General features: G+C 43.2%; 4 protein-coding genes across 5 annotated transcripts; 2 read left to right on the forward strand and 2 right to left on the reverse strand.

The window, feature by feature from the left end:
* Positions 1-2752: 2752 nt before the first annotated feature.
* On the reverse strand, positions 2753-5965 carry LOC133972500 (plasma kallikrein-like). The gene is made up of 9 exons (XM_062409994.1): positions 5825-5965; positions 5530-5686; positions 5107-5216; positions 4840-5005; positions 4453-4568; positions 4239-4371; positions 3886-3992; positions 3446-3605; positions 2753-3010 (listed from the first exon to the last, which is right to left on the reverse strand). The coding sequence occupies exons 1-9, from the start codon at positions 5883-5885 to the stop codon at positions 2908-2910; spliced, it is 1113 nt and encodes a 370-aa protein (XP_062265978.1). The 5' UTR covers positions 5886-5965; the 3' UTR covers positions 2753-2907.
* Positions 5966-23722: 17757 nt separating this feature from the next.
* LOC133972838 (SH3 domain-binding protein 5-like) lies at positions 23723-36479 on the reverse strand. Its single transcript, XM_062410422.1, has 9 exons — positions 36130-36479; positions 35631-35693; positions 32805-32933; positions 28279-28443; positions 27332-27462; positions 27008-27050; positions 26608-26824; positions 26109-26480; positions 23723-24963 (listed from the first exon to the last, which is right to left on the reverse strand). Exons 1-9 carry the CDS (start codon positions 36211-36213, stop codon positions 24791-24793), a joined length of 1377 nt encoding a protein of 458 aa, XP_062266406.1. The 5' UTR covers positions 36214-36479; the 3' UTR covers positions 23723-24790.
* Positions 36480-38656: 2177 nt separating this feature from the next.
* Positions 38657-46869, forward strand: mturn (maturin, neural progenitor differentiation regulator homolog (Xenopus)). Of its 2 annotated transcripts, XM_062409160.1 has the most exons (4): positions 38657-39553; positions 44007-44129; positions 45396-45488; positions 46688-46869. In XM_062409160.1, exons 1-4 carry the CDS (start codon positions 39395-39397, stop codon positions 46769-46771), a joined length of 459 nt encoding a protein of 152 aa, XP_062265144.1. In that variant the 5' UTR covers positions 38657-39394; the 3' UTR covers positions 46772-46869. The 2 variants fall into 2 exon arrangements, with proteins under 2 accessions (XP_062265144.1, XP_062265146.1); XM_062409162.1 differs by having other exon boundaries at positions 38663-39553; positions 45396-46831.
* A 904-nt stretch (positions 46870-47773) lies between these two features.
* LOC133972378 (E3 ubiquitin-protein ligase ZNRF2-like) lies at positions 47774-54126 on the forward strand. The gene is made up of 4 exons (XM_062409803.1): positions 47774-48555; positions 50196-50291; positions 52412-52517; positions 53262-54126. Exons 1-4 carry the CDS (start codon positions 48228-48230, stop codon positions 53317-53319), a joined length of 588 nt encoding a protein of 195 aa, XP_062265787.1. The 5' UTR covers positions 47774-48227; the 3' UTR covers positions 53320-54126.
* The last annotated feature ends 561 nt before the right edge of the window (positions 54127-54687 follow it).

The raw sequence follows: 54687 nt of genomic DNA on the forward strand, positions 1-54687 counted from the left end.
AGGACCGCATCATCAAAATGGTGCGGTCTAAGGCAGGACACTCCAGACAAAAACATTTTTTCCATGTACTTAATTAATTTTGCTTCCATGTCATATTCTTTCTTTGATTGTAGACTCCTAATCAAATCAATATTCATTCTACTACTGTTGAGTTTTAAAAAATGATGTGAGGGTGAGTGTTGTAAAATAAATTGTTAAGCTAGTTACAGATATGATACTATATTTAACTTTTTGTTTTGTAATTTTTTGTTTTATATAAATAATTATGAAAAGTTTCCCTTTTTCTCACTTTAGCCCCTGCCCTCAAAAATGTCTGTGCAGGTCCCTGCTCCACAGGTTAACAAGTGACTCTGCTCCTCCGATGTTTATAATCATCAAATTGATCTTTATAAAAAGCTACTGAAGTCACATTCTGCAACAATGAATTTAAAACCCCACGTTGCATCTTAACCCTGATGTCCTGACATTGTGCATCATGTTAAATCTCGTGTTGTGTAGCAGGTTTAAACATGCCTCATAAGGACTGAAAGCTGCGGTGCTGGATACCAAAGTGTCTGAAAGCTGCTCTTGTGCCATAGATGTATTCTACCAGGGCTTCTAATTCAACCATCGCACTACCCTCTGCCACAGCAGACAACAGAAGGACAAACTGAGGGGAAATAGGCACATCTAACTCCTCTGTATCAATAAAACTGTACAAAATCATTATATGATTACTCAAAACACAATGCTTAAACATGGTCTGGGTCACAGCACAAGCCAAAGACACCTGAGGATACTTTTAACCGATCCGTCCTGACGCTCTGTCACCGTTGGGACGGCTGAAGCCAAACCCAGCTCATCTGAGTTGGTTGAGTTCGGATTGATGTCAGCTTGTGAGGCCATGCAAGGCGTGGAGCAACTTAGATCAAATTCTAAGCAAGGGCAGCACGCCCTTGGAGACTTCCCTGTGGTGTAGCCATCTCAAGGTAAGCAGCGAGTTAACACACGGTAAAAGCAACTGAGGAAGCAGGGGTGACTCAGTGCGATCCGGGGATGTCCGAGGTGGCAACATTAGCTAATCCCAGCCGCTATGTCATCGCATCAGCAGATCTGCCGCTGCCTCGGACACCCCCAGATTGCACTGTGTCACGCCACTTGCCCGGCTACAATGCAGAGAAGTCTCGAATGCTCCAAGTGAGCTGCCCTTGCGTAGTTCTCGATCTAAGTTGCTGCAATCTAGCGTTAGCTTGCTGCTGCTACCCGTCAGACATCTAAGTGGCCGCATAAACATGCAGATCGTCGAGACAGAGACGTTTAGACACCTCTAAACGTTGACTCAACATTGTGGAAGGACGCTGCTGCTGCGCCAGCTCCAGCTCCCACTGCTCCCACTGTGGGGCTGGACTGGGGGGCAGGGGCTGTCGAAGGCAGGATTGTATCTTCGTCTCCAGTGGCAATATTTCTACAGAGGCAATGGATAGCCAAAAATCCGGGCACTCATATCTCGGTGCGGGGGAGAGGGGGCGACAGGGTCGGGAAGCTGGCTCATGAGCTTTTAAAGAATCACGCACTCAAAACAGGTCAATCTGAGGAGGAGTGTTTAAGACAGGGTAAAAAGGGTGCTGTTTTAAATGATCCTTGCGGTATTTTGACCAAAATTTGTAAGAGACATTTCATTAAGACCCCAAGGAACCATATCAACTTGTGGGAAAATGGGCGTAATATGTCCCCTTTAACGGTAAGTTACACCGTCCTCTTGATTGGTCAAGTTTTAGCAGGCAAGTCGGCCAATGTAGGTGTAACGTCCTGAGTTAAAGTACTGAGTGTTTCAGCCCCACCCAGCGACAAGAGTGCGATTTCATGATGACATCATACGGAGAGGAAGTACGAAACGCAATGTTTCCATAACATATTTCTTAGAATGGACTGAGTGAAAAAGCCCGGAGTGACTGTTTTCATACTTTGAGGGTCCCTACTGATCCCCTTCAAATATCAAAAAGAAGACTATCAGAGACCCCCCACAACTCACAAGGAAAATGAAACACACAATAAACACTTCCACGAGTGCTGCTGCCACTCAAATGACAGAGACTCTCCAGCTTTCCTTAAATACCCCTCCACATAATCACACTCATCACACTCACCTGAGAGGATGGAGAGAGAGGAAAAGGAGGAGGAAACAACTAAAGCACGTAACACAAGTGCAAAATGCAGGGACACTGAATTATTTGAACTAAAAACAGTGGATCCAAAGATTAAACTGATTGCATTTTGTTCTCTTCAACCTTGGAACACAATTTGTAATCTGAATGTCACTGAATAGTTGTCAGAGAGAAGATAATATCCTGCATACATGCAAATACAGAGATGTGAAACTGAATTATGAAATATATATGTTTTTTACAAACATAAGAAAAAGGTAAAATTACCTTTAAAATTGAACTTTCTTCACTGATGTCTATCAGTTGACTGTTCGACAACTTGGGAGCATGATGTACAAAATCTGCATCTCCTATTTTCTGTCAGCTGTTGTTGGAAGCTATAATGTTGCAGAGACACATTTTAATATCATTGCTCATCTCACCGATACTTTATCTCTCTGCAATAAGAAGTAGAGCTCTGTGACTACTGACTCTCAAATAAATGAAGCAGGATGAACACTTATTTGCTTGAAAGTTTTATTTTTCAGGATACAACACAAAAACAATCATCTGTATTTTTAACAACTGATCTTGTGAGGATCAACCAACAGTACAGAGAGAGGCATGAAGTGTGGCTGTGAAGACCGATAGAGAGATAGATAGATGGATACTTTATTAATCCCGTGGGAAATTTAGGACGTTCCAGCCTGAATGAGGATAAGGAAAGTGTGTGTGTGTGTGTGTGTGTGTGTGTGAGTGTGAGTGTGTGTGTGTGTGTGTGTGTCTACACCCAGTTCTTCAGGGAGAATCCGGACACGACATTATTCAATTTATTCACTCTGGGAGGAGCAGGTGCTGTGATGACACGCTTGAGGTAACAGCGGCGCCTGGGACACAAAATCAAAAAACAAGATTAAACACCATGTTGACAACACCAGATAGTTGATATGATGGGAAGTTAACAAGTCCACTGAGGAGCAGGGCCAAACCTCAACCACACCTGCAATCACCTGTCAGGACTAAATTTACTTGATCAACCAATCATGCTCTGTTTTTCTTTCCTTCCCTTCATATTCCTTCCCTCATCCCTTCATCCTCTCTTTCCTTCCTCCTTCATCTCCTATCTTCACCTCATCCCCTTCCCTCAATGTCCATTCATTATTTCCTACACATCCAATTTACCAATTTCCATTCAAACTTTTCAATCACATTTTGTTTGGGCATGGTCCTTTCTAGTAATGATCAAGTTAAATGTTACATAATTTCTCTGTGTGAACTGAATTCCTGGTTCATGATTTTGTTGACATGAATGAGCACTGTACCTGAAATCAGGGTTGGGGTAGGATTCATGGAAGTAGGTGTAGAACTGGCAAAGAGGATCTGTAGTACAGGCCCTCTGACACTTGTCTGGATCATCCATTGACTCAGAGCGAAGGTCAGAACCTTGGAAACTGACTCCTTCATGAGACACTTGAAGCCAACCTGTCAGCAGAGAGGGACAGAGTCAGACTCCCCCTTCTGGCCGAGGCAAAAACACACTACTCTAACAAGTATTACAAAATAACCAGACGTAAGTGTCACCTATCTACGCATGTTGCAAAACGTCAGAGATTCAGTTCATCATTGATATTTTTGGGATTCATAATGGATGAATAATACATTTCTACATAAACGTGCGTATAACACAGGTCCGAGAGTGTGTGTGGTTTGTGATGGTCCACAAATAGTGTGTCCAGTCTCAGTGTTGGTTTGTGATACATACTGTTATCCATCTGGCAGAAGTGCACCGGTATCCCAGATGTGAATCCCACTTTGGTGCTGGTCACCATTCTAGATGGATTTCCCTTCAACCAACATTGGAAGTCACCACTGCACACAAAATAAGTTTAGAGAGTTTAGAGAAAACCAAGCAGATTAACATATTTAGCTGAATTTGCAGAACGAAATGTTCAAGCCCCTATAGGATTGTCAAGATATTGTCCCAGAAACAAGAAATAATGCGATATGTGTATATATATATATACACAATATATACAGTTACTTCACACTTTCTAGTGTTGAATGTGTTTGCCACATGAGAAGTTAAAGTTTATTTAAGTTCTTGTTTCACACTACCTGTTATAAGAGAAATATGTACAGCTTGGTTTATCAGTGCACAGAGCCTGACAGTGTTCAGCAGAGGCGGCGGGCAGCTTGTCAATGTCGTGTCCTGGGATGTCAGTGTTTAAGAAAAGCTTTCCCTGGCAAACTGTAAAACACACAGGTAATATAATAGAAAACATATAGTAAAAGACCTCCCGCAGGATGTTGTGCTTCCACCTGTGAATACCTGTTCCAAAGTATTGAGGTATTTGCAGTTTGTGGGAGAATCCAGATACTGCTCCAACCTCTCTCTTTATAACGGTCCTCGGTACCGACCAGCTGTGTTTAAGGTGACATTTGTATCTGGGAAAGAATAAAGAAAAAACAGCATCATTTAATGTTTGAACTGGCGATGTTCTGACGCCAGAGATCCTCCCCTCTCATTGGATGGATTCACTGAATTCACTAATCACAAGGAAAAGTACTCAGCCTGTGAAGTCACACAATGGCTGTTGCTCTAACCCTAACCACTGAGGTTATCTCAACCACTGACATAAACCCTGCCTCGAGATCAGGCACCTGTTTAAAGGAGGAACATTTAAATTGAATGAAACATTACATTACCCAGTTATACCTTATGTACTCTGATGTGAAGGCGTCATTTACAAAAGTAAAGAACTGACAGTGAGGGTCCTGTGTGCAGATCCTCTGACACTCCTCACCAGTGGAGGTGAACAATGATTTGTAGTCTGCCCCCAGGAAGTCCACGTTCTGGTACAGCTGAGGCCAACAAGGTTGTTCTGACCAGGTGAGAAGACAAAGAGAGTTAGGGAGAGCGTGCCCATACATCACAAATATATAAACTGTTTTTTAGAATGATGTAAAATGTTTGTGAGCTTACCCAGCTTTGAGAGGCAGTTTTTGAGAGAAAAGCCCGAAGTGATACCCTGTACTTGAGTCCGGACGTTGGGCTTTAGAGAGGGTGTGGACTTGAGGTAGCAGTAGAAGTTCCTGCAGAGAGAAGCATTTATCTATGATCTATAACGTTGAGGGTTGGATGGGGTTAGCTGGAGCTGATCCACATTCACACCTATGGCAGTTTAATCTAACCCTAATCTGTATGACTGTGGGAGGAAGCCAGAGTACCAAGAGAAATACTGACAGGAGAGGGGCACTTCAGGGGTCGATCATGTTTCAGCTGGGGTCAGTGCCCCCCTGGCTGCACCCCTTGATCTGACCTTGCTTTGGCTGTATTCATCATTAAAACATTACAGGGCCTCAATGGATTGTATCATGAGTTATGTGATGTGTCAGTGTTAGATACCTGTTATCTCTGGTATAGTCATGTCGAAGAAAGCTAAAGAAGAGACAGGAGGGGTGCTCGGTGCACAGCTGCTGACAGTGCCTTGCATCCGGAGAGTAGAGAAATGTTATATCTGTTCCCGGGAAATCCACATTCTCGATCAACTCCTGAGCACATTCTGAACAAATGGGAAAGACAAACATAGACACTATTAAATGTACATATAAACACAGATTTGACTACTTATGATATGTGGTAAAAATAAAAAGGGTATTCAAACTGCGGCCACAGTCTCGTTAAGTAGTGTATGTATTACCTTGACTGAAGCAGAGGCTGCAGAAAGAGAGCAGACCCAGTAAAATCGAACAGGTTCCCATCTTCTTGATTTCGCCACAGAGGAAAATAAGATCACTGAAACACAACTGCAGTAGAAGGAGGAGTCTCTGCAACTGCACACAGGCCAAGGGGCAGTTTCAACATTTATACATCCGATCTATTTGTACAACTAAGTGTTGACACAATCATTGGTTGGTTCACAATGATACAGCCCCCTTAATGTGCAATTGTGGAGGTGAGGTGGCTGAGAGAGCACCTTCACCACAGAGGATCAATCAGCACAAGTAAGAGCTGTAGATGATTGATCCACACGCTGAAAAGGCAGCAACTGAGCTTCCTCACAGAAGAGGACTCAGAGGACTCAGAACAATAGTGTATCATCTACCTTCATATTTTAATATCCTTTTCACCCGGAAAACATGATTAACCACATGCTCTTCATACATGGATTTAAATTTGACTTTGGTGTAAAGGTCCTTTAAAAATCAGATGATGTCAGTGTTCTTGAGGGAATACAGCTAACAGAGTTATATTTCTTATACCTTCTTGGGTTAGGAGTCACAGATGCTAACAATGAAAGGTTTCAAAGCCTTGTGCCAGAAGATACAAAAATATTAATTAAAATCTCCAAAAAGCGAAACTGTCAGGCATTTGAAACATTTATCATGAATTATTAATACAAGCAGACATTATTGGTGTCTTATAATGTCATTGAATGGTTGTATTAGAATATATTGTTGCAGAGACACATTTTAATACCATTGCTCATCTCACTGATACTTTATCTCTCTGCAATAAGAAGTAGGGCTCAGTGAATACTGACTTTCAAATAAATAAAGCAGGATGAAAAAAAATTTAATTTATCTTTGTGTCTATGTTAAAACCCAAAATCAATCATCTGTGTTTTAAATGGCAAACAACTGACCATGTGAGGACCAACCTACTGTCCAGAGAGAGGCATGAAGTGTGTGTGTGTGTGTGTGTATGTGTCTATACACAGTTCTTTAGAACCCGGACACGACATTATTCATTGTAGTTACTTTGTTTGGAGCAGGTGCTGTGATGACACGCTTGAGATAACAGTGTAGCCTTGGTCACAAAATCAAAAAAAACAAGATTGAACACTATGTAGACAACACCAGATAGATCTAATAGGAAGTTAACAAGTCTACTTAGGAGCAGGGCCTAACCTCAACCACACCTGCAATAACCTGTCAAGACTAAATATACTTGATCAACCCATAATGCTCGGTTTAACTTCCCTTCCCTTCATCCATCCTTTCCTCATCCCTTCATCCTCTCTTTCCTCCCTCCCTCATCTCCTATCTTCACCTCAACCCCTTCCCTCAATGTCCATTCATTATTTCTTCAACATCCAATTTATCAATTTTCCATTCAAACCTTTCAATCACATATTGTTAGGGTTAGCCTCCAGGCCGGGGTTCCACATGCAATACTGCTGTAAAAATGTGCACAAGCAACCATTTGAAGCAACTTTAAACACAAACTAACAGCAAGCTAGCGTTAGCTCCCTGCTGCTAACCGGAAACAAACACTGACAGGTCCAGAGCTCCTGACATGGAGCCAGCATCCCGTCGACATCACCCAGCGAGCCCGAGCTGAGGAGGGGGCTTGGGCTCGTGACTTAAGGCCAATGTATGCTTCTCCGAGTCCGTTGCGGACTGACGGACGGACGGATCGGACGGACCCTTTTTGATTTATAGTTCTACAAGCCTTTTTGTTGTGAAAACAATTCACCGCCAGAACAGTAGATGGCGCAACTGAAGTCGAGCTTAGAGAAGCCTACCTCATGAGGTATATAGAAGAAGTCAACGCTGGTTTATTTACGTCCTCCCGGCTCCTCACACAGTGAACGATGACAACTAACAGAAAAAGGATGTTGATGACGCGACAGTTTTTGCTGAATAAAGTGACACCCAGCGGGTCATAATGCTTGTGTTATCGTGTCTTAACGCAGCGGTTCCCCGGTCTTGTTTCCGAACTGCGTTGCTAATTCAACAGCTGCAACAGCTTGAAGCTACACGGAGGCAGCTAGCTTCCCCCCAGCTTCCACACACAGTCAGCAGGGACACCCGATACTAACTACTACCATTAGTTAGTATCGATCTAAAGTGTTTGCTTCTAACCTGACGGTGTTTGAGAAACAGTGTCATGAGCCGTGGGATTAAAGTCAGCGGGTTTTTGCGCTGTTCCCACCGCAGTTAGCATGGTGGCTAGCCCGCTAGCCCCGTTATGAAAGTTCGTTATAACAGTATGTGACCGTACACACATGCCGTAAGTGCTCTAACCAGCCACCGTCAGCCGGACAACGCCGCTGGCTTAACACACTTGTCACATTAATCATAGAGTCGTAGTTGTGATTTTGGTTTATTGTGATGTAGGGAATGGAACAGGAAGTTTCCATTCCGAAATCCTGGCGTTAGTGGACCAATCACAGCCAAGGGCTATCCGTGGGCTCTCCGCCATTTCGACGTGTAGTTAGAAAAAGGAGAGCTGCACGAAAAGCTCTCCGAGGAGCCGCGGAGAGGCACGGAGAGGGCGTTCCACGTTGGAGAAGGCGGTCCTATCTGTCCGTGTCCGTCAAAACGGAGAAGCATACATTGGCCTTTACCCCGACCGCAGGCTCTGCCTCTCGGCCAGATCTCCGCCTCTCACCCCACTCACCGTCTGGTTAGCGTCCCCCCTCGGCTAGCTTCCCAGCTAACACCCACCACCTTGAGCTGAGGAGGGTGCTGTGGCTCGTAACGTAACCCGGTCTCCTCCTCCACCAGATCTCTGCCTCTGCCATGTAGACCGACTGTGACGTCAATTCTGGTTATATTCCCATTCGACGCACTCTATCGTATAGTTTCTTACATAGAGGAACCACAACAAATCGCGGGAGTTGTTTTTTTCAAGAGTTTTTGGGACGGCAGACATGCCAGATACCCCCATTAACGTGTAGAAGCACTAAAAAAGTGGATTTTTCATAATATGTCCCCTTTAAGGCTTGGCGCTGCGCTTAAACGTCGCTTTGGCGTCGCTCCAGCGTCCGGTGTGAACCCGGCGTTAGTAAATAACTCACAATGCGTCGCTTAACATACGTCCCATACTATGTTGCTCTGATTGGTTGTAGGTTTATCCAATAGAGCGAAGAGGCATTTTATTTCCTGGTTCGGTTGAAACACGCCCCATAATCACAGCCCAATGGAGCGGTATCAGACTCACATTCTGACTAGAATTGTGAGTATGACAACGTCAGGCTGCTGTTCCACAACTTGGGACCATAATTTACAAAAGATATATTTCTTATATCTTCTTGGGTTAGGAGTCACAGATGCTAACAATGAAAGGTTTCAAAGCCTTGTGCCAGAAGATACAAAAATATTAATTAAAATCTCCAAAAAGCGAAACTGTCAGGCATTTGAAACATTTATCATGAATTATTAATACAAGCAGACATTATTGGTGTATTATAATGTCATTGAATGGTTGTATTAGAATATATTGTTGCAGAGACACATTTTAATACCATTGCTCATCTCACTGATACTTTATCTCTCTGCAATAAGAAGTAGGGCTCAGTGAATACTGACTTTCAAATAAATGAAGCAGGATGAAAAAAAATTTAATTTATCTTTGTGTCTATGTTAAAACCCAAAATCAATCATCTGTGTTTTAAATGGCAAACAACTGACCATGTGAGGACCAACCAACTGTCCAGAGAGAGGCATGAAGTGTGTGTGTGTGTGTGTGTATGTGTCTATACACAGTTCTTTAGAACCCGGACACGACATTATTCATTGTAGTTACTTTGTTTGGAGCAGGTGCTGTGATGACACGCTTGAGATAACAGTGTAGCCTTGGTCACAAAATCAAAAAAAACAAGCAAACACCAGATAGATCTAATAGGAAGTTAACAAGTCTACTTAGGAGCAGGGCCTAACCTCAACCACACCTGCAATAACCTGTCAAGACTAAATATACTTGATCAACCCATAATGCTCGGTTTAACTTCCCTTCCCTTCATCCATCCTTCCCTCATCCCTTCATCCTCTCTTTCCTCCCTCCCTCATCTCATATCTTCACCTCAACCCCTTCCCTCAATGTCCATTCATTATTTCTTCAACATCCAATTTATCAATTTTCCATTCAAACCTTTCAATCACATATTGTTAGGGCATGGTCCTTTCTAGTGAAGATCAAGTTAAATGTTTCATGATTTATTTGTGTGAACTTAATTCCTGGTTCATGATTTTATTGACATGAATGAGTACTGTACATGAATATAACTGAGTATAACTGGGAAAGTGGATCTGTAGTGCAGGTCCTCTGACACGTGTCTGGATCATCCATTGACTCAAAGCGAAGGTCAGAACCTTGGAAACTGACTCCTTCATGCTTGCTTTATTTTTGAAGAAATTGTAATTTCTTGATTCTTGTTGTTCTGGGTTTGTACCCTCGGGGTTGATGCACTTTGTTAGGATTTGTGGAGTGAGATGGACCCAGATGTCGTCACCGTATTTTTGACAACACTCCAGGGTTCGTCATCTCCATGATGATCTTGTCTAGCGTCGGCCGAACATCGATGCTATGTCACCGGTGCAGGACTTCGGGTGCATCTTTGGGACCGGACTGAACCCGCTTAGAGCCGAAGCAACCTCGGAGTAGGAAAGGCTGCTTCCCTCCTGGCGGTACGCCCTCGATTACCACGTAATTTCTCCGTTTCTTGACTGGAAGGTCTCTCCATCCACAAGTCCGGTGGGGGTTGATGTGCAGCTGTGGTCTTGTCCCTCGTCCAAGGATGACGAATCTGCAGAAGCTTCACCCACTGGGTCGTAGTCCTTGTCGTCTCCATTGTCTTCTACTTCATCCTCCAAGTTGTCCTCCACGTCATCCTCAAAGTCGTCTCTGTCTTGTTCCAGGTCTGCTACTCCATCTGGTTGTCCGTCCGCTTCTCGGTCTGGTTCTTTTGCATCCTCTTCGGGCCCAGAGGAGGGATCCTCGGAGAATAGCTGTTTCAATAGTGAAACATGCCTGACATGATATCGTGGCATGGTCATGGAGGGTGGCATACGGTGAATGGGACACCGGCTTCTCTATATGCCCTTCTAGATTACAATTGGAATCAGGTGTTGATCCGACTGAATCCACAGTGCAGCATCCCAGTGCCCTCCGTAGGGGTACAACTGCCCCCCCCAGAGGGTTCGAGAATGACTTCCCATTGGTCACGACAACACCCAAGAGAATTGGATAATGATAATCCTTGGGTCACCCTAACCCTCTACCTGATCGGCCAGGGCTTGCGGATGATTGCATGCAGACACACACACACACACACACACACACACACACACACACACACACACACACACACACACACACACACACACACACACAACACATCGGGGAAAAAAACCTGTATCTTGTAGCACAGTCGAGTGTCTCAGAGGTTTATTGGTAAAGCTAATTGAGTGCATGAATTGGATCTTGTTAAAGAGAGTGCTGATTGCCAAGGAACTGTAGGACCCCCCCCCCCCCAAACAAACACACATACACACACACACACAAACACACACACACACACACACACACACACACACACTCCGAACCAATAACAACACATGGGTTAAAGTAAATCCCATGCAAGGTTTCACATAACACAGCATGTTCCTGTGTTCAGTAAACAAGCTATGTTCTCGCACAGCTGTTTACTATGTCAGAGTCCACATTGACGCATGAAGGGTTCATGGTTTATTTGTGTCGAGTCTGGATTAAAAAACTGAGCGTGTCAATGAGATGAAGCTGAGGATGAGATCATAACAAGGTCTCTGACCCAGACTGTGATATTATCAGTGTTTTCTTTGTCATATTCTGAAACCAGTATGTCAAACCAAACCAGAGCACCGTATAGGCAGCACTTTAATGACCTCTGATGTCAAAAATGTAGGTCTAGTGATAACTTCCAAGAGATTAAAAATGACCAAAAATTTGCATAAAAATTGCAAACTTGCTATTTGTGAACTGGTTAAATGCCTTTTGTCAAATATACTTATAAAGTTATAGTTAAATACCATTGCATCATTTATACCTCATGTGTGTAATTTATATCCCACAATTGTTTTGTTTTTATTTTCTATGTATCCCATCAATCATAGCTATTTATTTCTTTGTTTTACGGAATCGTGGCTGACCGAAACCACACCGGACTCCGGCGCACAGCTTTCCGGCTTTCAGCTGTTACGCGCGGACTGCGACCCGATCCTCTCACGCAAGGCAAAAGGCAGAGGGATATGTTTTTATATAAACCATGGCTGGTGCAGCGACCTTGAAGTAATTTTACAGTCCTGTTCTCCGGACCTGGAAACTTTTTTCATCACCTACAGACCGTTCTACTCACCCCGTGAATTCACCTCTTTTATCCTGGCCGGAGTTTACATCCCCCCGCAAGCTGACGTGCGCGAGGCTCAACGACAACTTGCTGAGCAGATACTGGGAGTGGAGAGAAGGAGAGAGAACACGTATTCCCCCGTTATTGTCCTTGGGGACTTTAATAAGGGGAACTTATCTAAGGAGCTCCCAAAATACAATAATAAAATGCCCGACCAGGGGGATAACATCCTGGATCACTGCTATAGCACCATCAGCAAGGCTTATCATGCAGTTTCCCGCGCTGCCCTGGGTCTATCCGACCACGCTCTCAATCACCTGATCCCGGCTTACAGACAGAAAGTTAAACTTTCTAAACCTGCTGTGCTGAGGTCCAAGAACTGGAGCAGCAGAGAAGCTGTGGAGGAGCAGCGTGACTGCCTTGAAAACACTGACTGGGACATTTTTTGAACTGCCTGGACGAATATACAGATGCTGTGACATCCTACAACAGCTTCTGTGAAGACAGATGTATTCCGACACGTACCAGGGTGTGTTATAACAACGACAAGCCCTGGTTCACAGCAAAGCTCAAACAGCTTCGTTTGGAGAAAGAGGTGGCTTTCAAGAGTGGGGACATGGATAGGTTCAGACTGATTAAATACTTGTTTGGCAAGGAGATTAAGGAGGCCAAACGACAGTATTCAAGGAAGCTGGAACAACAGTTTGCAGCCAACGACTCCTCGTCTGTCTGGAAGGGCCTTCGAGTGATCACCGGCTGCAAAACCAAATCCCCCCACTCTGTGGAAGACTTGAGACTTGCATACGAACTGAATGACTTTTACTGTAGATTCGATAGACACTCTCAACCCCCCCCCCCCCCCCCCCGCATTTATCACACCTCTTCTCCCCAGCTTGGACAAAGACAATAGCCCCCCCCACAAAATGGCCCCAGACTGCCCCATCCCCTCCATCCCCCCCATCACACATCCATCCCCCCTATCACACCCCATCACACCGCTCTCAATTCAGGAGAGAGATGTAAATAAGCTCCTGAAGAGACTGAACCCCCGTAAGGCAGCTGGACCAGACGCTTTCTCCCCCTCCACACTAAAGGCCAATGTATGCTTCTCCGTTTTGACGGACACGGACAGATAGGACCGCCTTCTCCAACGTGGAACGCCCTCTCCGTGCCTCTCCGCGGCTCCTCGGAGAGCTTTTCGTGCAGCTCTCCTTTTTCTAACTACACGTCGAAATGGCGGAGAGCCCACGGATAGCCCTTGGCTGTGATTGGTCCGCTAACGCCAGCATTTCGGAATGGAAACTTCCTGTTCCATTCCCTACATCACAATAAACCAAAATCACAACTACGACTCTATGATTAATGTGACAAGTGTGTTAAGCCAGCGGCGTTGTCCGGCTGACGGTGGCTGGTTAGAGCACTTACGGCATGTGTGTACGGTCACATACTGTTATAACGAACTTTCATAACGTTGCTAGCGGGCTAACCACCATGCTAACTGCGGTGGGAACAGCGCAAAAACCCGCTGACTTTAATCCCACGGCTCATGACACTGTTTCTCAAACACCGTCAGGTTAGAAGCAAACACTTTAGATCGATACTAACTAACGGTAGTAGTTAGTATCGGGTGTCCCTGCTGACTGTGTGTGGAAGCTGGGGGGAAGCTAGCTGCCTCCGTGTAGTTTCAAGCTGTTGCAGCTGTTGAATTAGCAACGCAGTTTGGAAACAAGACCGGGGAACCGCTGCGTTAAGACACGATAACGTAAGCATTATGACCCGCTGGGTGTCACTTTATTCAGCAAAAACTGTCGCGTCATCAACATCCTTTTTCTGTTAGCTGCCATCGTTCACTGTGTGTGAGGAGCTGGGAGGACGTAAATAAACCAGCGTGGACTTCTTCTATATACCTCATGAGGTAGGCTTCTCTAAGCTCGACTTCAGTTGCGCCATCTACTGTTCTGGCGGTGAATTGTTTTCACAACAAAAAGGCTCGTAGAACTATAAATCAAAAAGGGTCCGTCCGCTCAGTCCGTCCGTCAGTCCGCAACGGACTCGGAGTAGCATACATTGGCCTTAAGGCACTGTGTGGATCAGCTGTCTCCAGTATTCACTGACATCTTCAACACCTCACTGGCTGAATGAGTTGTACCGGCCTGCCTCAAAACATCCACCATCATCCCCGTTCCCAAGAAGCAGAGGATCACAGGCCTTATTGACTACAGACCAGTCGCCCTGACCTCTGTAGTAATGAGGACCTTTGAGCGCCTCGTCCTGAACCACCTCAAGACCATAACCAACCACCTCCTCGACCCGCTGCAGTTTGCCTACAGAGCCAACAGGTCCGTAGACGACGCAACCAACATGGGACTCCACTTCATCCTCCAGCACCTCGACTCCCCTGGCACCTACGCCAGGATCCTGTTTGTGGACTTCAGCTCCGCATTCAACACCATCTCCCCAGCTCTTCTCCGGGACAAGCTGACACAGCTGAGCGTGCCTGAGCCCACCTGCAGGTGGATCACTAACTTCCTGACTGACAGGAAGCAGCCCGTGAGGCTGGGGAAGCTTGTCTCTGAGACCCGGACCATCAGCACTGGAGCCCCATAGGGTTGAGTGCTCTCTCCTCTACTCTTCTCCCTCTACACCAACAACTGCACTTCCAGCCATCCCTCTGTAAAACTTCTGAAGTTTGCTGACGACACAACCCTTATTGGATTAATTTCAAATGAGGACGAGGCCGCCTACAGAGAGGAAGTAAACAGCCTGGCTTCCTGGTGCAGCCAGAACCACCTGGAGCTGAACGCTTCAAAAACTGTAGAGATGGTAGCAGACTTCAGGAGGAGCCCAGCCCAAACCGCCCCCCTCACCATGTGTGACTCCCCAGTTAAAACAGTGGAGTCTTTCAGATTCCTGGGGATGATCATCGCACAGGACCTGAGGTGGACGGAGAACATCACCTCCACCATCAAGAAGGCCCAGCAGAGGATGTTCTTCCTGCGGCAACTTAAGAAATTCAGCATGCCACGGAAAGTGATGGTCGAGTTTTATACAGCCATCATTGAGTCCATCCTCACCTCATCCATCACCGTCTGGTTCGCTGCCTCCACTGCCAAGGACAAGGGCAGACTGCAGCGGATCATTCGGTCAATTGAGAAGGTCATCGGCTGTGACCTGCCGGCTCTCCTAGACCTGTTCCACTCCAGGACCAGTAAGAGAGCAGGGTTAGGGTTAGGGTTAGGGTTAGGGTTAGAGAGCATGCAAGATCATTGCTGATCCTTCTCATCCCGCTCACCTCCTTTTCCAAAGTTTTCCATCCGGAAAAAGGTTCCGGGCCATCAGGACTAAGACCTCGCACCATCTGAACAGTTTTTTCCCTATGGCAGTGGGGCTCACAAACAAGCCTCCTGCATTACACTGACTCTGTCCCCCCCCCCCCCCCTGCACATAATTTATACTTGATATATTAGTGGCACTATCACCAATCTCTTAGCACCGCACGTGCCAAAAACTGGTACTGTATATATTTTTCTCCATTTTGTTCCATATTGTTGTTTTATGTTGTTTTTATATTGTTGCTCTTATATTGTTGTTTTTATATTGTTGTTTTATGTGTATATGTTGTTTTTATATTGCTGTTTTTATACTGTTGTTTTATGTTTATATGTTGTTTTTATATTGTTGTTTTATGTGTATATGTTGTTTTTATATTGCTGTTTTTATATTGTTGTTTTATGTGTATATGTTGTTTTTATATTGTTGTTTCTAAATTGTTGTTTTATGTGTATATGTTGTTTTTATATTGCTGTTTTTATAATGTTGTTTTATGTTCAGTGCACCAATGAACGACACCAAGGCAATTTCCTGTATGTGCAATCATACTTGGCAATAAAATTAATTCTGATTCTGATTCTGATAAAAACAGCTTTAAAATGACCACAGCAGATAAATAAGAGGTAGGATTTGGTAGAGAAGATAAACTAATATTGATTAAGTGGCTACTGAGTAGAGAAAAAGGCTACATGTAAAGAAAACAGTGAAAACCCATTTCAGCAAGTGAAAGAAAAAAAGGATGAATGCTACATCTAAATAATGAGATATTAATTCATAATTATGATAAAGTAGGTCACAATAAAATAAAAAGTAAAGACCAGATGTGTCCTCTGACTTCAGGGTGAGTAGAACGTGTCTCTCAGGTTCCCACTGACTCAATGAACCACAAACACACTTTGAATGGAGTTTTGTGGCTGATCCTGGACCTGTGTTGTCGTAGAAACAGAACCCAGTGTCACCGACCATCTGGAGGGAAAGAACCTCATTGGCTGTCTCTGACAGTTGTACAGTTCAAACACACAAATTATCCTAAAGACTCAACTCAATTAATCTGTCAATTTATTTAATCCACTTTTAATCTGTGTGAGACATGTTGATGGTCCACTCATAAGTGTGTGGTTGAGTCAGCAGCTGGATCCACCAGTGGTCTCTCTACATGAAGGAGGGCGGCACAGGCAGCTGTTTCCTGAAGTGTGCCAACTCCCTCTGGAGAATAGTCGACTGCTGCTGGAGTCAAGGATGATCATCAAACGCTGCTCTGTTCAGACTTAACTGAAAGTAAAAAGCTGATTTTAAAACTGACAAAACAAACTGAGCCCATGTGAAACTTTTAAGATTAGATTAAGATTAAGATTAAGATGCATTTATTAGTCCCAAACACATGCACAGACATGCACAGACACACTCATGCAGGAAGTCAAATGTAAACTCGCCTTTGGACCCATCTGGTGCAGGACACACAGAGCAGTGAGCGACCATGTACGGCTGGGGAGCAGATGTTGGGGAGAAAGGTGCCTTGCTCAGGGGCACTAGACAGGGTAAGGAGAATCCTATTGGATTTTTGGACAGATCAATCCAGGTTTCGTCTTTTGTTGTCTTTCCGTGGAGTCAAACCAGAGACGAACCAGAGACCTTTTCTGCCCATAGCCCAAGTTTCTGTCCATTTACACTCAAACTGGTTTGAAACAAGATTAATATTCAGATCCAGAGTCTCTTTAATGTGTGTGTGTTGAGGTCAGGGGTAAGAGGTCAGAATCTATGGTCCCTCAGGCTCTGTGAGTGAGTTTCCTCCGGTTTCACACAACCGGTCCTTTCAATACTTTCACTGACACAACAATACAAGTGTGTCCTGTTGTATGCCACGTTACAGATAATGTGTGGCCTCTTCAAAGCCTCAATTCAAACCTTTCACATTAAAACACTGTTTTCACTGAATGATGCTGCAGTAAAATTTGGATTTGAAATGTACATGTTCTCCTTTGGTTTGATGATTACACTCAGTGCAGATAAAGAGTCTGAACTTCATCAAACATCTTAATGCAACAACACCGAGTTAGACTAAAGTCTCAATAAACTGTAGATTAATGACACAGACTCTATTCAGGCGACAGGTGATCTGATCTGTGAGGATTTAAATTCAATCTTTTTCATGGAAGTGAAATAAATTGATAAAAACACATGTGATCGTCTCTTTTTCTTCATCATAAACATGAGAAATATAACGAAATGACGAGGAAACTTCATTTTCAACTGACAGTTTTTTTATTCAAAGAGAACACATGCATCTTTTAAGTTACATCAATTCTCTTGTGACTCCTGCTCCGCCTCCCGCAGCCAGGTGAAGAATGCTGTGAGTGACTTAAGGGCCACGCCTTTACCCAGCTGCTCGGGTCTACTGCTTGTCCCCCAGTAGTAAAACGGGTCCTCGGAGATGACGTCCCCGTCATACATGCAATCAAAGAAAATCCGGAGGAGGTCTGGAGAAAAAATACATGTCAGTCATCGTTTCAGCTGTGAGGTGAGACCAATTCCTATTGTTATCAATTCAATTCATGGGATTTGTAAATAGATAAGAAACAAAAAATGGATGAATTATACATAACTGAAGACGGGCATTGTGTTTTGCAAAAGTGATTTGGAGTCGGAGTGATGTTCCTCGAATGAACAAATCAAGTTAATGTCAGTGTGAGAAGAAATTTGAGATACAAAACTTAATCCAAATTGTTCCAAATGTCCTTAAAGTAAAATAGAAAATCCACAATTCCCTATAACAAGGCGAAGTTCCTCTGCTGATGAAAATCATGTGACAAGAAGCAAAACTCCAGAGCAGCTACTTAATGGACCTTTTAGTGAGATTTAACTTTTACACTTGTTTGATCACAGCTGAGAACTTGTTACACAGTTTGTTCTTAAGAAACGAAGAAAAGGATCATGTGTGAGTTTCATTTGGACTGAACTCTGATGCAGAACTTACTCGGAGGCTGATCAAGGATGACGATCAGAGCCTGAAGGGAGTGAAGTGCATGCAGCTGTTGCTTAGTGTCTGAGTTGCGGTAGTTCCGGCTGGTGGAGAGCTTACCTTTCGCTGCTGCCTCGCAAACAGCTGACATCAACTCCCTCATGAAGGGAGACAAGCTCAACCTAGATTCATCCAGGTTCTCCTGAGAAACAGAGAACAGAGGAGGAGGAGTAAAAACACAGCGTCTGTCAACTTCGCAAGAGTCAGCTCAGAAGTGATGACACCGAAGAGCAGTAAACATGAAGGGTTACGGCCCAATGAAGAACCCGTGGAGGGAATTTGATAAAGAAATGAAGTGGAGATTTAGAAAAGTACTGTTAGAGGAGTACTGTTTTCTATGAGTGTGTAATTTGGTTGAGCTTGATTGAATTTAGGGAGACTGTTGGGCCTCATAGGAGGTACGTGCTCTACTGAGTGCTTCTGGTTTTAATTATTATTTATATCTACCTGATATTGGTGCAAGTTCAAAGTATGTAGATGTGTAATGAACGTATCTCTGGTCTTAAACTGGAGCTTATGTTTCATTTGTTTAGTTAAGCTTCAAGGTCCAAATTATGATTAAATTCTGTTACTTTACAACGAGGTGTAACTCAGCCCAACTCCGTCTGCCATTCAGGATTTTTACCACTAACTCGCAGAGGCTGGTTGATGTCACTTTTCGTACCTTCACACATTCGAAGGTCTGCTCTTCATGGGCGATGTCCTCCAGCACAAGCTTCTCCTGAGACAGGGCAGGTTTCTCTGTGAAGGCAAATAAACAAACAGTCACAACAGTGTGATTAATGGTAGAGAGTGAATGTGTCGATATTATTGTCCTGTCTGTCCGGTGTTGGGTAGCAACGTGCGTCTCACCAGGCTCTGGGACTCTGCGCTCTTGCTCAGATTCCTCTTCGGTGTCACTCGGTATCCGTGGCACGACTCCTTCTTTGTCCAAGTCGTTTCCTGGGTCCTCCTGGGCTGGACTGTCCAGCTGCTCCTTAGAACTCGTGAACGGTTCAGGCTGAGGCAGTGGCGGCGCAGCGCTCAGCGGCTTGTCACCGTGCTTTCCACGCTTTCTTCCCTTTCTGCTTGTGCTGCGACTGGTGGGGGACGAATTAACAAAGAGTCAGGAAGGATGTCCGTATAAATGAGAAACTCGGAATATAAAGCTTTTCAACCAATTTGGAACGAACTACAAATAATTATCACTGCCCTTAAAATCACACAGGGTTGTCATCTCATACCTTCCAAGAGTTGTCCTGGCGTCAGAATCTTTTTTGTGGAGGAGCAGTGGAGGGTTGAGGTGAGGGGCTGGATTGCAGCTCTGAGAAGCGGTTGAGGCCCGCAGAGATGAAACGTTATAAGAGAGATAAGTGAAAAATAACAATTGTGGATGATCAGAGTCAAGGTCCAGTCATTAAGAGGAAGATGCTTCACCTGACTCCGTATATTGGATATGCTGTAAGTTACTTTTTTATATCAGGGTTTCATCAAGTTAAATTAATAACCTTTTTAAGAACATAATGAAGGAAATTCTCGTAAAATGTAATAGATATACTATCAGACTCCCAGATTTCTAACAGGCTGAATATCGGAGATGAATCAGTGACAACTACAGCTAAACAGAGCGGAAGGGTCAAAACATTGTGAAATGTGTGACACCCTTCCATCGTTAAGTGTTGTAGTATGAACTCCAAACAGTAACAAGACTCCTGATCAGCAGGTCATGTAGTGTGAACTGCACAGTGATCCGACAGCTTTAACAGTCATGTGGTGTGACCTCACCTGAGTCACTGGCCTTGGCTCCTTCACTGCTAGCCTTCACCAATATGACTGGAGCCTGGGAGCCAACCTGGTCCTCGTCCATTTCAGTCTACAGAAAGAGAAGCGATTATGATCACCCGTCAGATTTCAAGCAATAAAAACTACAGATGACAATAGCAGAAAATCTGAAAGGGAAAGTCCAAAGGTTTAGACTGAAATCTACAGTTGGTTTTGCACTCTTCCGTGTTCTCAAAATGTCCAGCAGAGGGAGAACTAAGCTTCTTTCCAAAGCACTGTCTGAATTCTGCAATGCCCATTGTTAAGCAAGGACAAGTCCCAACCACATTACTGCATCCATTCCATACGTTGTATTTTGTAAACATGAGGTGACCCATCGGCTTAGTGAACAAGTGTGCTGCCTGTTCTACACTGAAACATGTCAGAGTGCATCCAGCAGGCAAAGATCCCACAAAGTCTGTTTTCCTTCTATTCTGCAGTACCTCATGGATCCTTTGTGCCACCTTTGCACTGCCGAACATGTTACTACAGTGATGCAGATCAGATAGGAGCAGGGACAGTTTTTACAAACAGCCCGGTTGTGACGATTCCAAGGATTAATCATAAACAGTTATGGGACCCGAGTTCTCTAATCCTAACCCTATGTACGGTTTTCCAGCTAGATAACAGAAACCACGGTCGAGGAAGTCTGAGACTAAAATGGAAAAACATTTAGATGCGCTTCATTAAAAGTTCAAGACGAACTTGTCTCAACACGAAGAACGATCTCACCACTTTATCTTAATTACAAAGCTGGCGATGTTCGACCAAGACAGAGTTTTCAAAACAGCCTCAAGATTCAGCCCAGACCATCAGGCACACAACTGTTCACGTTGTCTGTGATCAGTTTCTACCCAGAGGTCACTGGTGATTTCACAAAATATACTATATTCAACTTCTCTTGTTTTGATACACTGTTGAATTGATTTACGACACAAATGCTCCTGTTATGAGTGTTATATCAGTAATAATAAGAAAATCTAAGAAACTTGTTTACCAATATCTGCATAAATACAAAAATATGATAATTTTCTGATTATAGAGCAGAATCAGAACAAGTCCTGACTCTGCTTTAGGTTTAGGTCTGACAACGATTTAAGTTTCCATGGAACACCACCAGTTACCACATGGTAATTGTTTGTCATTGTTTTTGTGAGTCCAATGTAGAAATATGAGCAAATCAACTATGAGGGACAGAAAGTAAATAGCAGCTTCACTTCTCCTGTATGCAGTGCATTTGTACAATCCTCACAGTAGAAGGTAAGAAAAAGGTAGAAGTCAGTCAGTGCCTGTCAGTGCTCGGGCCCTAATTATGAGATATTGAGTCATAATAATTAAATAGTAAGTAATAACTTTGAGATATTTAGTTAACTAAGAATTGGGCTTCCCAAGTGAGTGTATTAGCGGGAGACATTAAAACAGTTGAAAACATTGAATTTAGCAGGATTTATGGGGAAATTTGCATAATCTAAATACACAAGCAAAAAGTTTGTTTATGTGCTGAAGTTTCGAGATGTGTCTGCAGGTGTCACTCCTGACTCACATTTGATCATCCAAAGATCAGGCAACAAAAGTTGAATGAGTCTGGATTCTTCTAATGTACAACAAATCACAACACAATTTTAAAATGGATTGTCTCAAACATTTCACTTTGTAAAAAAAAACATTACTATTGAATAAGAACTTCTGTCGAAATGTCTTTTCAAAGGTCCTGAGGTTTTCAATTCATGATTTGAAGATGTATGGGGAAGAGGCCAAACGTCTGGATGGGCACATCAAGATGGCTGCTAAATCAGACTAACTCATTTAAAAAGCATCGTCCTGAGATGTCTCACACTGTGTATCCCTATGCACAGACTGAAAAGTACACACTAAGTGCAAATATGGCACTAGATGTCAGTGTTTGACACAATATGGACGCTGCACTTCCCAGTTTTACCAATCAGCTCTGTGAGCCTTGAGTTCAGAGCTATTCTGAAACACATTGGAATCACAGGATGTAGGGTAATTGAAAGGCGTCGTGCTTTTAGAAACGTGTACAGACAGCGATAGGAAAGAAAAGGACCAGGGGAGATTGTTACAGAGTAAAAGACACTGTGCTGCACTGAACTCAGTCAGGAGCTGCAGGGCAACAGCTGAGCAGCCAGCATTAGACGAACAAAGCAAAGCCGGGCGGAGAGAGAGAGAGAGAGAGAGAGACTCTGCGGGCAGGAAATGTCATTTCCTATTGTGTACTTTTTTTGCACTTATCAGGAAACAGAATTACATTTTGAGGATAAACAAATTAAATGGTAAAGGAAAACTTGGCTAGTAACATAACAACTTTATGTTGGTAGCAGTCAACAATGGCTTATTTAGGTCATTGTCTGTTGATCAGATCTGTCTGTTGTTCAAAATTATAATTCAAATACTGAACACTCTGTTCTCAATGAAATACATACAAAAATATCTGTCCTAAGGCATTAATTACCTCCACCAAGGACGTTATGTTTTCATTTAGTACTTGTCAATTCCATCAGGATCTGATAGGATCCAGATGTATTGTATTTAAATGTGATTTCATAAGAGATTGTTGGGCCTTGGCAGAGGTATGCAAAAAACACTTTATCTTAAGTGTCTGTAAGACCAATTCATGCTTCTCCGCTTTGACGGACACGGACAGATACACGCTAGGCGCTAGCGTCCTAGCCACCATGCTAACTGCGGCGGTAACTGTGCAAAAACCTGCCGGCACAACTCTAATTCCACGGCTATCATGACACTGTTTCTCAAACAACGACAGGTTAGAAGCAAATACTTGGTAGTAGTTAGTATCCGGAGTCCCTGCTGACTGCGTGTGGAAGCTGGGGGGGGGGGGGGGGGGGGGGGGGGGGGGGGGGGAAAGCTAGCTGCTTCTGTGTAGCTTCAAGTAGTGGAATTAGCAACGCAGCGGACCGGGGAACCGCTGCGCTTAGAAACGATAACATAAGAATTGTGACCCGCTGGGTGTCACTTTATTTTATTTAGTTACCATCGTACGCTGTTTGTGAAAAGCCAGGAGCGGGTAAATAGTGAACGTGGACTTCTTCTTAGAACTCATGAGGTAGGCTTCTCTAAGCTCGTCTTCCGTTGCGCCACCTACTGTTCTGGCGCCAAATTGTTTTCAGCACCGGAGAACTATGAATCAACATTGGCCTTTAGTGTCTATGAGACAGCTATACTACCCCCCCCCCCCCCCCCCAACACACACACACACACCAACACAAACAAACACTCACAGCAATATAAGCTTAAAGCATGGGGTATTATATGTTTGCAAGGAACAGTCTGCCAGATCCAAAACAAAATTTGACCAACACTAAAATGTTACATGAAGCACATGTTTATTGCTCATTTTGTGTTAAACAATGACAACAGTAACCACAAAACATTGTTCATATACAAGAATATAGGGGTATAAATATAGAATATCTGTACTACAGGGTAGTACTTGAACGTTTGTCAAAAACAGACACAAAAAATAAAAAAATAATAACTGCATATGCCTCACATACGAATCATCACAGTTGGTGATTTTCAGGTCACACTCAAGAATACATACTCACTCATTCACAAATATCAACGGAAGACCGTTCGAGGTCTCACCAGATTCAGTCACATGTTAGGTCTCTTCAGTTTAGCGCTCAGAGTGCTGCTCGTCCTTCAGTTTCTTCGTTGACAACTATTCCTAAGAAATAGGCTCAACATTTTGCATCAAAATAACAGCGGGGGTTTTAAAAAAATCAAGGAAATGATATAGATGATTTACTTTTTTCCTCCGGGTTTTATTCCTAATGTCGAAATGCAGCGCCAAAGACAAAGCCTCACTCTTCATATTAATGCAGATTGTCTTTTGGTGCTGCAGCGTGACGAATTTTGACATCAAGTAAAGTTAATCATATTAACTTTGCCACACACTGTTAAAGAGAGGAGCAGCGGCCTCTATGATATGTCGCACTGCTTTAATTCACACAAAGATGGTGTTCTTCACACAGAAACAGAGCTATAGTGAAATCAGCTTTCTTATATGAAGCAAGGAGGTTTATGGGTAATGTGGTTTACTGAATAACCCTGTCACTAATAGTGTTGTGAAATACAGACCAACACTAATACTGTCCCTACTCATATTTGTTTATAATAAGCTCACAATTTATTCACAGTAACACTGATATACTGTTGGTCAAATACACGACATGTAGCACCATTACTGTGACACCATCTGATGAGTATTGTGATATATTTCCAGCTCGGTCTGGAGCGAGCGGCTCGATCTCTCATTGCTGACCACGAGCACTTTATCCTGCCCTGTGCCGCATCTTCTGCCAAGGAGTCCAGTCTTTGACCTGACGCCGGGCGCGGCGAGTGTTTTAAGGGATGACGGACGCTCGTCAGACGCTGTTGTGTAGCACGATGGCAGAAGCTGAGCTGGAGGAGGCTACTTCAGGATTAATGTACTGGGGGTCTTTTTCGTCCCCAGAGTGTCCTTGTTTTTGTGCAACAGTCAAAGTTAGCTTGCTCAAACCGGCTTCTAGTGTGGCCTCTGCTCCCTCTGCTCTGTCACCTGGAACACACATACAGGAAGGAAGAGCAGGCGCTGGTTAATACATCTGCAAGCTAAACCAGGGCTACTTATTAAAACCCAAATATTGTCCAGAAAGATTAAATGATGGATCATGGTGTTTGCAAATTATAAAAACAACTAGTGAAGTTTTACTGTTCTAAACTTGCCTGTTTATGGAATGGGCTGTTTTATGGTATGTGTTGATGTTGGTTTCATTTTCTGAAGTTGTAAAAGTGACCTGCAGTAATTAAGCCATGTCAAGTTAAGTTGGACTGCTGAACCCCTGAGGCTGCTCCACCGCTGCTTCACAATGAACGGATTTTTCACCAGTTTTTTCAAAGTTCAGTGAAGCTCAACTCAGTACAAAGTACCCCAAACTGGAGAATCAATTGTTGACTATATCAGTTATGCTGTTGAGTCCCAGTCGACACTGCACAAGCACACTGGTCACTGATTGCCAGTTTATACAAAGTTCAATAATATTGAACATATCTCGTGTCCATGAAGGGTTCTCAAGATATGCGGGCCAAATACAGAGAAACATTATTGGAAAATCTGTAGATTGATGTAGAGCAGAAATGATAAATAATACTCAAATTGATTTAGTAAAGCCTTTCAATTTCATTCTTTTAAAGCAGATTTGATAGTTCTGAGAGAAGATATTAGCTCCTGCATCTCATCATTTGCTAAAGCAGTTTTCCCACATGCACTTCAACCCTGAACTTTTCTAGGCATTTACCTCGAGGAGATTTATCTTGGGATATTTTCCGATCAGTTTAATCAAAAATTAAACACACATCACCAGTAAAAAGTCTGTGTAATATCTGACAGCGCGGATGTTTGGAGAATATTGTCAGGAGGATTGACGGCGAGAGATTGGTTGCATCGAGGACGTCACTTTTTTTTATCCTGATTGCTGCACGCTCTACCCAGGAGTCACCCATCACCTGAACCACACAGTATTCCCGATAGGTGTGAACAAGTCTGACCCACACAAGGCAAAAAGGTGTTTACAAATATTTTCTAAAAAGATCAATTTATCTTTTATATGCTTCAAAACTAAAATTTAGAACATATTGGATGAGGCGTGGCATCAGAAGGCAACCAACAAATGCATGGTGACGTGACGAACACAACATACACACCTCTCTCCTGGTCGCAGTCTGGAGAGGAAGCTCCGCTGCACTGGCTGCGAGGGCCAAGGAGAGGTGAGGCATGCCCAGAACCGCACACCGAGTCTGAGTCATGAGAGCTGCTGGGGCTCACTGACTTCAGGCTCCCGGGACAGGAGGAGGAGGAGGGGACGGAGGACAAGGTGGACATGTAGGAGAGGGGGTAAAGGCTGGGCGTGTCGAAGGGGGAAGGGCTGGGCGTGTCGAGGGGGGTGGAAGCGGAGGTGGAAGGATGGGAGGACGAAGAAGAGACTGACGAGGGCAGGGCGTCTGGTGAGGAGGTGTTGGTCTCCTCCTCTGAGCTGCCACTGTGACCGCCCTCTTCGTCAATTGACACTGACACCACTGAAACACACACACACACACACACAGATATGAACATTAAACATGCAGACACGCCGATCCAACAACATAACAAGACAAAACAAATAGTGGCTAGATGAAATGAATGGCGAGCTATGCATACACTCACTTGACAGGCCGTCTGACTCCATCTTGAAGTTGGCGATGTCCTCGTTGCTTCCATCTCCCTCGGCGCCCACACCCTGCTCCCTGGTGCCCATGGCGAGGGAGCGTCGCTGGGCATGTATCTCCTCTGAGATGCTCTCGAGGCTGCGTAGCGCTTCGCGGTACTCGGCCTTCGCGACCACAAGTTTGGCCTGATGCTCGTCGACCTGACGTTTTAGTTGCTATGAGAAATAAAAACACAACTTCTAAGTAAAACTATGCACAGATAATACATGTACCATATCATCAATTTGTGTATCTATATATCTATTTTATATAAGTGAGCATGGCATTTGGCAAAATACCAAATGGAAAATGCTATGCATCTAAAATCATGTCTTTTGTACGAACAGTACATTATGTACCTCAAGCTGTAGATAGTACTTGGCTTTCAGCTCGAAATATGGTCTGCAGGGGAGAAAAAGAAGAAAAAGTGAGAGAGAGGGCATTAGAAACTGCCTGAAGAATAACACTCCTCAGTGAGCAGTCACATTCCTTGGCTCTTACAAAGGGTGCACACCCCAGCACTGCGCAACCAACGCATGAAACATCTGGATTGCATCAGACGACATGAACATAGGCCCTCTTTCGCTCTCTGTCACACACACACAAACACACTCGCACACGAAGAGGCCCAAGCAGAGGGAGGCTCAAGTCAAGTCGATCGCAGAGGAATCAAAAGAGCAGACCTGGATTTGTTGATGGAGCGTTTGAGCTTCTTCTCCAACTGCCTCATGTGGCTGATACAGCAGTTGTAGTTGGCTGCCGTCTTCCTGTGCTCAGCCTCGCTGCGTGTTCTCGCTTGCTCGGCCTCCATCACCTGAACAAACCAGAAAGACAGTTAGGCCCAAAACAACAGGCTGACAAGTCCAGCAATATCATCAGCCAACAAATTCAACAAACACCCGTCTGTCTGACCTGTATATGGAATGCATATCATATCTGCCTTACTTATGGCATGTATATTCTTAGTGGTCATGGGAAGTGCAGTGTTGAGTTTGGGTAAGCAATATATACTTATTTTAATTTCACAAAAACATATAGACACAGACATTCATAGAATCACTTTTCCCTTTCTCAAGTTGTCTTCAAAGTAAAAACGAATGTGTTTCGTTTCTGTGATGCTTTATATTGAGCTGAATCACAGCGCTCTTATTTTGAATAGATGTGAACTTAGGTCTTGTGTCAATGGCTTTACAGACCTCTGAAATAGCTGACAAATTGTGTATGAAAAGCGGAAGTTAAGCAAATGTTAACTGTGAACAGTAATAAAGCAAATCCAGTTTCCTTTTATCAAAGCCTCAACTATGACATTTTAATTTTTTAAAAACCAGGTGGGATTAACACAAAGTTTTCTAACTTCTGCACCATAGACTGATATAAAAAGCTATGCACACAACATCCAGCACACAAACATTTACATGATAACAAGGGACAGTATATAGTGGAACTATAGGAGGACTCACTAATGACAGGAAATAAAACTGAAATAGCTCCAGAGCATCAACACGGGTCAAGAGTACAGTCCATTACAAACAGGTAGGTTTAGAGCAGGCACAGTGCCGGCACTGACTAACTCCACTTTCACCATATGTCAGTTGTGGTATTTTCTAGCTGTCTTGCGTGATGTGCCTACCCTCTGTGTGGCATGGTTGAGCATTTCCTGCCAGGCGGAGTCAAACTGGCGGCTCTCCTCCTCGAGGAGCCGCTCCTCGGCCAGGGCTATGGTTTCCTTGGCCGCCCGCAGGATCTCCACGGCCCGCTGGAACTCCTGAGTGGCCTTTTGGGCTTCAACCTGGGCCTGGAGTTCAGGGGGAAGGTCAGTTATTATCTTTTCAAATAAAAATAAAACCAGCCTACAGGTGGAGAATATTAAAGCTGTGAATCTCACACTTTCACGATAGACAGGGATTTCGCTCGATTCTGTTGTGATGAGAAGTGACAAGTGTGAAAATGCTGAGAGCAAGTTTAAACCACCGTGCTCATGACAGGTTTGAATGTGTTCAAGTGTCAATTTTGACATGCAAGTTGATCAAATTCCTTCTCACATGGTGTGTGTGCAGCAGGAGGCCCTGTTCCTCATGACAGGAGGAGGGACGAAGGACCTTTGCAGCACACACACACAAACAGATAACCCAACAGACAAATACAGGCTTTGTCACTAAGAAAATCTGACACATTGTGAGTGGGCTCCTCCTGCCCACAGTGACACTCAATGGGAGGATTATTCCCATCACGCTGCTACATATTTGGACCCACTCTCCCACCCTACGACCAGCGTCACTAAAAGGTCAGCTTATTGGATGAACACAAAGATTAAGCTATACAGTCACTCCAGTCAGACTACGTCCAATAACATTAACGTAATCAGAAAAAATCTGGCTGGCTGGAGATTTCTTATCTAATGGACACTTGTATCTTGGAAAAAGGTAAAATGGAGGGTATCGTCATCAGTGGGATTTAAATGTCAACAAATGATGGGGACTGCTAAAATGTCCTGAGCACACCCGTATTGTTTCAGGTTATGTACGCTTAGATTCTGAAACAAATAAAGAGAAGAAGAAATTAAGATATATATATTCACTGATTCAATTACCTGGTAAACCTCTTGCATTTTTAATTTTTGGGAATTGAATTGTCTTACAATGGACAAAAGGGTCGCACAAAACAAAAGTGAATGTGAAACACACTGCTGTTATCTGGCATTTCATTATTATGCAGCTTTTGTAGCTTTTCTTCCCTGCCTGCGTTTGACTACATACTGTAGAACTACAATGGAAACAAACTTGCTGGTCTACTGTGTCTGTTCGTGAGCATCTGTAAGAGAGGCGGTGGTCTAGTGGCAGAAACTTGGACTATGGGCAGAGAAGGTCTCTGGTTCGTCTCTACCCTGTCTAGTGCCCCTGAGCAAGGCACCTTACTCCCCCAACATCTGCTCCCCGAGCGCCGTACATGGTCGCTCACTGCTCTGTGTGTCCTGCACCAGATGGGTTAAATGCAGAGGTTGAATTTGCCTGCCATTGCATGGGTGTGTTGTGCATGTCTGTGCATGTGTTTGGTATGAATAAACATATCTTAATCTTAAAGAGTATTGTGTGCTATTGTTGCAGCTAAATAGCCATTTTAATTACCGAATAAACCAATTTTTTCCCTGTTGGAAACATAAATCATTCCACTGTGCAACTTTTAGAAATCCAAAGGTAAAGTGTTTTGAACACTACACATTAACATTAAGCAGCAGATAAAGCTAATTTAACTTGTTCTCCCAAATAGTCAGTATAGCTCCCTCAGCTGTTCCATTTTTCTCACGGCAACCCCCCCCCCCCCCCCCCCCCCCCCCCGGCTCGATGTTACATTGACCTCTCTGACTCGACCCCTGCCAGCGTCAGCCATGCTCACGATAAGGGGTCGAACAGTGACGTGAGCAAGCAGTTGTCTGCATCGTCTCACACAGAGGTATAGAAACTGCAAAGCTGGCAACTACAGTGTTGGCGTTAGCTGGACATCTGAGAAGTGCAGTGATTAGATATGTTATCCAGGGTTGCCAAGGCTCCTTTGAGAAAGAGAGGAGATAGAAGACAGGGGGGGAGATAACTGCTGCTCCATGCATGTAATCTGTTAGTTTGACAAACTGGCAAAGATGAATCCCTCCTCTATTTGTCTATCATCCTGACCCATTTCCCAGGCTCAGAGAAGGGGGGGTGGATGCAGGGAAAACAGAAGGAGGATGATGGATATTTGATGAGGAGAAACTATGAGGAAGAAAAAGAAAAGGAACTCTGTTTTTTTTTCAGGTTGGAGTCAAAACGTACCCCTCCACCACAGGACTTCATTTACACACTTCCTACTTCCTTTCTCATTAGTGTGTATCCCTAAGAGCTACAGCGAGCAGGGGGCTCAGTGTTGTCAATATCTAAGCTGACAGAAGACAGTGACTTGGTGAGTCTCAGGCTATATCCAGACTACTTCATTATATCATTATATTTGAAAACAGGGTTCTCAAGCCAAAACAATCTCTTGCCACTAGCGTTTACAATAATGTACAACAAGTACGCATGTAAACATGATTGTAAAACGCAGAATTTAACTGCATATCACCTGTTTACAGAGACAACAGGGTGAAGAACACGTGTAATTGATTATCCAAGTCGCCTTCTACACTGGTAGCTGAGGCTGATGCCGGTTGTTTTCTTCCAGAAGGGGAGTGATCATGTGATAAGAGCTGGACGTACCAGTGAAGTGACCAGAAAGACCCAATCATGAAAGCGGTATTCGGCCCAGACTAAAACATGGCCCCGGAGTTTTGAGACGATAACAGGATCAGCCGTGTTTCCAGACAACTTGATTTTTGCAGCTCAAAAACGTCAGTTGTGTGGACACCAGGAGTGTCTGTCACAGGGCTGATTCGTCCTCTAATGATAAGGTAGTAGTTCGGATGTAGCCTCAGTCTTACTCAAATAAATTAAACAGGTGACGAATCTTTGCCACAGTGTTGAGTTACTCAGATCAAAAGGCAGAGGACACAAAATCCTGCCCAAGCATGAGACAGCATGCAAATGACTTGCTTTGTCATCTGTTGATTAACATGATGTCATGGCCACCACCTAATCTGACGCAGAAGAAAACAACGAGATGGTTTTAGTCTGAAACACCACAACCGCCACCTCACTATTTTGTACCATGACTCATCCAGTCCCCCTACTACAGGGTACCATTTGTCACTTGAGTGTGTGTGTGTGTTTGTGTGATTTTGAATCCCTGTGTCGACACCGCTGCTCTGTCTGACACCTCCATCACAAGAGGCTCGGCCCCTTAATAGTGTTGAGAGACGAGGGATGGTGGCTGAAGGCGTAGAGAAAGGTGAAGCAGACGGGCGAAGGTGAGAGAGGGGACACGGGAGACAGACAGACAGACATAACAGGCAGTGGTGCAGAAGAGAATGCTGGCTGAAAAAGGACAGAAGACAGGACAGTGCAGGCAAATTCCTCTACACCCCCCCTCCCACCCCACAAATTTGTTGGAATGTGGGGGAAAACCTCGGGGGTTGGGGATGAGGGATGAGTCTGGTTTATGGATGGGGGCTGAGTTAAGTGCATTATTGTGTGTGTGTGTGTGTGTGTGTGTGTGTGTGTGTGAGGGTCAATGAGGGCAGGCATTGGAGCTACATTCAAGCACATATTTTCCAAGGTAGTCCCTTGGAAAATAGGTCACATATTAAATATTAAATATTCATCCATAAATCATGTCCAGACAATAAGCTAGTTTAACCCAAGACCTTTATCGGCTTTGCTCTGTTTAAACCCCCAGATCACACACACACAGACACACACACACACACACACACACACACACACACACAAAGCTAGAGGGGACTGTTCATCCCTCCATGTGGAAGCGTGTCCCATCAAAATTCAAAACCTCCCAGTAATCCCTAACACTCACATGCAAGTGTCAGGAGCAGGTATGGCAGTTTCTCATATTGCAACACAAATAAGGACCCACACACACACAGACACAAACACACACACACACACACACACACACACACACACACACACATAAGGACACAGTCTATTTCAGTTTGACAGCTCAGCTCTGACACACAAATACCAGCCATCTGATGAATGACTCATAAGCTCCGTCCTTATTGGCTTGCAAAGGGGGTGCGATGGACAAAAAATTCCTGGTGCTATCCAATCTTATCAGAGCCTCCACAGGCTCGAGCAACTAGAGAGTAAAGGACGTGACCCAGTGCAGAGGGAACAGCACAGTTTAGCATGATAACCACTGGAGAACTCGCCCTACTGTATGTCTGCCCTGCAGCAGTGAAGCAAACCTTACACCATTAAGAGTCTAAAACCACACAGAGCAGCAAAGAAAGCGAGTCAGATTATAAGAAATATGGCAGGTATATTGTGTGTGTGTGTGTTTGTAAAAATAGAAATCACATGACTGTGCTCTCTTTAAGTAGATACAAGCTAAGCTCTTTAAACTTCTCATCACTAATCCTCAGTCAGTTTGCTCTCAAATTCTCTATCTGAGTCACTCAATTCACCTCTCCTCTGTGAACACATGTGTGTGTATGTGTGTGTGTGTGTTTGTGTGTGTGTGTGTGTGTGTGTGTGTGTATGTGTGTGTGTGTGTGTGTGTGTGTGTGTGTACCTGTCTTGCTGCTTTGCGTGCTTCCCAGTACGGTTTGGAGTCATCCACAGCTCGCCCAATCTTCTTCACCTGCTCGTCCAGCTTCACCGTTGCTTCCACCAGCACCGCGCGAAACCGCTGACGACAGTCCTGGACACAAACACACACACCAAGGTATGAGAGTCTGAACCTCTCCGACATTGTTAGCCTGAATCTGGGTTTTATGTATTGTGTTGTGTTTTTCATAAGGAAGGACCCCAGCTGGCCCCTAAGATGCTGGGGACACACACCCAGGTCTGATAAACCTGTGGTGGGCCGGCTATAGCAGAGGGTGTCTTGTAATTAAAAAAGGCAGAAACACACACAGACGCTAACTTACACAACTGATGATATTGTTGGGTTGAACCATGGTCCCTCTGTGAGTTATGTCTCCCCCTCAGTAAATGTATTGATCCCTTAAATGTTCATGTAACACCATCAAGAAGTCTAAATTTGTATTTGTCCAATAGTCTATTTAGGTTCAAACTAACTACCTGCAAATTCCAACTACACTTTGTGTTTAGTGCTAATTAGCCAATGATAACATTCTAACAAGCCAAACACAGAGGGTGAACATGTTGCATAGACTCATTAAGGTGTGCATTATGTCAGAGCTGCTAGCATGGCTATAGACCCGTGTTAGCCTGCAGCTGAATCACTGCCTTTCATCCAGGTCCAACCATCAACAAATGTGAAAATTAGTGTTGGCCATTTACCCAATACATTCCCTCCTGTGTTCAACGTTTTAAGCACCATCTACAAGTCTGCATGCCATGTGGCTTCAGCTGCCCTGTTAGCCCGGATCTATTTGGCCTTGTGCCTCCAGAGTGGCTGCTCTAATTCAAGTCATCGCCAAAACCATTAGCCAAACAAAAGCACGTGGATTTCACACGGCTGTAGCTCAGTTTAGCGTTTTGCCTTATCCCCTTTGTGCTGAAATCATGGATCGGGAGATAACAAAATTGTTGTTTTTTTACATCAAGCCCTAGATGGTTGACATTTAATCTATGTTATTCAAAAATGAGACCTGTCATCTCCTAAATTATATATAACAGTTAATATGTAAGTGTGTTTTTGTGTGTGTGTATGTACCAATATCTTTGATAGGACCATTTTAAGGCATAGACAAACTGAGGACATGTTGCATATGCGTACATGTAGATAACAGCAATTATATTGCGGGCTTATGATTTGTTTTGGTGGTTAGATTTAGGTTTAGGACTAGGATTAGGTTTAGGCCCTAAACTGTGATGGTTAGGGTAAGGGGCTTGGGAATGCTTTATGCCAATGACCGTCCTGACTTGCATTTTGCAGAATATGTGTTTGAAAGGCAGCAGCATCTGCATCCTGTCCATTAAACTGACAGTGTTAAAGAAGAGGCAAGGAGAGGGCGCTACAGAAGGCAAACTTCCTGTGAAATCATTACGTTTTTCTTGACTTCCTGTTCCTGCGGCGAGGTGGTGACGCAGCATGCAGTCTGAGAGGCAAAACCTGTGAGCTACTGGTCACGTACTGTAGGTGGTCAAGAATGGCCCAAATGCACATATTTTTGGACTCTCTGTCTTTAGGTCTTTTTTAGCCCCCCACATACACTTATCTTATCATACATCTTATCTTGCTGCCAGGGCATATAAGACGTTTAGCTTATATTGGCAGAGTAGAGAATCCCATCTCTGAACTTGATGTTAACCACAGCTTTTCCTGAGTCCTCTCAATCTACTGTACTTCATCCTTAATCGACTCCAGACCCGGCAGGAAAGCAGTCCCGTAGCCTGACAGCTGCTCGTTCACATTCTTCATCTCCTTACCTTCATTCCTGCTCTTTCATGAATTGCCCTCTTTCTCTGTGTATTCGTCAATGTCCGTGGGTGTATGTATGTCAATGGCTCTATATGGACCCAGCGGTTTCTCAGAAATATTGTCACGGCAATGAAAGAAATGTGACTTTTCAACTTGTGGCATGTAATTCACTAACGCATGTGGGTAAAAAATAACCAGGGTCTACGATCCTGTCTCTAGCTGGAATGAGGCAATAAATAATAATGGCTCAGCCTTGTGCATTCAGATGCTCTCTCTCTCCCTCACTGCCTCTGTTGTTCCATGTACTCCAGCTCTGGTTTGTGGAGTTTGGACTGAAGGCCTAATGAGAAACAGAGGAGACCTACTTTGGGGGAAAACGAAAAACTGCAGCCTCCCTCTGAAATGTTTTTACTTTTTTGTTGAACAGTAACCCCTCTAGCACACATTTAAATACATGTGAGTGCGGTTAGGGAAAAAACTGTCCACTGTTTCCTGCTGCTTCCCTTACAGCCTTTAAATGAGGTTTGTTTGAGTCTGAGGGCGTTACAGGGAAAGGAGGACAGCACTTGGTATTTAAACTATTTGAAATGTGCCATGCAAAGATTTTATATAACATTCAGATTACTGTTATGCTCTACCCGAGCACTGGGAGCTCATTCAGTACAGTGTTATTAAGCAGGAGTGGCACTTTTTTTCCCACATTTTCCCTCAGAGGCAGCTCCTGCTTTTAGAAACATTTCCATTCCATGCGAATCACAGTATTTCAAAGCAATGACCTCGTTGCTAGGCAAATAAAAAAAAAAACACGGAATGGTGTCGGAAACAAGATGAATTGACTCATAGCAGTGATTCATTTTATTTTTTGACAGTTAAACCAAGGGTTCCAAATCTTTGAGAGAGTGAGAGAGAGAGGAGTGCTTTGCAGGGCAGCTCTGCTCTGAGTGGAGTGTTTACCCATGCTGGGTGAGGCTGATGATGATGATGATAGCAGTTTGTGTGTGGACTTACCTCGAGTTCGCTCTCCCACCGGTTAATGTCATCTGTAGACTGGTTTAACTTCTCCAGCTCCCCCTGTTTACACACAACATGGCAACATGGAAAGGCCCGGAGAGGGGGCGAGTTAGTTAGGAAGAGTTAATGTAACTGGAGGCAAAAGTGTGTGTGTCTGTGTGTGTGTGTGTGTGTGTGTGTGTGTGTGTGTGTGTGTGTGTGTTTGTGTGTGTGTGTGATAGAGGGACAAATTCAGTTAAAATCTATTTGTCACCACCTTGGAGCAGCTCATTTAATAACTATAAACTATAAATTATGTTCTTACTTTAAATGACACTGTAACTGCTGCAGGATAATTTCATTTCGTATAGGACTACACTAAATGTGTGGGTGAAAAATACATTAGTCCAAACACTGTCCATCTAAATGTGATCCTCCTTTCCGTCATGTTTCCACATTTTCATGTCAATGTCACTTTCACATCTGGTCACATCTGGATCCGTTAAAAAGGTCTCACCTGGATTCTTGGATCTACTTCTTCTTCCTCCTCCGCACACTGCGACTCGTCCTCGCCGTTGCTGTCGTTTCGTAAAGGATCCATTTTCGGGGTTCGTGGAGAAAGGAAAGCAGGGTCCTCTCTGCGAACAAAGCGCGACCCCCGGGTGCTGCGCTGGACAGCGGGGGGTGTCCAGCAGTGATCCGCCCTCTCTAACCTTCACACCGGGCACTTCTCATGCTCCAGGCTTTTAAAGGCGTTAGAGGTGCGCGTAAAGGAGCGGAGCGCTGAGCTGTGTGCCCAGGGGCAGCGCGTCAGGACGCACGGAGAGGTGACACCACACTTGGCACGACCAGGATCACTGGTCGGGGAGGGAAAGCAAACACATTGTGCAAAGGACATAAAGTTAATTGAGTAATCAACCATCGCACTTCTGGTTTGGACTTTCAAAATAAAAGCCACATGGAAAAGAGGAGTAGCCTTCGTACGAGGTCGAAACCGTCGACTCTTGTGTGGGTGAAATGATTAGTTGATCTATTGGTTAATGAAAGAAATAAAATGACACAAGTATAAATAAATACAATGATAATGATAATAAAAATAAAAATCAGAATCATTAACGACGATAAAAATACTAAAGAATCTATTAATTGCAACATGTCCGATAGGTGTCCAGCCTAAGGCAGGCTTACATGACATTACATTCAGAAAAAGATAAAGAACAAACAAATCAAAAAAACTAAACAAATTCACAGGTAATTTTTCTTATATATGAATATTTGTGGTTCACTGCCCATTCTTTGTGATAGTAAAGCCAACATTTCCTGGATACAAAAATAGTATATGTAGCAAAAAATGTCACATTCATCCCGTATATTGACAAATGGAAACATAATCAATATTGACAATAGATCATTGCTGGCGTGTCTTACAGCCATTTACAAACATTAATATGAACTGAAACACTGACAAGCTTTGTTCTGTTCTTGTTGCCTATGGGACTTGACAGCAGGAGTGGCAAGACATCTCTGTCCTTCACCTTACTTTATGTAAACTACATTCAAGTAATGGTCGGTAGATATAAACAATTTTAGTAAATATGACTTGAAAAAAAATAACTTTAAATAACGCTTTTATTTTGACAGATCACCGATCTGTATTGGAGCTGGTTATTTTCGTGCTTGACGCAGCTCCACTATACGGTCTGTGCCCTTCAAATGGGATTGACAGTTGGTTTCCTTCGCCCCCTGGTGGTGAGGATCCAGGATCACAGCAGGTTTGATGAGCATTATTGCACACACACACACACACACACACACACACACACACACACACACACACACACACACACACACACACACACACACACACACACGCACACACGCACACAAACAAACACAACTCGTTAATCCCATTTGTCTGTGATGCCCAAAACTTATTGGGACACATGCCCAAAAAATTCGGCGTTAACTCTGTAATAAATTGAATGGAAATTAAAAACAGTCGCTCTTGTTGGTATAAGAATTGTAATCCTTATATTGAGGTCCACTTAACACTTGTTATGAAGCTTTCTACTGAACTGCAGTCATCCTACACCCCAAGCTCGACAGGAAGTGATTGAATTGGATCTTGAATTAAAGGTCAGCTGCTGTTTCTTAGTTCAAGAATGAGGTCATCTCAAATAACAGCTCTATATATATTCAAATTGGAGCTGGATGGATGCATAGAATGTACGCCTTTCAGATCCGTCCCACTGCATACTGGCATAGGTTGTGTGTGTGTGTGTGTGTGTGTGTGTGTGTGTGTTTGTGTGTTTGTGTTTGTGTTTGTGTGTGTGTGAGTGTGTGTTTGCGTGTGCAGGTTGGTCCAAAACAATGTTGTTCTTTCTCTGATTAAACATCAATCTGAACCAAATAAATGGTTCCAGTAAGTTGCAGGCCTAGGGGTCTCTATAGTAAACGTTCTAAATTATGGTTCTTCCAATCTAGAAATATGCGTTAATTCAAAGCTGTTTTCTCACATTCAGGATTATAGATGCTTATACATGCTCAATGTCCTCCTGTACTCACTACTGCAATGAAAATGCAAATTGATAAATAGATAGAATTCAGTTCAAAATCCTGACTTTTGAATGTGGATCACAACACCACCAGGCCCATACATATCCAGCTGTAATCAATCCTAATCCAGAGATCCCATACACCCATTTTAAGACTTGTGGTGAAAGGGCTTTTTAAATGATAGGACCAAAGCTGTGGAATAAACTATACATTTGTAAGGTTTGCTGAGTCTGTGGATTCAAAAAACAGTAAAATATGATCCTGTTTAAAGAGGCATTGTGTAACAGGTCTGTCTCTTTGTGCACTTTATTGGACCCTGTATTATCCTTCTAATGGTTTATGTGTGTGTCTTTGTTATCTCTGCATTTAACTTTATTTGGCCCTGTGAACTTCACTGACACATCTCAGCAAATACAGGGACTCATCAATGTACAGATTTACAGAATTAGTCTGCAGTTTATTATAAATTCATGCTGATAATTGTAATTATAGTATTTTGTGAAACTATTATCTTATTTGAATAATTAAAGGAATAATATAACGTAGGCTGCAAGATCATTATTGACCTTTTAAAAAAGGAATCTTTAAAGACATGTCTTAGAACAGTCATCCTTCCACCCACCTACATCTATCTATCTATCTATCTATCTATCTATCTATCTAACCTATCAATCTATCTATTTGTGATGGCTCCATATAAGTTTTCCATGTTGCATAATGTCATGCCTCCCTCATGATGTCAGCTGCAGGTTCAGATGAAACACTCATTGAGGCTGCAGTCAGTGAGAAAGTTGCATGGGAGTAGGCCTGGTTATGGACGGCTGCCCGGCTCCTCTATTCGTCATCGCGTTTCTTCCAGCGTCCTCCTGCGTATGCATGCATGCGACCGACTGGCTGATTTCATGACGTGGGGAGGAAGAGGAGAGGAATGGGGCTCTGAGAGCGGATGAGCAGCAGACCCGGTACAGGCTCCGTGCACCAGACCCGGTACAGGCTCCGCGCAGCAGCAGCAGCGGTGTTCAGGCTCTCTCTGCTCCCGGGCCATGCAGACGGTGCGCTAGAGGAGATGCGTTAGTGGAGGCTGCTGCTGATGCTGCTGGAGCTGCTGCCGCTGTCCGATCAGCTCTTATCTGCGTCTTGAGCATCGTCGCCACAGCCACGGCCACAGAAATCGAGACCAAGCTCCGGAGCCAGGGCCACCGCAGCGCGGATCACCGCACAGGAGGATGGAGTTCAAGCATCTGGTGGAGGCGGCGGAGAAGTGGTGCTCCGGGAACCCGTTCGACCTCATCTTCGCCGAGGAGGACGACGAGAGGCGGCTGGACTTTTACGCAGAGCCCGGCGTCTCCTTCTACGTGCTGTGTCCCGGCGGCACCGACAGCTTCGTGAGTGCGCTTTTCTGCAGGGCCTCTGTGTGAGTGTGTGTGCGCGCGCGCGTGTGTGTGTTTGTGTCGAGGTGGGGTTTTCCCTGCTGGTTTTTCCTGCTGATGAGCTGATGGAGGAGAGAAGAGGAGTGGGGTCCTGGGCAAGAGTGGAGGCAATGATGTCATTTTAGTTTATGTGCCCCCCCCACACACACACAAACACCTCCACATTCCTGTGTTGATGGTGTTTTGTCATCCATCATAATCCTCTGCGATAACCCTCTGACCCACAACACCATCATGCACAGCACACCACCCACAAACACGAGGCCTTCAACTTTCAAAGTAAAAGTCCCACAGACAATTATTCTGTCAACAGAATAGCATAAACATATTTTTGTATTGTTTAATTCCTTTTCCCCATCCATCAATAGTGTAACTTTATAGTATTATATTAGTTTAATGCTCTTAATGTTTGTTGCCTAAAAGTTCCAATTCACATACAATGCTGCCCACAGATACTTCTCCACAGTCAATCCACTGACCTAAAAAGTACAAGAGGTCGATAATGAAATAAGACAAGCTAAGATAAAATAAAATAAAGTAGATAAGATAAGATAAGATAAGATAAGATAGGATAGGATAGGTTACATCAAGATTCGATAAGGCAAGGTAAAATAAGATGAGATGAGATGATACAAGGTAGGATATAATAAGATAAGATAAGATAAGATAAGACAATGTTATATAAGATAAAATAAGATAAGACAAACCTTTTAGATCCCATGCTGGGGAATTTCACTTGTTACAGCAGCAGAAGCATCAGAATGAAGAAGACAAGAGAACACATGAAACTATAAAACAGAACAAAATAGGCAACAAAATTAAATTAAAATACAGGGAGCATGTCGATAATATTCACCTTTACAGACCAGTGTTAGTATTATTTGTAGGGAAACACACTTGAGGAAAGTGCTCTGGCACTATAGATATTAATGAGTGTAGATTTGAAATACACATTTGCAGACACACAAATAAACACTGAAAGTTTAACTTTTTATGTTCTGTTTGTTTTATCTCCACAGCAGCTCCGGTGCTCCTTGGCATTGACTCTGTATGTATGATAACAAGTCTGTATGATCACAATTCTTCAAAAGATATTGATGATGTTGGTGGAGAGTGCTGTCTATGCAATACCTTACGATCTGGTGGCTGTGAGGGCCAAAACAAATGAGTCGCTTCATCAAACCATTCTCTGACCCCTTGTGCCCTATGGATGGGGTCATTGTCATTCTGGGATTTGTCATTTAAGATAGAAGTGTCTCAGATAAAGGTCAACTTTGCATTTCTGTTCCAGTTACCTTCCCTTCAAGGGGGCAGGTGGAAGCAAATCATGGAGGCCAAATGCTGCCCCATGCAGAGCCACTGGAACCCCTCACTACAGGGGTTATGCCTTCAGGTCTTTAACCTACATATGCATTTACCTCCGTTTTTCCTTACATGTCGCATTAGCGTATGAGCATCATGGTTTATCATGTGGGAGCTATTAAATACAATATCTGACACTTCTAACTCACAACATAGATATAAACACAGATGTCACCTTAGTCACAGTTCAGATGATAGTTGAGTCTGTCTGTGCCCCAATGATGACGTCTCTTTCAAAGTGACTTAGATCTCTCCGCTCTGCCACCTTGATTCAGAATCAGAATCGGCTGGACCTGCTCAGAATTTTAAAACACGCCGCAGGGCATGACTTGATGCTAATTGCTTAACTGTACCATGAATAACTTGAATACCTAATGAACACCCTAGCCAAGGCCAAAAACCCCCAGTTTAAAACCACATCTAAATCCCAAAAAAAAATGTCATCTGTCATCTAGGAAATTCTTAAGGATCAATTAATCGATTGTCGATTAATTATGCCCATCCCTCGTTTTTACTAACGGTCACTAACCTACCTGTAACTTTTATTGGCAGTGTAATTATTTTGCTGAATATGGGTATACATGAGTATTTTTGGCAATGCGACTTTGCTATATAGACTATTTAATAATGCATGATTATTTATAGCTCAGTTTGAAAATGTAATGGGCTTTTTCACTTTGAAAACGCAAATAAAATGTTCTCCCCATGTACCCCCTGAACCACTTCGCGTACCCCTGGGAGTACATGTACCCCAGTTTGGGAAACGAGGCACTAGATCCAAATGTTTAATATCAAGATCCATTCATCCATGAATTATTCTCGGAATAATCAACGACAATGTTGTAATCTCACAAGGTTAAACAAAGTGAAAACTAGTCTTGGATGTGCACCCAGATTAGAATCAACACCAAAATGTGATGGGATCTTTCCTGGGTCATGCTACACCTCTCCTCAAAATATCATGAAATCGGTTGAGTAGTGGCCCTCCTCATGTGGAGGTAACCCATTTGCTATTTTTTGTTGTGTTGTGTTTTCTCTGGTTTTTCCCTTGTCACCAGTCTGTAAATCATGTATCAGTGTGGTGCAGTTGTGGTGTAATGAGTCCTGAAGCTCCTCCTCCCGCTCAGTGCCAGGGGCAAACAGGGCCGGGGGGAGCAGATGGAGATGACCCGAGAGCCATGGCGTCTGTTCAGCTTGTAACAAATGATATGTTGCACTGACTGTGCCTGGGTAATGGGTTTGCAGGTTTGGCTTTAACTGTCCCACAGACAGAGGGGCCGGGCTGCACACACACACACACACACACAAACACACACACACATACACATACACACGTACACACACTGGGCTGCATGCTCACTAATAACTCCTCTCTGCAGGATTCCAGAGATCTGGTTACTCTTGCTCAAACAATACTGGTAGCAGCAGGACGTCTCACATGCTGTCTCTCTCTCTCTCTCTGTCTCTCTCTCTCTCTCTCTTTCTCACACACACACACATGCACACACGCACATGTGCATTCATATTCCTGCTCATTTCATCTTGTTTTTCCCAGAACTGTGTACGCCCAACGCAGTAGTCTGTCCACTAGGGAGCGTTGTGAGACCAGGCAGACAATGAAAACTGTGCAGCTGCACATCACAGCTCTGTCACACCGCCCCAGGGTATGTTTTAGCAGTTTTCACTCATGCAGGTCATGTGAGCCAGCATAGCAGAAAAACAAGAACAATTGGATTTGCTATTTTGCCTTTGATCATCTGAGGCCTGTGCTGCAGAGACACGCCTTCATGTGAGAGTCCATCCATCAGTGTCAAAGTGGAGCAAATATGCCTGAACAGTGAGCGCTGGAGAGAGCACGACAGCAGCCATGTCTGCAAGTCGGTGGTTACATTTTAACCTGACAGCTTTTTGCACCACTCCCATGTGACTCTTACATTCTCACTTTAAATTGTGTCTCCTCCACTGCTCACCTTAAATTCCATTAATTAATTAAATAAAAAACAATCAGAATTGCAAAAAAAAAACATGAAAACACACACACACACACACACATTAAAACTGTGCTAATTTAATGGTATTTTAACCCTTTAGCCCTTAAATCATGCATAAACAGCAATAAATTAAAATACATGCAGTTTTTCAAATATATTATTAGTGGCATTCATTAACCCCTATGAACTTAATTTTGTACATTTTAGGGTTTTTCTACCAAGACAAAATATTTGAACTGCTCCCAAAATCTGTTAAATTACAATAAGATTTCGGTTAACTATCAATTAATCCCAAATTCAAGGCATAAACAATTTAACACTGTATACAAATATTTAAACCAATGATTTTCATCTTAAAGTCACCAAAATGCCAGTAAGAGCATCTAGTTGGTTTTACACATGCTGGTTATTTGCCCCACATCATTCTGCACACTTGGCCACACACCCTTAATAACCCATGCTGATACATAACCAAATAGTGCGGCCTTTAGACTCGGATTGAACAACAATAAATCCAAGTGCTAAGAAATTGCTCCAATTGCCTTTCCCGAATCAGCGATGATTATCTAACACTTCCTGTAAGTGCTTTGAAGTATATGTGAACTAATGAGGAAGTTTATTTTAATCCAACAAGCAATCTTATGTCTGATATCAAGAACTTATCAAGACTTAATACGGTTTTATTGGCAATAAGGATGCAAATGTATTTCTGATCTGGCCTTCATTGCAAGTGATTACACTCATGTGTACAGGTACACATTAGTATGATGTTAATTTACAGTATGGAAGTTGCCTTAAGTCTCAAAAAAGTCCTATAATTAAGAAATCCAGTTCTGTAATGAGGGGTTTAGCTATGTCTTTGTGTGTTTCACTTGTGTTCTCACACTGTATGCGCCAATGTAAATATTCTAATGTTTGTGTATCTTGTTGCAAACCGCCACCATTGTTTGTTCTTGAGAAAATGTATGTTGTCAGTATGTCGCTATTCAGCCCAACATATAGTTGTAGTGTTTTTTTTGTCACAGCTCAGGTGGGATGTTTCTCTGTGTTTCTAGCACGTGTGGAGCGAGAGCGAGGACTGCCTTCCCTTCCTGCAGCTGGCCCAGGACTACATCTCCTCCTGCGGGAAGAAGACTCTACTGGAGGTGCTGGAGAAGGTCTTCACGTCCTTCAGGCCTGTAAGGAACCAAACAAGCGGTGACACATTTATCATCATCCTCGTCATCATCATCGCTCCATCACCACCAGCACAGTGACCTCTGCTCGCTGTGGCTCGGTCTTTTACAATACTGATACAAATGAAAAACATCAGGTCCAACTCCACTCTGAAATCTGAAAATGTGGTTATTTCTTGGGTTTTTGCCCCATTGGTCATTCTAATAATCCATTCAGAGAACTCGATATATTAACAAGAAACATTGGATGGACATCTAAATTTGCAATAATTCCACCCAAATCTGTGAAAACCAATTACATACTTCCAGGATAGATCTTTCAATCCTCCAAATATGTTATGGATGTATACATTACACTGGTCCAAGTCAACAGATATTTGCTAAACAACATGATTCAATGTAAAGGAATAATTCCACATTTTAGGAACCAGGGTTTACTGTCTATAGTAAATTCAGTAGGTAAACTCCCAAATAATATCCCTCCTCAAAAGATTTACATATAGAGATCACTTTTTTGCTTAAAGATAAATACAACTGTCATGTCTGTGCTGTGGTTAGCCCAGCTTAGCACGAAGTTTGAACACCGAGCCTGGCTAACAACAAGAACGAACGAGAAACAGCCCAAGCACATAAAAGCACATAATCCACACATGTAACTCTGGTTTTGTGTCGAATTACAGGAGATTAAACATATTAATTAGTAGTCAGTGAGTCACTAGTGAGCCTCATGATCTTTGCACGTAATGTTAGTTTTTGTGGTCTGAAATTCAAGCACATGAAATTCTCCTTGTTCCTGAAGTCTGCCCAGGTTGGAAAGACAGAACGTTTTCATTTGCATCTTTTTGGAAAAAAGTGAGAGGACGCCAAAATTATCGTCACTCCTCAACTCGATTTTTAACTACCAGCTTTTGGAATATATAGAATGATAAAATGCATCAGACTCAGGTTCCTTTGCACTGCTCCGCTGCATATTTACTGTACAGATAGAGCGTTATCAATCTCATTCTCTTCGTTTAAAGTGACTGATGTGTTTTCAGGAGTAAATCAAAAATGAATCGAGGGTATTTTCAGGGATCGTTGTTTCTTAGTGTAATGCATGTACAGTGTGTCGAGCTGAGATTAGGCCGTTGGTCTTTCTTCATGTTCTAACTCCTGTGTGCCTGTTTGCTGATAAAAGACCTCATTAAACAGCTTTTGTACAAGACAGGAAGAAACTGTATTTTAACACAATCTTCAACGATGGTCCTTGTCTCTCTCTTTCTCTGCCAGCTCCTTGGCCTTCCAGACTTAGAAGACGACAGTTTTGAGCATTACCAAACTGACATGGAGGGGGAACCAGGGCCGGACCAACAGCAGATGGGGGTCAGTCAGCAGTGATGAGACCCAAAAAGGGGGCCCTGCAGCTGCGGGTAGAGCTGATCACGAGCCCTGGGCCTCTTATCCCAACACACACACACACACACAAACACGTAGTCAACTTGCTAAAAATGCACCACCATGTTCTTGAATGTCTCAGTGGCTTTGCTTCCCAAAGAGTGCACACCATAGCACTTTGTTGCCCCCTACTGAACACACACACACACACACACACACAAACATAAACATGCACACACACACACACACACAAACACACTGGCTACGTGAGCTGTAGCCATGTACAATGCAAGAATCATAATCATTCACCATTCGGTTAGTTAAAGTTCCACAGCACAGCAATATCGGCCTCGGCCTTGGCTTTGTTATGCAGAGACAGTAGTCAGATACACACTTCCCCCTCGTGGCTCTGGAGATGAATGTGACAGATAATCTACTTTCTCTACCCGTGTATTGTCACGGAGGGCTGCATGCAGACGAAACATACACAGGGGAAAACCAACGGTTCGCGGTATTTGTTTGGGGCAATGGGAGTGACGCTAGGAGGCGAGGAAGGAGGGACGTGTAGCGCAACAACAGAGGGGCAGAACTTTCCACTTCACGGAGGGAGAGACGGAGGGAGCGGAGGAGCGAGGGTGCAGAGCTGTTACGTGGTTTCAGGTGAAGCTGCTCTCAGAGGTTCCCGTTTCAAACTCACGGCTAAAATAGTTTGCAGTAACATAGGTCACACTTGGGTGGCGCGTCTCTTAGCGTGCCGAGCGTTAAAAGTCACCTCATGGGGATTTTTTGAATCGGTGTTACTATCTCATCATGACCGTCACAACGAAGGCTCATGCTGGAGATGAAACCCTCCCCTGGCTGGGTGTCTTGCTTTCACATGACACCCTTAGTTCTGCTGTCCTGTCTTCTTCCTGGTTGCCTTTTGTGGTTCCCAGTTTTTCCCTCATCCCTGAGCACAATCTGACGAGACAAGCCCCGCCCACTTTCTCTTCTGTGTGTGTGTTGTTTTGAATCGATCTGCGCCTCTCGAGGTTCCTCCCGGCCGTTGATTTTGACGAGTGCACACCCACAACCACCCCCCCGAATGATATCTCAGGGGAAGGGAAAACATTAGTGGTGCCCCCCCCCCCCTCCTGCCTGCCCTGTTCTTTCTAAACTGACAGTGTGTTGTTGTATGTCCCATCCAGTGCACTGCCACGCTTCAGGCCCCCTTCGCCCTCCACTGCTCCATCCACACTGCAAGACTGTATCATATTTATCCCGGCTTGTAAAAGTTTTTGTCTTTTTATTGCCTCTTTGAATGTTTCTCATACAGTGTATCCTCTGTTTGGCCGCCGACGTGTGTGAAGTCGTTCAATAAACCGTGTGAACAGAGCATTCCTCAGGCGTCCGTGGGTTTTATTTTTTCTTTCTTAATGTCCTGGAGTTAATGGAACCACAAGGCGTTCAACATGGAGGCCCTTTCATATCGCACAGTGGACTGGTGACCTGCTGCTGTGCCAACAGCCCGCTGCTGTTCCTGGGGTTGACGTCACGGGCCACCTGACGCGCACACTCAACGCTGCGTCAAGCTATCGTCTGGGAGGGCCTGCGCAGGAAGCGATAATCCTGCCTTCAAAGTAAAAGCATCAGCGGTATACATTGAAAAGCGTTCCGGTTACATCACTGACTGAAAGCAGTATAATGATAACAATAATAATAACGATGATAATAATAATTATAAAAAAATAAAAATAATAAAAACGTCACTACACGTAAGATATTTGATTTACATTATATTGTACAAATGTGTAATTTCGAAAATAATAATAATGTATTTGCCATAATTAAGAATATATTTATATAATGAGCTTGTGCAAAAGGATTCAACTAGTTTATTAACTATTATTATCATTATTCTCATTATTATGATTATTATGATTATTACTAGTAGTGTTATACTACATCATAAGTAGTGATTCAAGAATATATCTATCAACATAACATTTTCCTTTTTTTATTTATGATACAATTTACTACATATATACGATAACTGTATAGAGAGACCGAATATAGACCTATTATTATATATGTCTAAAGTTGTTATATTTGTATGTATAATTTGAGGTCAATAATAGCCCCAGATATTATATTCAGTTCCGTTTTTTCTCAGTACAGGGAACTGAATGATACTTCCGTTTTTTGTTTTCATTTGTTTTTGCCGAGTTGAATACTTTTATTGTGAAAGCGCGCTGATCCTGTTCTGGTGGACTGTAGTTGTTATGATGGAGCTGCCTCACACAGGGAGGAGGGCTGACTTTTATTTTTCTTCGCAGACGAGCACAGTTGAGGACAAAAACAAACTTGAACCAGACGAGCTGTGGGTCAACACACGCGCCTGTGTGCTCGCATGAAGCGGAGACGCTGAAAACGTTGAACTGAAGAGATTTTATTTTTGTTATTTTTCCATTGTTGGGGGAAAAAAGGGGAAGGGCACGGCCAAGAAAAAAACAAAACCATTTGGATATTAAGTTATGCGTCAGTGAGTGCGCACTTTACGCACAGGGCGCACCTGGAACTTTGAGATGTGCGAGCGAGCCTCTGTTGTTGTTGTTGTTGTTGTTGTCCGTGGTTCAGGTTTGACCTGCTGTGTTGGTGTCAGCTCTTCAGGACTCACCGTGACCATGTGTCGTGGTTAGGAAACTTAGACGCGCACTCAAAGCCAAGAGGAGGAACGCCTGAGGCAGCATGGGGGCCAAGCAGAGCAGCCCCGTATTTGATGGCAGAACTCGGGCTTATTCCAGCTCCGATCTCCCATCCAGCAACTCCAGCGGCGGGGAGAGGATCGCGGGGTTCAGGTACACGAACGGACCCGATGGCCCCAGGATTCGTTACACTGGTGGAGGGCCCACCAGCTCCGGGCTCAACATACCAGCAGGCGGCAGGTCGGGGTCGCACGTACTCAATCAGAGTCTGGATGGCACTGATGGGGACGATGAGGGCCGGCTGCCTCCTGAGGGCCACAGGCTGCTTATAGGCTCCTTACCGGCTCACTTGTCTCCTCACCTGCTGGGAGGTAAGACTCGATGCAAATTCAGAATATCCACAAATTCAAGAAGGCAACTCTTGGAAGGTTCTTGTTAATATGCCATATTTAATGTCCCTGGGGTGCACTCACAGCGAGCAACGTTTTTTCCGTCTTCAAAAATAAGAATACTGACTTCATTGTTCTTGCTCTTATCTCATTTATCTCCAATTTGTACAGTGTCATGTGGGAGAGCTGTAATTCGAGGTCTTTATACTGTGTGGGATCCAGTGTGCATTCAGAGTCGACATGTTTCTTCATGTTTGCTACCATATGGTTATGGCCCTCCTACAAGATACCATAATATGTACACTTGGTCTGCTCTGCTCAGTGTTTTTCCATTTGACACATGATATCTGGAATATTGTATTAGCTGAACAAGGACTGAGCCCTTTGTTTTTGCACTTTTACTTTTATTGTAGCCACAGGTGGCTGTACTGTAAAGCACTGCTCTTTATGGCAGTCTTTCTTCTTTTTCTTTTTTTTCTTTCTTTGTCTTGCAAAACTAGCCTGTTTTTCACTCCAGCTGAGAGGGAAGACTGCATAATGTAGGTCAGCAGATAAGAGCTTCCTGCTGGTTAGACATTGCCTGACACACACACACACACACACACACACACACACACACACACACACACACACACACACACACTCAAACTTCCTGAACCCACAAGTCGAACAGTTTCTCAACGTCTCTAGACCAGACCACAACAATACACAGCTCAAACGAACACAACAGGACCGTTTGACCCCTTTAACGTCCCTGTCGCTGACAAACAAATGCTCCATAACAAAAGACCTATAGTTTAATTATGTTTTCCTGTATACTCTTATTGCTGTTGAACCTCTTGGAAATGACACACACTCCCAATTTCCTCATCTTGCAGCTCAACATGGACAACAAGGGTGCGGCTAAATTTAATCCCCGCTTCAGTCCGTCAGCTTCCTTAATGAGGATGTCTCATCCTTACTAACCTCATCAATAATCTTTCCTCATTAGATCCGTGTGATTTTGACCTGATGGGCCCTGACATTATGTCCACGGGCTCCTTCCACTTTCTCACCTCCCCCGGGCAAACACATGACACAAGCATGAGTTTCACAGCAGCCACGGAGATAATGACTGCCTGCATCCATGACACAGTTGTTATCCTTTTCCTGACCGCGGTGTTATAACGTCAAACAGGCGGTCAGCTTATGTCAAGTCAAGCAGCTCCTGGCTTATTAATCTTTGCGCAGCTGAGGCGGTGCGCGGGGTCGGGCAGGCTGTCTACTGTACATGTTGGTCAAATTAGGAATTATTAATGAAAGTATTCTGATAAACGAAATCTCAAACATGGTGCAATAAATAAGAAGCAATGCCAGCTTGGGGAGGTATTTATAGTCAGATTGTAATGAGTGACGATACCGACAGATTGTTTGATTAGGTAAGCAGATTGTTACAGATTGTTTAAACAGATAGAGGGAGCATGCAGGTGTTAGGTAATGTAGGGCTCTTTCAGATTCAGCTCATGCAGACAGTCCCACGCCCTCTCCTGTGTACATATCAATAGAAGGTTATGAGACAGACGCGGCCACATCTGGTTCCTCATGCTCTTGTCTTTGTGTTGTGATTTTTTTCTTTTTGCCAGGCTTCCACTGCCCCGTCTGCTCCAAGTTTATGGGGTCGGATGAAATAGAGAAGCACCTGCTTATGTGTTTCAGCAAAACACGCCTCACCTACAACAGTAAGTAATCAGGGCTGAAGGAGCAGGAGGGTGGGTGATTGTGAGAGCTGAAGCAGATGGTGTTTGTTTGTAGCCACAGAAACCTGTGACACCCTTCATTCCTCAGTTTACTGGTTAATCTTTTGCTTAAAAAAAGACAACATGTGAAACAGGACAACGGCAATGCCAAGAAGGTTAACACCAGACTTTTTCCACAGGGGAAAGAAGCAACATTAGCAAAACAGCAAGATTCTTCATTAAAGCTAGGGTTGGTAATCCTGTAAAAGCTAGCAAGAGCAGGCTAACGCAAACTGACATAGCCCACCAACTCCCATCAGTGAAGTGTTTGAGTCCAGAAAACCCTTCTGGAGTTTTATGGGTGAACAGCATAGCAGCCAGGTAGCAGTCCAATCAAATACAACTGAAGATATTAGGGTTTTATCTTCAGATGTAAAAAAAAAACATAGCATGCCTCAATACTGTTCCTGTGGTGTCATCCAAGTGTAAGTATGTCCAAGTTTACACCATATTTTAAAGCCTACACGTCTGCTGATATCTTCCGACATGGTGCATTCAGGGAGAATCAGAAATGCTAACGTGTGCTGGCTCAGCCACTTCTGGTAGACTTTTATGTGTAAAACACATTGGAAATGACCTTGTTTCGAGTCGAAAATGCAATATGCATGTCGGGGCTTGCAGACACTTGGATGACACCACAAGGGCCTAAAAGTGGGTGAAATATTCCTTTCACTAGTTACCTAGCTTCACTAATGGGGCTGTGTACTCCCCATTAGTACTGTACTGACATGTAACAGACCTGAAGCCTTCAACGAGAGTTTAGCAAAATACTGTTTTCAGCCTCACAGATCATGATGCACTGCCATATTTCTGCAGAAACCTAGAATGGAAAAACCAAACAGTGGCTCTAGAGAAGATTTTCATAGTTCTGAAGAGATAAAACATCCAGTATTCAACAGGAAGCCAAGAGGAAGAATTAAAATGTGATAATTGGCAGAAAAGTTAATCATTTTGTGATCCTTCTTATTTATTATAGGACCTGTCTGACAGTCCCAACACCCATGTATAAATAGTTTATTAAATCATCTGATTATCACCTCTATTACATTACTTTGTTCACTTCTTTTTAATGATTTGCATGGTAAGAATATTGTTGAATGATCTTATTTATAGTTTTTTAGTAAATTCACTAATAATGCATTGTTTCTAAAATCCTATATAATCATCATAGTTTTTTCATGAATCTTAATCTGAAAGGTAGCTTTTAACTCAAGCTGTCAGTTAAACATTATGGAGTAGAAGATGAAGTGTTTGTCTCAGTGAATGTAACGGTGTCGAAGGATAAGCACATAATGGTTGTGTAGTAATCAAGTACAAGTAATTAAATGTACTGTACTTATAATAAATTGCCATATTGTTTTTACAACTTGACTGTGGTTGTAATTATGAGTTAATGTTTATTTTGCATTATTTAATCGTTATATTGACTTTTATGAAGATCTCATATCTACAGAAACGCACCTGCTTGAGGATTTTATATAGAACAGCATGAAAAGGAAGCAGACTGTGTGTGAACACCTGTGCTGTGCACACCCACGTGCACACAAACAGGAAAGACAAACACATCTGTCTGTAGAAACACGGCTGTCTCTACATGCACCTTCTGCATTTGGAAACTTCCTGACCTCAACTGTCGTATATACAGGCAGCTTTTGTCTTAACTTATCACAAATGCGAACAGATGTGTTAAACTTATACAATCATGGCTTTATCCTTCAACTAAAAATATTTTCAGAGTACATTTTTCCTGTTTTATGGGATTCATCTAAAAAAGTCTAAGCTAGTAGTCATTCGCCTCAGGTATTGACCGTAGGGCCAGTAACAGCTGATCATGCAGATTAACATGTAACATTAAAAAGAAAACTGTTAGAAAACGTTCCCGGTTCTTATCTGATCAGAGATGAGGATTTGGAACATCTGTGCCCATATGACAGATGACATTATGGTACCAAAGGTTATACTGGTGGTTAGGCAGGATTCAGTGCCTTGTCGGAAACTCTCATACGGGGTTTGGTGTGCGAGATGGCTTCTTGCTCAGTTTGTCTCTGTATTGTCTTTCTCAGAGGACATCCTGTCCAGAGACTCTGGGGAATGTGCCGTCTGTTTAGAGGAGCTGGAGCAGGGAGACACCATTGCCAGACTGCCCTGCCTCTGTATCTACCATAAAGGGTAACAAACACACACATAAAAACTGCATGAGTAAACTGATTTAATCATCTTATTACAATTTAGGCGAGAATGCAAATAATAGCATATTTCCAAAATCACGTCAAACTTTTTAATACACAATATTACTGGACCTAGTAATTCTACAATGCATTGTATGGGAGTTGAATTGAAAAAAAAAATTGAATACAAACCCAACTCTTTTATAGAAATCACAAAAATATGAATTAACAAAATGAATAGGTCTTAGATAATAGTAAGAAGAAGGTTTTTCGGGACAATGGTGGAATCAGGGCCACAAATCCAGTGTGTTTACTGTTAGTTTTAAACTTAAAAATTATAACAATAACAGAGAAATATCATTGTTATAGGTGTAATATAAAATATACTTGAATAAAAGTGGATTTTCATGTCTGTACTTAAAATATAAAACTACAGCCATCTTTAAATAATTAATATAAAAACTTTGTTAAAGTGACACTCAAAAAGTCAATGTTTAAAGGGATGGTTCAGAGAAAATACTACATTCTTTCATTATCCACTCACAACTATGCCGACGGAGGGGTAGGTGAAGTGTTTTAGTCAACAAAACACTTCTGGAGTCTCATGGGGTAAACAGTGTTGCAGCAGAATCCAATCAGATTGAAGTAACTGGCGACTTATACCTCAGATTTAATGTCTTAGGTTTTTTTCCTTTAAAATCCCTCTGATCACATGCAACAAAATGTCCTGCTCTTCTTGTTTCAGGTGTATAGACGAGTGGTTCGAAGTGAATCGCTCGTGTCCGGAGCATCCTGCCGACTAGGAGCTGCAGGAGTACAGTTTCAATCAGCTGTACGTCTGTGTGGCCCAAAGTGTGACTCCAACCTCATCCCAACCCTGTCTGTTTGAGCCGAGCATCAGCTCCTCAGGGATTGTTAGTCGATATTGTGTCCTATATTTTTCATATTGCCTCACGGAACTGTGACGGACTTGATGGACTTTGGATATGTTTCTTCTCTCAAGTTCAAATTAAAAACCACTGGTGGAGTCACGTTGCCATTAATATGTGAATGTTCCTGATGCTACCTGCTGGCCTAAAGAGGGATCACGCAGCTGAACTGTGGAGCTGAGAGGACTTGAATAACCATCATGGTGGAAGAGTCTCTGTTCAGCAGAGATCTGGGTCAGTGCCTGTTTGAAGACTTGGTCAGATGGCTGAGGGCTGATTGTTGTGCAATGTGAAAAACAGCCATAGAAAATTTAAAAAATGCCAATATCAGCTTTAAGGGATGATTACAGTGTTGATTGTAGTTAGGAAAAAATCTTTATTTTATTGCTAAATTTGCTATCACTACTGTCTGTTCAACAATCATGTGCCCTAGACCAAATAGTCTAACATAGTTGGACTTTGTTAATCATTTGGCCGTTCAGAACCACAGTAATGTGATTGCGTTGTAAAATTAAGGTTAGATATATATAACGATGATTCACACTCTCCAAGGAGTGCCATAATATGCTGCTATGTCATAGACTGGAAATCTTTCCTTTAACCTTTGAACCTTGGTTCATTGTATTTTGTATTTGTACTGTAATGGATTGCACAACAATAAATGTTTTGTCTTCGTGTCTCTTTCCTGTAAAGCACCTATTCTGTATTTTAATATATAGTTAGTATGTAATGTTACATGCGCAAAGGACTTTATTTTTGCGATTTGTTTGTCCGACAACCACGCAAAAACCTACTGGGCGGATAACCACAAAACCTGGTAGAGGGAAGTGGTATGGGTGAGGCACTTAGCCATTGCCAAATTGTATTTTGGATAAGGATCAGAGGTAGGATCCAGGATGTTTCATTTTCTCTTTTTCTTAAACATTGTAAGATGGGGAGTTTTGTAACATCTTTGTTACTCAGAGAATAATTCATGGATCTTAATGAAAAATATCTGGCATGTTTAAGGCACTGATCTCTACCGGTTTGTGCCATCTGGTGCAGATCCAAATGAAAATCCATATCAAGTGAATTTAAATGTGGTTTCATAAGGGGACTGTTGAGCTTTGGCGGAGGTATGTGCTCTCTTAGTGCCATTCTAGTTCACATCGATCTCCAATTTTAAAATCAGTGTATGACATTTGCATTGTTTCTGTCTGATAAAATACATCAGATGACAGTTAAGATGGGGATTTAAACAAA

This window comes from Platichthys flesus, chromosome 17, assembly GCF_949316205.1.
Source record: "Platichthys flesus chromosome 17, fPlaFle2.1, whole genome shotgun sequence".
Classification (NCBI taxonomy): Eukaryota; Metazoa; Chordata; class Actinopteri; order Pleuronectiformes; family Pleuronectidae; genus Platichthys; species Platichthys flesus.

What these genes read in the sequence shown, in the direction of transcription:
- LOC133972500 (XM_062409994.1), bottom strand. Translation starts at nt 5,885, where the DNA reads ATGGGAACCTGTTCGATTTTACTGGGTCTGCTCTCTTTCTGCAGCCTC. An exon ending in CAGCCTCTGCTTCAGTCAAG is followed by an intron (nt 5,687 to 5,824) that starts GTAATACATACA and finishes CCATTTGTTCAG; the next exon opens with AATGTGCTCAGGAGTTGATC. An exon ending in GACTATACCAGAGATAACAG is followed by an intron (nt 5,217 to 5,529) that starts GTATCTAACACT and finishes TTCTCTCTGCAG; the next exon opens with GAACTTCTACTGCTACCTCA.
- LOC133972838 (XM_062410422.1), bottom strand. Translation starts at nt 36,213, where the DNA reads ATGGATCCTTTACGAAACGACAGCAACGGCGAGGACGAGTCGCAGTGT. An exon ending in CACGCAAAGCAGCAAGACAG is followed by an intron (nt 28,444 to 32,804) that starts GTACACACACAC and finishes CCTGAACTCCAG; the next exon opens with GCCCAGGTTGAAGCCCAAAA. An exon ending in CGCTCCATCAACAAATCCAG is followed by an intron (nt 27,051 to 27,331) that starts GTCTGCTCTTTT and finishes TCTCCCCTGCAG; the next exon opens with ACCATATTTCGAGCTGAAAG.
- mturn (XM_062409160.1), top strand. Translation starts at nt 39,395, where the DNA reads ATGGAGTTCAAGCATCTGGTGGAGGCGGCGGAGAAGTGGTGCTCCGGG. An exon ending in TCTTCACGTCCTTCAGGCCT is followed by an intron (nt 44,130 to 45,395) that starts GTAAGGAACCAA and finishes TTTCTCTGCCAG; the next exon opens with CTCCTTGGCCTTCCAGACTT. An exon ending in CGGACCAACAGCAGATGGGG is followed by an intron (nt 45,489 to 46,687) that starts GTCAGTCAGCAG and finishes TGTCCCATCCAG; the next exon opens with TGCACTGCCACGCTTCAGGC.
- LOC133972378 (XM_062409803.1), top strand. Translation starts at nt 48,228, where the DNA reads ATGGGGGCCAAGCAGAGCAGCCCCGTATTTGATGGCAGAACTCGGGCT. An exon ending in GTCTCCTCACCTGCTGGGAG is followed by an intron (nt 48,556 to 50,195) that starts GTAAGACTCGAT and finishes TCTTTTTGCCAG; the next exon opens with GCTTCCACTGCCCCGTCTGC. An exon ending in CTCTGTATCTACCATAAAGG is followed by an intron (nt 52,518 to 53,261) that starts GTAACAAACACA and finishes TTCTTGTTTCAG; the next exon opens with GTGTATAGACGAGTGGTTCG.